This window comes from Saccopteryx leptura, chromosome 5 (genome assembly GCF_036850995.1).
Source record: "Saccopteryx leptura isolate mSacLep1 chromosome 5, mSacLep1_pri_phased_curated, whole genome shotgun sequence".
In the NCBI taxonomy this organism is placed as follows: Eukaryota; Metazoa; Chordata; class Mammalia; order Chiroptera; family Emballonuridae; genus Saccopteryx; species Saccopteryx leptura.
The window spans coordinates 101,980,314-102,041,261 of NC_089507.1; the positions used below are offsets into that span (position 1 = coordinate 101,980,314).

The 60,948-nt window shown below is 38.9% G+C and overlaps 2 protein-coding genes across 6 annotated transcripts; one reads left to right on the forward strand and one right to left on the reverse strand.

The window, feature by feature from the left end:
* Nucleotides 1–32,816: 32,816 nt before the first annotated feature.
* On the forward strand, nt 32,817–33,934 carry UCN3 (urocortin 3). Its single transcript, XM_066386351.1, has one exon. It carries the CDS (start codon nt 32,817–32,819, stop codon nt 33,309–33,311), a length of 495 nt encoding a protein of 164 aa, XP_066242448.1. The 3' UTR covers nt 33,312–33,934.
* A 4,139-nt stretch (nt 33,935–38,073) lies between these two features.
* On the reverse strand, nt 38,074–51,203 carry TUBAL3 (tubulin alpha like 3). Of its 5 annotated transcripts, XM_066386061.1 has the most exons (5): nt 51,155–51,177; nt 46,732–47,199; nt 45,265–45,508; nt 42,433–42,585; nt 38,074–40,869 (listed from the first exon to the last, which is right to left on the reverse strand). In XM_066386061.1, exons 3-5 carry the CDS (start codon nt 45,365–45,367, stop codon nt 39,929–39,931), a joined length of 1,197 nt encoding a protein of 398 aa, XP_066242158.1. In that variant the 5' UTR covers nt 45,368–45,508; nt 46,732–47,199; nt 51,155–51,177; the 3' UTR covers nt 38,074–39,928. The 5 variants fall into 5 exon arrangements, with proteins under 5 accessions (XP_066242158.1, XP_066242157.1, XP_066242159.1 ...); XM_066386060.1 differs by lacking the exon at nt 46,732–47,199 and having other exon boundaries at nt 51,155–51,203; XM_066386062.1 differs by lacking the exons at nt 46,732–47,199; nt 51,155–51,177 and adding an exon at nt 50,098–50,196.
* Nucleotides 51,204–60,948: the final 9,745 nt, after the last annotated feature.

Below are 60,948 nucleotides of genomic sequence, written 5' to 3' on the forward strand. Positions count from 1 at the left end.
CAAGTCTGCTGTTTCTTTCTTAATTTTATTTCTTGAGGATCTATCTAGTAATGTTAGTGGGGTATTGAAATCCCCTACTATTATAGCATTGTTGTTGATCTCGTCCTTTATATCCATCAAAGTCTGCTTTATATATTTAGGTGCTCCTCAATTAAGTGTGTAGATATTTATACTGGCTATATCTTTCTGTTGGATTGCTCCCTTTATCATTATGTAGTGACCTTCTTTATCTGTTACTATAGCCTTTGTTTTAAAGTCCATTTTGTCTGATACAAGTATTGCTACCTCAGCTTTTTTTTCATTTCCATTTGTGTGAAATATTTTTTTCATCCTTTTATCTTCAGTCTATGTGCATCTTTTGTTTTAAGGTGTGTCTCTTGTAGAAAGCATATGTATGGGTCCTGTTTTCTTAACCACGCAGCTACCCTATTTCTTTTGATTAGATCATTTAATCCATTTACATTTACGGTTATTATTGATATGTAGTTGTTTATTGCCATTTTATTCTTTAAAACTGTATTCCTCTTTTGCTATATTCTTTTTCTCCTTTGATCTATTTACAACAGACCCCTTAACATTTCTTGCAGCATTGGTTTGGTTGTAGTGAATTCCTTGAGGGTTTGTTTTTTTTTTTTTTTGTCTGGAGAGCTTTTTATTTCTCCTTCAATTTTAAAAGATAGCCTTGCTGGATAAAGTAGTCTTGGTTGTAGGCTCTTGTTCTGCATTACTTTGAATATTTCTTGCCATTCCCTTCTGGCCTCAAGTGTTTCTGTTGAGAAGTCAGAAGTCATCCTTATGGGTCTCCTTTTTAGGTGATAGTCTCATTTTCTCTAGCAGCTTTTAATATTTTCTCTTTTCACTTAGCTTTGGTGTTCTTCATTTCTGATATTGTATTTGTCATTTCTGACTGATTCTTTTTTATTATTTCAATGTCCTTTTTTATATTTGCTATCTCTTTATTTATGTGTTTGTAATGACCATCTATTGTTGTTCTGTCTGCAGGCCTGCCACCCCCTCTGCTGTTGCTGCCTATGGCATTCTGGTATGGGTGTTGCCGGTGCCTGCCCACTAGGGCTGTTGCTTTGGTTTCCTCCTCTCCTTCACAGGAGTGGCTGTGATCTCGTGCTCAGGTGTACAAGCCTTGGTGGCCTTGGCCTTCACCACAACCCTACAGGTGGTGTTATGCTCGGCCCTGAGGGCAGGGGTAAGCACCTTTGCTCAGCTGCAGGTCTCCACCTGATTCCAGGCTTTCACCCCTCCCCTACAGGAGGAGCCCACTCGTTGGACGGCTGCAAGCCTTGGCTCCATAAGCCGTGTGGGACTGCATGCCCATGCTCAGTAGCAGGACTCCGCCTATTCTGGGCTTTTGTCTCCATCCCCGTAGAAGCCGGCTCCCAAGTCAGGCCACAAGCCTCAATTCCACGGGTGGGGCAAGGCTGTGCTCTTGCTCCCTTTCTCAATGGCAGGTCTCCGCCCATTCTGGGGCTCCTGCTCTTCCCCCACAGGCTGAATTGCAGGTTTCCCACAGCTGGTCTTGACCACTTTTGCACATCCCCTCCTCCCCAGCAGGGCAAAACTGAGCTCACACTTGGACCTCAGTGGTAGCCAGCCATTTTCCACCCTTGCTGGCAGAACCATGCTTCCATGTCCCGCCGCCACCCACCCTTGGGTGAGCCCTCAGCTGTGTGAGTGAGGGCACTACAGTTCAGACCCTAACACTCATTATGTAGTCCCAAAAGCTCCCTCCTTCTAAGCGAATCTGTTCTGAGTGCTGCGAGAGAGCTTGTTTGACTGGTGTCCTGCTTCCCTTTGCTGGTATTGCTGTTTCCAGGGGAAATATTCGCTTCAGATTTAAGGAGTGACTCAGCCCAGGACTTAGGGTGGCTGTCCTTCAAAGCATTTCTCCCTGTGCCTCCTAGATTACACTCTCTTCCCACTGCTCAAGTCTTCTCCCCGTCCCCCATAGCCCTGGGTGAGTGGTTGTGAGAGAGGTTTTCTGCGTGGTCCCTTTAAGAAGAATCCTGGGTCTGAGAAATCAGTCTCTTTCTCAAAAACAGTATCCTGACTTGTTTCACAGCTAAATACTGTCCATACGCCTCTTCTAGGCTCTGGGGCTGCAGGCTGGGGCTTTGTTCCTGAAGCTCAAGACCCTCCCCTCTCCGCTAAACTTACCTCCTGCCACACGAGTCTCTCCAGGCTGCCATTCACTTGAGGGAGCTGGGCAGTTCTCTCTGTGTTTCCACTTTTCCTACCAGTCTCAGTGTGGCTTCTTCAGTGTTCCTTAGTTGAAGAGTCCTCTTAGTTTAGTCCAAAGTTGGTTTTTCCAGATGATGGTTCTTAAAATTAGTTTGTAATCCACTTTGGTTCTGGGAGGTGGAAGTTGGTCCTTCCACCTACTCCATCGCCATCTTGTCTTCCTTTCACTGTCCTTTTTTATATTTGCTATCTCTTTATTTAGGTGTTCGTAATGACTATCTATTGTTGTTCTAAGATCTTTGAGCATCCTAACAAATGTTATTTTAAACTCTGCATCCAGTAATTTGGTTATATCTGACTCATTCAGGTCTTTTTCTCGGGATTTTTCTTGATTTATCTATGTTGCATTTCTCTGCCTTTCCATTTTGTTTGTGTATAAGAAGGTTTTGGCAACTGGAGTCCAATGGGTGTGGCCTTTGTGTTCCCTAGGTGTGGTCTGTCTGCAGGCCCGCCATTCCCTCTGCCGCTGCTGCCTAGGGTGCTCAGGTATGGGCGTTGCTGGTGCCAGCCCACTGGCGCTGTCGCTGCGGTTTCACCTCTCCTCCACAGGAGGGGCTGTAATCACATGCTTTTGTATACAAGCCTTGGCCTTCGCTCTGCCCCCATGGATGGGGTTATGCACCGCGCCTGGGCCACAAGCCTCAGCACCACAGGCAGGAGCGAACACCTTTGCTTAGCTGCAGGTCTCTGCCTGATTTCAGGCTTTTGCCCTGTCCCTGAGAGAGAAGCCTACTCGTGGGTTGGCTGCAAGCCTCGGCTCTGTGGAACAGGTGGGGCTGTGCACCCATGCTCAGTCGTGGGACTCCGCCTGTTCTGGGATTTGCCCCGCTTCTGAGGGAGGAACCAGCTCGCATGTTGGGCTGCAAGCCTCAGTTCCGTGGGCCGGGTGAGGCTTCGTGCCTTTACTCAGTGGCTGGTCTCTGCCCCTTCCAGGGCTCCTGCTCTTCTCCCATGGTGGGGCCCACAGCTGGGCCTGACCACTTTTGCGCATCCCCTCCACCTTCACTGGACAAGACTGAGCTCACACCCGGTCCTCAGTTGTGGCTGGCCAGCTTCTGCCCTTGCCAACAAACCACGCTTCCACATTCCCCCATTGCCCACCTTCCAGCGAGCCCTCAGCCTGTGGGTGGGGGCACTGCAGATCAGACCCTAACACTCAATACTGTAGGCTCTTTCTAAGCTACTCTACTCTGAGTTCCACAGAAGAGCTTGTTTGGCTGGTGTCCTGCTTCCCTTTGCTGGTATTGCTGTTTCCAGGGGAAATATTCGCTTCAGATTTAAGGAGTGACTCAGCCCAGGACTTAGGGTGGCTGTCCTTCAAAGCATTTCTCCCTGTGCCTCCTAGATTACACTCTCTTCCCACTGCTCCAGTCTTCTCCCCGTCCCCCAGAGCCTTGGGTGAGTGGTTGTGAGAGAGGTTTTCTGCGTGGTCCCTTTAAGAAGAATCCTGGGTCTGAGAAATCAGTCTCTTTCTCAAAAACAGTATCCTTACTTGTTTCGCAGCTAAATACTGTCCATACACCTCTTCTAGGCTCTGAGGCTGCAGGCTGGGACTTTGTCCCTGAAGCTCAGGACCCTCCCCTCTCCGCTAAACTTACCTCCTGCCACGCGAGTCTCTTCAGGCTGCCATTCGCTTGAGGGAGCTGGGCAGTTCTCTCTGTGTTTCCGCTTTTCCTACCAGACTCAGTGTGGCTTCTTCAGTGTTCCTTCGTTGAAGAGTACTCTTAGTTTAGTCCAAAGTTGGTTTTTCCAGATGATGGTTCTTAAAATTAGTTTGTAATCCACTTTGGTTCTGGGAGGTGGAAGTGGTATGTCCACATACTCCATCGCCATCTTCCCTAGCCCCTACCATTGACTCTTGATCCATCTTCAGCTTACACAGCTCCCCCTGCAGGTGATTCAGAATCAGTAGACCCTAACCTATATATATTCTTATATATTGCTGTTAATAGTATAAACTGGTACAGTCACTACAGAAGGGCAATGGGCAATAATTTTCTAATATTGTATCTTTTTAAATGATAGAACTACATATATCTTTTGGTCCCACATTTCCTAGACATCTAACTGAACACTTGATCTGATAATTGAAAAATGAGTAGGAATTATCCATTTTCCCCAGGAAATGAGTTCATCATTTAATCTGAGAAATGCTGCTTTGAAAGATGATATTCTGAGAGCAAGAATCATGACTTCCCCACTCCATTTTTAATCTCCAGCAATCAAGACTGTCTTTCACACTGATAGACATTCAATAAATATTTAATTGAGTAAGTGACCTTACCAAAAATTCAGATTTACTCATGATGTAAAATCTATTTTAAAAAACCCAGCATGTTTCTCTTCCAAATATTACAATTAACCAGTCCTATAATTTTGAAGTGACAAATCCAGGTGTCTCTTAAGCACATCCTTTGTTGAAAACTGAATATTTATTACTGACATTTAAGGTTTTCTCTTACCTATTACCCCTTGCAAATATTTCTGAAGAAAATTTCTGAATAGGTTTATCTTCATTTACATCTAATTCTCCTCAGACTAAACTCAGTGGAAGAGTGTCAGAAAAGGGTAGGGCACTGGAGAAATGTGACAAGCAAAGAATCAAGCATATTATTGACAATTAGAATGGAGAAAGAGACAAAGGAACCAGATGCTTGTTCTAACACATGACAAAGAACTACCTTTATGACTGATAGTTGCAAAGAACACAGAAAAATTAGTTTCTTATCTGGGACTCTAAATCTGTGGACACACACCAAATCAGAAAAAGCCTTAAGGTAACACTTGAACTGATGAGCAAAACAGGATGACATTCCTCAAATATGGTCAGAACCAGAGTAGTCCCAACTTTTCCAGGAAAATTCATCTTCCCTTCACTTAGCATCATTCTAGAATAAAGTACTTACAAAGCACCTGCTGCTGTAGTGGTGCTGCCTATGAATTTAATAAGTAACCATAGTGAGAAATTAGCATCTAAGGCCATCTGAGAGCCTGCACCAATTAAGGCACTTAATAAAACCAAACTGATTTTTAAACAACTTCCCCTTAATTTCCACAAGAGCCTTTCCCCATAGAACACCTTGCTGATACAACTACAAAAAATGCTGAAGTTGAACTCCTTTATCTATTGCCAATAACAACAAATCTCACACTTCTTGGTCTCAGTGTTCCTTTATACTCCTTAGAGAATGAATGAAAAAGAGCTTTTGTTTATGTGAATTATATCTGTTAATGTTTATTATAATCAACACTAAAACAGAAAAAAAATAAATATGTATTAGTCATTTAAAAATAAAACCAGCCCTGGCCGGTTGGCTCAGCGGTAGAGCATCGGCCTAGCGTGCGGAGGACCCAGGTTCGATTCCCAGCCAGGGCACATAGGAGAAGCGCCCATTTGCTTCTCCACCCCTCCGCCGCACTTTCCTCTCTGTCTCTCTCTTCCCCTCCCACAGCCAAGGCTCCATTGGAGCAAAGATGGCCCGGGCGCTGGGGTTGGCTCTGTGGCCTCTGCCTCAGGCGCTAGAGTGACTCTGGTCGCAATATGGCGACGCCCAGGATGGGCAGAGCATCGCCCCCTGGGGGGCAGAGCACCGCCCCTGGTGGGCGTGCCGGGTGGATCCCGGTCGGGCGCATGCGGGAGTCTGTCTGACTGTCTCTCCCTGTTTCCAGCTTCAGAAAAATGAAAAAAAATAATAATAATAAAAAAATAAAAAATAAAACCAGCAAATCACCTGTTAACTTAAATAAAAACATCTTATGAAAAATAAGTATATAATCCAAAATAAGAATTAAACTTAGTGAGAGGAGTGCCTAATCTTATAGTATTGCAAGTCTTTTTAATATTTGAAAGGGTTCTTTTATAAATATTGGATCCAGGCACTTGTTAATATTTTCTCCTAGTCTGTGTCTTCTGTCTGCTTTTCATTCTCTTATTTTCTTTTTCTTTTTTTTTTTTTTTTTTTTTTGAGAAAGAGAGAGAGAGAGAGAGCAGACAGAGACAAACAGGAAGGGAGAGAGATGAGAAACCTCAACTCATAGTTGCAGAACCTTAGTTGTTCATTGATTGCTTTCTCATATGTGCCTTGATGCGGGAGGAGGGGCGGCGGGTCCCACTGAACCAGTGACCCCTTGCTCAAGCCAGTGACCTTGGGCTTCAATTCAGTAACCTTTGGGCTCAAGACAGAGACCATGGGGTCATATGTATGATTCCACACTCAAGCCAGTGACCCCATGCTCAAGCTCGTGAGCCTGCATTCAAGCCAGCAACCTCCTGGTTTCAAACCTGGGTCCTCAGCCTCCCAGGCCGATGCTCTATGCACTGCACCAGCACCCAGTCAGGCTTCTTTTCATTCTCTTATTAATGATCTTTGAAGAACAGAGGGTCTCAATTTTAATGAAATTCAATTTATCATTTTTTTCCATTGGTTCACACTTTTGATTTATCTTAGAAATCTGCCTAACCCACCTGACCAGGTGGTGGCGCAGTGAATAGAGTATTGGACTAGGATGCCAAGGACCCAGGTTCGAGACCCCGAGGTTGCCAGCTTGAGTGCAGGCTCATCTGGCTTGAGCAAAATAAAGAATGCTCACCAACTTGGATCCAAGGTCGCTGGCTCAAGCAAGGGGTTACTTGGTCTGCTGAAAGCCCACGGTCAAGGCACATATGAGAAGGCAATCAATGAACAACTAAGGTGTCACAACAAAAAACTGATGATTGATGCTTCTCATCTCTCTCTGTTCCTGTCTGTCTGTCCCTGTCTATCCCTCTCTCTGACTCTCTCTCTCTGTCCCTGTAAAAGAAAAAAAAAAAAAAAAGAAATCTGCCTAACTCAAATGCATAAGAAAGTCATTCCTATGTTTTCTTCTAGAAGTTTCATAGTCTTAGGTTTTACATTTAGATCCATGATTAATTTTCATCTAATTATTACATATAGAATTATATATGAATTGAGAAACTTTTTTTTTATATTGATATTTAATTGTTCCAACACCATTTGTTGAAAATACTGTCCATTCTCCATTGAACTGCCTTTGTTCCTATATTAAAAATCAATTGATCATACATGTAGAAGTCAATTTATGGGCTCAATTCTCTCCCTTTAATCTATACATCTATCTTTTCTCTAAAATCATGTTCTCTTGATTACTGTAGCTTTATAATAACCCTTGATATCAAGTAAAGTGAGTCTCCATTTTCCTAATTTTCAAAATTGGTTTGGCAATTCTAGCCTTTTAACATTTCATATACATTAAAATTAGCTGATCAATTTTTTAAAATTCTTCTGTGATTTTATTTGGAATTTTATTAATTCTATAGGTAGGTCAACATGGGGAGAATTACTATATTAATCGTCTTCCAATCCATGAATATGGCATAACTCTGCATTTATGTAGGTATTCCTGGAGTTCTTTCATCAATGTTTTATAGTTTTCAACATATAGCTCTCACACATAATTTGTTAGTTTTATGTCTAAGTAGGTTTTTCTGTGTGCTGTTGTAAATGGTTCTTTTTATTTTAATTTCTAATTGTTTATTGCTAATTTATAAAATGAAATAAATATTGTATGTTGATCTTTTATCTTGTGATTTTTTACTAAACTAACTTATTGGTATTAGTTGTTTTATGTAGAGTCTTTGAGATTTTTAACACCAAAATCATGTCATTTATGAATAGTGCCTTATTTCTTTTTCTTGTCTTATTGCACTGATTAAGACTTCTAGTATGATCCTGCATAGAGAGTGATAGCAGTCTTCCTTGCTTTGTACCCAGTCTTAGTTGGGAGCATTTCATTTTTCACCACAAAACATGTTAATGTAGATAACATTAAGTTGAAGAAGTAGTGGGTTATAACATGTGAAACTAACTATTACTAGTTTGGTGACTCTTTTTAATTATGAAGGGATGTTGAATTTTGCCAAAGGCTTTTCTGCATCTACTGAGATGATAATATGGTTTTTCTTCTTTAGTCTGTTGATATGGTTAATTAAATTTACTGATTTTCAAATGTTGAACCAGCTTTGCATTCCTAGGGTAAATTCTACTTGGTCATAATATATTACCCATTTCTAATATATTGTTAGATTTGATTTTTGAGTATTTGTCTGAAGATGTTGGCATCTCTGTTCATGAGGGATATTAGTCCCTAGTTTTCTTTTATTGCAGAACTCATAGAACAAGTTGGGAGATGTTCCTTTCTCTTTTACACAAGGCTGGAACTAAGGTGAGGCAACCAAGACATCTAAAGAACAAAATTTATGAAAGTAGTCACTGTAGGTGCTGAACCTACACTTGCCTAAGAGTTCTCCTGCCTCACCCTAGACCCAGCCCCACTTCTATATTCTGGAATAGTTTGTGTAGGACTAGTATTATTTCTTTTTCCAGTGTTTGCTAGCATTTGCCTATGAAGCCATCTAGGCCTGAAGTTTTCTTTGTTGAAAGTGTATTTATTATATATTCAGTTTCCTTAATAGATATAGAACTATTCCATGTATCTCTTTCTTCTTGAGTGAACTATGGGCATATATGTCATTCAAGAATATTTTTTTTTATTTTTTCTAACTTGTTGAATTTATGGACATGCATTTGTTTGCAATATTCATTATTACCCTGAAGGGTCAGTAATAATATCTCTTATTCATTCCTGGTATTGGTAATTTGTGTCTTCTCTTTTTTTATTTATTTATTTATTCATTTTTTTAGAGGGGAGAGAGAGAGAGAGAGAGAGAGAGAGAGAAGGGGGGAGAAGCAGGAAGCTTCAACTCCCATATGTGCCTTGACCAGGGAAGCCCAGGGTTTTGAACCGGCAACCTCAGCATTCCAGGTCAATGCTTTATCCACTGCGCCACCACAGGTCAGGCTCTTCTCTCTTTTTTTATCATCAATCTAGTTAAAGGTTTATCAATTATGTTGATCTTTCAAAAGCACCAGCTTTTGTATTCATTTATTCAATCCATTTTTTTATTCTCAACTTTATTTAAATATGTTCTTATTTTTATCATTTAATTTCTTTTACTTGTTTTGGGTGTAATTTGCTTTTTTTTTCTAGTTTTGTATTTTAAGAAACTAATAGAAACAATGTCAACAAACACTGGAGCTAGCTTGAAGGGCTAACACTGGATACATTTTGAATAATTTGAAAGTAAAAATATTATAGTAGTGGATTATAACGTGAAATTTTAAAAATAATTTATATGTCTATGGTAATGTTCAGAAATAAGAGAAATTGGGGGGAAATGGTGAGGAAGATAGAGGATAGGAAGTTTTCTATAGAAGAATACTAGTCAACAAATGTAGAAGGAATTATAAAATTTGAAAATCATTCCTGTAACCTTCAGTGTTATAATTTAGTCAACAAAATGTCATAAATGTTAAAACCTCTAGGTGAAATGTTACTGTGAAACAGGATATTCATATGCTCTCAAACTATCAGCACATAGATTATTTATTAAATACAAAGGAGAAAGGGGTAGCTTAAAATGGAGAAATTTAGCAAAACTATCTTAACTAAGTGATCAAAATTAAAATGACTAGCAATGGGCCCTGGCCAGTGATTCAGTGGATAGAGCATCAACTTGGTGTATGGACATCCTGGGCTTGATTCCCAGTCAGGGCACCTAGGAGAAGCAACCCTCTGCTTTTCCCCTCCCCCTTTCTTTCCTCTTCCCCTCCCACAGCCAGTGGCTTGATTGGAGCATGGCCCCAGACATTGAGGCTTCATTAGAGCACATCAGCCTCAGGTGCTAAAAATAGCTTGGTACTCAACATCAGCTCCAGATGGGGTTGCCAGGTGGATCTCAGTGAGGGCACATGCAGAAGTCTGCCTTACTATCTCCCCTCCTCTCACCTAAAAAAAATGACTAGCAATGGCACAAACCATTATATACTTCTTGATGTGAGATAATAGGACATACATAACATCAAAAATGTGGTAATTTTGTCAAAAATGTTTGACCTGAATTTAAAAATAAAGAAACAAACAAATCCAGAATGTAGGGCATTCTTATAAGGTACCTAGTCTGGATTTCTCACAGTTTCTCTCTCTCTCTCTCTCTCTCTCTTTAAATCTCTCTCTCTCTCTCTCTCTCTCTCTCACACACACACACACACACACACACACACACACATACACTATCAAGTCAACAATTGGTTAACTTAGGTAAAAAGTACACCAATGTTCATTATACTCTTATTTCTATATAAAAAAGTTGAGTGAAAAAGTATGCATAAGCATTTGGGCAATTTGCTTATTTTACAAAGAGGAAAGTGGAGTTACCTCCATGATAGAGCACTGACAAACCGGCCATCTCTTTAATAACAATGTTTAGATATTGGAAAATAAGCTTAGTGGAGAAGGATTAGCCAGTCAGGAACAAACCATTTCCCAGTGATTATCTGGGAAAATGTTATTTTCATTTCTGAGCTGCTGCAGAAAGACTCTAGAGAGCAGTGATGTTCTCATTAGCAGTTTAGGTTTAGTTCTGATTTCTCTGCACTTTGTATGTACAGTGTAAGAGAGGTTTTCTGCAAACACCAGGCCCTGAGCACCTGCCTGCTGCTCAGAGGGACTGCTCTAACCTCACTCTCCCACAGGGGGACTGGAGGAGCCCTGTGAGGCTCAGTGAGCCACCCCGCAATATACAGAGTGTGGAATGGGAATAGTAACGTTATTATCCCCATAACACAGAGTGGACAAATAAATCTCCACTGAACAGAAACAGAAGAAGACTTCTTAAATGTTTGAAAATGCAGTGGAAGGGTGGAAAGGCAAAATATAAAATAATATCTATGCTATGGCTACAAATACATATAACCCAAGTTTTCCCATGCTACAAATCCAGGTGCTCATGCCTTGGTCTAAGTGACATGGGACCTACACTATCACACTGCCCCTGAGGCCCAAAGCGCTATTTCTGAGGATAGCTTACATGAACTACTGAGCAGTACTTTTCATTTATTTTTTTCTTTTGTTTTTTTTAATAATTTTATTTTTTTAATGGGGTGACATCAATAAATCAGGGTACATATATTCAAAGAAAACATGTCCAGGTTATCTTGTCATTCAATTATGTTGCATACCCATCACCCAAAGTCAGATTGTCCTCTGAGCAGTACTTTTTATTTTTCCACTTCTAGCTTCCTGCCATGATGACAAGAATGTCCTTCCCAAAGCTATAGACCTTGATGAGACAAAAGTGGCATTATTCCCCTCAGTTTTAACTGCAGTGAAATCAAGCAGGGTTCCACAAAGAATTGAGGGAAGAGAAACCAGAAGAATGCAGAAGAGGAGGGGCCTGCAATGTTTGGGATCTTACACTCAAGCAAGTGACCTCAGTGTTTAGAACTGAGGGAGGAAGGGCAGACAAAAAAGTTTGGCAAATAACAAACCACAGCTGTGGACCTTGCTTGTTATCAGTTCTTTGAAATGAACTCGCAGTTTCAGAGACAATGAGTGATAGTCAAGGACAGACTCTCTGGCCTCCTCTCCACCTCTCCTCCCAGAGACAGAGAAGTCACATAGGTCTGCAGACAAAGACATAGAAATCAGGCATTTGTCAAGTGAAAGATAAAGCTGTAAAGGCATATAAGATGTAGAAAATCTAACTTCGAGTAGCTCATGTTTTGTTGCCCTTTGGGGGTCATACTGCTCCACCGGCTAATAAATTCTACTTCCTTCAAGTTGTTTGAGTGTCTTTGTCTCCCTTGATTCCTGCTACAGAATCAAAAAGCTGATCACTTCTAATCTTGAGAGGCTCACTTTCCGTTCAATTGTCTGATTCCTCAAACTTGCCTACAAAAATAGTCCTCTAGTAATGTAATTTATTGTAGGAATAATAGCTGCTCTTCTCACTTGAGACTCTGATTAAAATGCAGATTCTGGCTCATTAGTTCTGGGAGTTAAGATTCTGCTTCTCTAACAAGTTCCTGGGGTGCTGATACTGCTGGTCATTAGACCATACTTTGAGCAGCAAGCTCCTATAGTACTTAATACTAAGTACTATAGTACTAAGCACCTATGTTCCTTGTACTTAGTAGGTTCCCAATAAACACGTTTTAGAGAGATGACTGGATTTATTGAGTGAAGAAAAAAAGCTTTATCAAGATAGCTGCCTTTCATTCTACTCATGTATATTCCTTTTTTCCTTAGAATAAGGAGGCTGGTTGGCATTATTAAGTGGTAGCAGAGCTGGCCAGGGGGTGTTTATCTTTTGGCCTGGGAAGCAAAAGAAGAAATAGCATCACTAGTTAAGGGCCTTACCCATTCCGCCTAGTGTTCTGGCATTACGGAGTGAACCTGTTTTTCTACATGTAGCAGCTTCCATCCCTACCCTTAGAACAATTACTGGCCAAAATTGCAGATTTATGTGTTGTTTACTCTTCCTTCCTTTTCTTAAGCGTGCGTGCACACATGCGTGTGCACATGCACACATACACACACAAGCATAATCGTTTTAATTTAAATTGCTCCTTCTGCTTCTACTAGTGGAAATTAATCATATGATGTTAAACCATTGAAAGTAAATGATTAGTGGTATTACTGCCTTCTAACCTAGCCCTAGCATAGGAAAAAAAAACACATTCTTCATCCTTCTTTGATTATTAGAGATAAAATGCAATCTCAATGCAATTTGACTCCCTACACTTGTCTTTTTGAATAAATATCTAATAATCTCCCATTTTTATTTCATTTCAATAATATTATCTTCTATTAAGGCTCCATGTCGAAAACAATCACTCAAGGCAAAGCTCTGTTTCCTGCTCATGGTCAGGGATGCAACATATCCAGCTTTATAAAAAGTAAGACCCTCAAGAATATTCACCTCAGAGGGCCTGAGCTCTGACAATAACCTATGTAGCCTTATCTAAATAATCTGACACATCTGTGCCTAAATTTCTCTCTGAAAAGTGAGGAGACTGAACTAGATTATTAGTTTCTTTTCAATGAAACATTCTGTGACTCTAGAATAGCTCACAAAAACAAAAGCATTTAAAAGACCTAAAGAATATTTCTTCAGGTATATGTGATTAACTGCAACTAAAACATACATTTATATACAAAATGTTGTTATTTCTACCTTGTCCTAGATTTACAGATTAAAATATATAGCATATATTTCTAGGAATCAAATAGCTTGCATTCTGTCCTCAATCTGCCATGAATTCCCAGTGTGATCTTCAGTAAGAGTTACACAAATACACACACACACACACACACACACACACACACACACACACACCAGTGGTGGGATTCACCCAGCTCACATGGGTTCGGCAGAACCAATACCTAATTTTTTGTTGTTTGGTGAACCGGTTGTTAAAATGGCACTTGTAATCAGGGTTCTCTCTAAGGTGGGTGCCTGGGCAGCCACCCGATGTGGAAATCACAAATTTACATTCCTCACTCTTTTTTAAACTTTATTTGCACAACATCGTATTCTAAACTCCCATAGTAATGTTCATTCCATCTATAAGTGAAAAAAATGGAACAGGGCTATCCTTGTAATTCTTATTTATTCATTTCATAAAACTCATTACACCTTTGATGAAATATTACATTTTAATGGCCTCACATTTGTTACTTCAGTAAACAAATATAATGTAAAGAGAAAAAGTGCCGTGCAACCATGGGGTGACAACTTGTATTTTTTGGACAGGTATTATTTAATATTTTTATTAATATTTTAAAACTCTTTCTTATAATCTATTTTTGTATATTTCTTTTATTGTTATTTAAGAATTAAATGCATAAACTAATAAACCACCTGTTGGTATATTATTTTTTTATACTTAAAACACTTATTAGGGCAGAGAACCGGTTGCTAAATTATTTAAATCCCACCACTGACACACATACACAAACATACACACTAGCAACACCATAACCACCAGCACCAGTGTCCATCATATTTCTGCTGCCATTGACCCAGTGCTCTCTTTAATAGGCTTAGACTTCAGGCTTAGAAGGGTTGATTGGTTTGGGTTTGGATTTATTTCATTTTATTTGTTTTAATAATATAAGCTTTGTTCCCACAAAGTTTTGTTCAATTTCAGTATATCAAACAAATAAAAGTAGACATTCGGAGATGACGTCAGAGTAATGGCGGGGTAGGAAGCAATACTGATAAATCTCCCCCAAACCTCAACAAGATCTTCAACCAGAAACAGAAAAACCTATCCTTGGAGCCTCCAGATGTTTCGCAATACACCCAAAGGTATGATCGAGCGAAAAATTGGCTAAATATATAACCAAACCCCGAAGGAAATAGGGAGTAAGAAATGCTCCGCCTTCCTCACTAACCTAAAAAGGGCGATTTTCACTGGAAACTGAGAATATAGAAACTAAGGCGGGCAAAGGGGGTGAATAGATCCAGGCCGCGGCACAAACGGCCAAACCAGGCTGTGGAACGGAGATCCAAGCCGAGGAAAAATCTGTTCCTGTGACAACCCGGACAATACAGCTAACACTCGCGCCAAACCCAGACAAAGAAAGACAAGCGGGGCAGCCATTTTACCTGATCCCCTGGTAGGCACATAGTGGGCGAGAGATTCCTTCCAAAGCCCCCGGAGGGTGCGCCTGTGTTACTCCACAGAGAGGCAGAGTCAGAGGCCTTTGTGTGGGCCGAAAGCCTCTGGGCTGCCCCAGCACCCGGGGAGAGCCGCACACGGGGAGGGAGCAAGAGCTAATTCCAACACTGGAACTTTTCAGTGCAGGCGGGAGGTTTCACTCAGAGGGCGAGACTCCGGCCTCACATCCTGGTCTGTGCGCATGGAGAGTGGGCAGGAGACTCCTCCCAGCACCTCGGGAGTGGGAGCCCGTGTTGTCCCATGGAGGGGCAAGGTCGGGGGCCTTTGTGTGGGCCGAGGGTGGAGTCACGGGCTACTCCAGCGCCTTGAAAAAGCCGCACACAGGGACAGAGCGAGAGCCAATTCCAACACTAGAACTTTTCAGTGCAGGCGGGGGGTTTCACTAAGAGGGCGAGACTTCCGGTCTAACATCCTGGTCTGCAAGCACAGACCCGCCCATGTTACCAGACAGAGTGGCAGAGCCAGAGGTCTTTGAGTAGGCGGAAGCCTCGGCTGATTATGCTAGCGGCTCTGACTGACTGAGCCTTACCCAGAGCCCTGTGCTGAGTGGGAATAGAGTGGGGAGTTGCCAGCTCTTTGAGCCTCTTACTATCCAGGCAGAGGCAGCAGCAACCCCCTAGCTGGATTCTCAGGCTACTAATTGAGGAAGGAAAGACTAGGAGAGAGGCTCCTGGAACACGGACTCTCTCACTGTCGGAGCCTATAAATGCTAATGAGCCTTGACTGTCAACGAGACTGAAGCACAATACATGACATCGCCATAGAGACTTATCAACTGCAAACCTCTACCTGAGCGTGCCAAAGGGGCAGAACCCGGGGTACAGAGTCACCGACCAGGAAGAGGGAGAGAAAAGAAAAAGCAAGAAGATAACCTCTCAAAATCAGAATAATCAGCAGACTTTATAACCTATCCCATTTTATTATATTTGTTCATTTGTTTCTCTTATCTTCATCCTTGATTTTTTTTTTCCTCCTCCAATTTGGTCGTTTAACTCACTACCGGTCTTACTCTCTCCTCTCCTTGAACTACACTACCCATAAGTGTTACATCTCCCATTATCTTTTCTTTCCTCTTCCTTTCTCTCTATGAGGGTTGCACTCCAAAACCCTTAACTCTCTCTCTCTCTCTCTCTCCTCTTTTTTCTTTTTTCTTCTTTTAGTGGTTCCCTCTTTTTTTTCTCTCTCTCTCTCTCTTTCTTTTCTCCCTCTATATTAGTTTCTTCCTTTCTCCTTTAGGTCTCCTCTCATTCAAACCTCAATAACAAACAAATTATTTTATCTAGGACTCAAACTTATGTTTCTGGCATTTTGGGGGGGTTTTACTTCACCTTTTTAACTCACTAGCAGTGCTCCCATCCCTGGCTCTCCATTTTATCAAGCTCTTGTTCCACTAAATACAATAGTAATTTTTTAATTTGTCCCCCCATTTTCCTGTTTCTCTCTTACTCCTCTCATCATAACTCTTAGTCAACCAACACCTAAACGCAAATCATTTTATTCTTGATCCAAATTTTTTCATTATTTGCTTTTTGTGGGTCCATACCCCCCTTTTTTTTATTTTTTTATTTATTTTTTTTTCTTGCCCCTTTATTACTTTACCCCAATTCAGGCCCTCCATTACAGGCATTGTTTGTTCTATTAAATACAATATAATTCACAGTTCACCACAAGATTTTCTCAAGAAAGAGGGGAGAGGAGAGGAGAGAAAAAAAGGAGGGGGGGAATAATTTCCTTTTTTTAAATTTTTTATTTTATTTTATTTTTCTTTATTTCATTATTAATTTAAAAAAAAAAAACTTTTTTCGATTTTTTATTTTTTTAACTTTTTATTTTTTATTAAATCTCATTAATACTATCAACAAAACCACCCTCAGATGCCATTAAGGAAGAGAAAATCGAATATCATGGATACAAAAGAAAGAGAGGTAACACAGCTAGATGAGGAAAAATCTATGGAGAAAAAATTTAATATATTGGAAACCTTGGAGTTAAATGACAGAGAATTCAAGATAGAAATCCTAAAAATACTCAGAGATATACAAGAAAACACAGAAAGGCAATTTAGGGAGCTCAGAAAACAACTTAATGAACAAAAAGAATATATGTCCAAGGAAATTGAAACTATAAAAACAAATCAAACAGAGATAAAAAGCTCAATTCACGAGCTGAAAAACGAGGTAACAAGCTTGGCTAATAGAACAGGCCAGATAGAAGAGAGGATTAGTGAAATAGAAGACAAGCAACTTGAGGCACAACAGAGAGAGGAAGAAAGAGACTCAAAAATTTAAAAAAAAATGAGATAGCCCTACAAGAATTATCTGACTCCATCAGAAAGAATAACATAAGAATAATAGGTATATCAGAGGGAGAAGAGAGAGAAAATGTAATGGAGAACATACTCAAACAAATAATAGATGAGAACTTCCCAAGCCTGTGGAAAGAACTAAAGCCTCAAATTCATGAAGCAAACAGAACTCCAAGTTTTCTTAACCCCAACAAACCTACTCCAAGGCAAATCATAATGAAATTGGCACAAACCAATGGCAAAGAAAAAATTCTCAAGGCAGCCAGAGAAAAGAAGAATACAACATATAAAGGAAGGCCCATTAGATTATCATCAGATTTCTCAGCAGAAACTCTACAAGCTAGAAGAGAGTGGACCCCAATATTTAAAGTCCTGAAAGAGAAGAACTTTCAGCCACAAATACTATACCCATCAAAGCTATCCTTCAAATATGAAGGAGAAATAAAAACATTCACAGATACAGAAAAGATGAGGGAATTTATCATCAGAAAACCCCCACTCCAGGAATTACTAAAGGGGGTTCTCCAATCAGATACAAAGAACAAAAAAAAATAAAGCCACAAGTAAAAGCTCCAAGAAGAACACAATAAAACCAAATTTAAACTGTGACAACAACAAAAAGAAAGGGGGGAGAGGATGGAGATTAACAGTAGCAAAGGACGATAGAGTGCAAAAGTACTCACAAAATAATGCGCTACAATGAACAGGGTAGAAACCCTTTTCATTACCTAAAGGTAACCACCATTGGAAAAACCACCACAGAAGCACATGAGATAAAAAAGATAGCAACAGAGGAAAAATGTATAGAATACAACCAAATAAAAACAAAAGATAGAAAAATGAAAGAGAAGGATCAAACAAGACACAAAACTAACAGAAAGCAATCTATAAAATGGCAATAGGGAACTCACAAGTGTCAATAATTACACTAAATGTAAACGGATTAAACTCACCAATAAAAAGACACAGAGTAGCAGAATGGATTAAAAAAGAAAATCCAACTGTATGCTGCCTACAGGAAACTCATCTAAGTAACAAGGATAAAAACAAATTCAAACTGAAAGGCTGGAAAACAATACTCCAAGCAAATAACATCCAAAAAAAAGCAGGCGTAGCAATACTCATATCTGATAATGCTGACTACAAGACAAGAAAAGTACTCAGAGACAAAAATGGCCATTTCATAATGGCTAAGGGGACACTGAATCAAGAAGACATAACAATTCTTAATATATATGCACCAAACCAAGGAGCACCAAAATATATAAGACAGCTACTTATTGACCTTAAAACAAAAACTGACAAAAATACAATCATACTTGGAGACCTCAATACACTGCTGACGGCTCTAGATTGGTCATCCAAACAGAGAATCAACAAAGATATAGTGGCCTTAAACAAAACACTAGAGCACCTTGATATGATAGACATCTACAGGACATTTCATCCCAAAGTGACTGAGTATACATTTTTCTCCAGTGTACATGGATCATTCTCAAGAATTGACCATATGTTGGGCCACAAAAACAACATCAGCAAATTCAGAAAAATCGAAGTTGTACCAAGCATATTTTCTGATCATAAAGCCTTGAAACTAGAATTCAACTGCAAAAAGGAGGAAAAAAATCCCACAAAAATGTGGAAACTAAACAACATACTTTTAGAAAATGAATGGGTCAAAGAAGAAATAAGTGCAGAGATCAAAAGATATATACAGACTAATGAAAATGACAATACGACATATCAGAAACTATGGGATGCAGCAAAAGCAGTGGTAAGAGGGAAGTTCATATCACTTCAGGCATATATGAACAAACAAGAGAGAGCCCAAGTGAACCACTTAACTTCACACCTTAAGGAACTAGAAAAAGAAGAACAAAGACAACCCAAAACCAGCCGAAGAAAGGAGATAATAAAAATCAGAGCAGAAATAAATGAATTAGAGAACAGAAAAAGTATACAAAAAATTAATAGAACAAGGAGCTGGTTCTTTGAAAAGATCAACAAAATTGACAAACCCTTGGCAAGACTTACCAAGGAAAAAAGAGAAAGAACTCATATAAACAAAATCCAAAATGAAAGAGGAGAAATCACCACGGACACCGTAGATATACAAAGAATTATTGTAGAATACTATGAAAAACTTTATGCCACTAAATTCAACAATCTAGAAGAAATGGATAAATTCCTATAACAATACAACCTTCCTAGACTGAGTCAAGAAGAAGCAGAAAGCCTAAACAGACCTATTAGTAGAGAAGAAATAGAAAAAACCATTAAAAACCTCCCCAAAAATAAAAGTTCAGGCCCTGACGGCTATACCAGCAAATTTTATCAAACATTCAAAGAAGACTTGCTTCCTATTCTACTGAAAGTCTTCCAAAAAATTGAAGAAGCAGCAATACTTCCAAACACATTTTATGAGGCCAACATAACCCTCATACCAAAACCAGGCAAGGATGGCACAAAAAAAGAAAACTATAGACCAATATCTCTAATGAATACAGATGCTAAAATACTAAACAAAATACTAGCAAATCGAATACAACAACATATTAAAAAAATAATACATCATGATCATCAAGTGGGATTCACCCCAGAATCTCAAGGATGGTTCAACATACGTAAAACGGTTAACGTAATACACCATATCAACAAAACAAAGAACAAAAACCACATGATCTTATCAATAGACGCAGAAAAGGCTTTCGATAAAATACAACACAATTTTATGTTTAAGACTCTCAACAAAATGGGTATAGAAGGAAAATATCTCAACATGATAAAGGCCATATATGATAAACCATCAGCTAACATCATATTAAATGGCACAAAACTGAAGGCTTTCCCCCTTAAATCAGGAACAAGACAGGGTTGTCCACTCTCTCCACTGTTATTTAATGTGGTACTAGAGGTTCTAGCCAGAGCAATCAGACAAGACAAAGAAATAAAAGGCATCCATATCAGAAAAGAAGAAGTAAAGGTATCACTTTTTGCAGATGATATGATCCTATACATCAAAAACCCCAAAGAATCCACAAAAAGACTACTAGAAACAATAAGCCAATACAGTAAGGTCGCAGGATACAAAATTAACATACAGAAGTCAATAGCCTTTCTATATGCCAACAATGAAACAATTGAGAATGAACTCAAAAGAATAATCCCCTTCACAATTGCAACAAAAAAAATAAAATACTTAGGAATAAACATAACAAAGAATGTAAAGGACTTATATAATGAAAACTATAAACCATTGTTAAGAGAAATTGAGAAAGATATAATGAGATGGAAGAATATTCCTTGTTCTTGGTTAGGAAGAATAAATATAATCAAGATGGCCATATTACCCAAAGCAATATACAAATTTAATGCAATTCCCATCAAAATTCCAATGACGTTTTTTAAAGAAATAGAGCAAAAAATCATCAGATTTATATGGAACTATAAAAAACCCTGAATAGCCAAAGCAATCCTAAAGAAAAAGAATGAAGCTGGGGGCATTACAATACCTGACTTCAAACTCTATTATAGGGCCACGACAATCAAAACAGCATGGTATTGGCAGAAAAATAGACACTCAGACCAATGGAACAGAATAGAAAGTCCAGAAATAAAACCACATATATATAGTCAAATAATTTTTGATAAAGTGGCCAAGAACATACAATGGAGAAAAGAAAGCCTCTTCAACAAATGGTGCTGGGAAAACTGGAAAGCCACATGCAAAAGAATGAAACTGGACTACAGTTTGTCCCCCTGTACTAAAATTAACTCAAAATGGATCAAAGATCTAAACATAAGACCTGAAACTATTAAGTACATAGAAGAAGACATAGGTACTAAACTCATGGACCTGGGTTTTAAAGAGCATTTTATGAATTTGACTCCAATGGCAAGGGAAGTGAAGGCAAAAATTAATGAATGGGACTACATCAGACTAAGAAGTTTTTGCTCAGCAAGAGAAACTGATAACAAAATAAACAGAAAGCCAACTAAATGGGAAATGATATTTTCAAACAACAGGTCAGATAAGGGCCTAATATCCAAAATATACAAAGAACTCATAAAACTCAACAACAAACAAACAAACAATCCAATAAAAAAATGGGAAGAGGACATGAACAGACACTTCTCCCAGGAGGAAGTACAAATGGCCAACAGATATATGAAAAGATGCTCATCTTCTTTAGTTATTAGAGAAATGCAAATCAAAACTGCAATGAGATACCACCTCACACCTGTTAGATTAGCTATTATTAACAAGACAGGTAATAACAAATGTTGGAGAGGTTGTGGAGAAAAAGGAACCCTCATACACTGTTGGTGGGAATGTAAAGTAGTACAACCATTATGGAAGACAGTATGGTGGTTCCTCAAAAAACTGAAAATAGAACTACCTTATGACCCGGCAATCCCTCTACTGGGTATATACCCCCAAAACTCAGAAACATTGATACGTAAAGACACATGCAGCCCCATGTTCATTGCAGCATTGTTCACAGAGGCCAGGACATGGATACAACCAAAAAGCCCATCAATAGATGACTGGATAAAGAAGATGTGGCACATATACACTATGGAATACTACTCAGCCATAAGAAATGATGACATCGGATCATTTACAGCAAAATGGTGGGATCTTGATAACATTATACGAAGTGAAATAAGTAAATCAGAAAAAACCAGGAACTGCATTATTCCATACGTAGGTGGGACATAAAAGTGAAACTAAGAGACATTGATAAGAGTGTGGTGGTTACGGGGGGAGGGGGTAAAGGGAGAGGGAAAGGGAGAGGGGGAGGGGCACAAAGAAAACTAGATAGAAGGTGACAGAGGATAATCTGACTTTGGGTGATGGGTATGCAACATAATTGAAAGACAAGATAACCTGGACTTGTTGATCTTTGAATATATGTAACCTGATTTATTGATGTCGCCCCATTAAAAAAATAAAATTATAATTAAAAAAAAAAAGTAGACATTCTGGTTAAAGCATGCAAGGCAACCTAAAAAGCTACTTCCTCAGTCTCCTCTTATTCCCATGCCCCACAACCCCTTTAATAAACATTTCACAGAATCCCAAAGTTTGCACATTCTGATCAATAGTCATTTCATCATTGGTCACTTCCAGTTACAGTATAGTTTGCACTTTTTCTTTTCTTTTTTTTTTTTTTTTTTTGGATGCAATGAAGGGCAAGTCTAATAGCTTCAAGAATAAGAATATTCTGCCCTTTGGTTACTCTTATTCATTACATCTATTTCTATTAACTGGAATCAAATTTTCACAAAACCTACTTCTTCCTCCATATGAAGCCCTTCCCATGTGAGTTAACATTTCTCTCCTCTTCTTCAGATGAAATTTCACCACTGTAGTTCTTGTGGCATTTTTTCAGATTCTTTATCTTAGCCGTTTCAAATCCAACTCAAGTTTATTAACATGACTTTAAGTATATAACACAAAAAACCAATCATGTTTTCAAGACATTTGAGTCTTCAACAGCAATCTCAAGTATGAGCTGCATTTTTCACTATTATCTAAAGTTTTCCTTTCCTCTCTTAAGATGGACACAAGAATTTAAGCATTTGTAGTAGTAAAAACTTTACAAACAAAAGTATCTTATCTATTGAAGATAACCTTTGCAAATATAAATATCTATTCTGATCTTTATAGTGCATTTCTGGGTCCATCTTTCAGATGGAAAACTGAGCTTCTATGGTGTTTCTTCACTCATTGTGGAAAAAGGCATATAATCCTTAGACTTAGGTTTTCAATCTGTAGTAAGCACACAAGCATGAGTCCTGCTCCACTAGTGCCTCCACACACACTCTTTTTAAAGGATAATGATTAACATATTCTATAAAAAGATCTTGCTTCTATGATAAGAATTTTCTCCATAGTATTTCCACTCTGTTGTCCAAACAATTGATATCCTTTGTATTTGGATTACAGTACAAGTCTTCACCACAATTAAAACAATAGGAAATTAACTACTCTGCAGTCAAATGGGCCTTTCTAAGGCAATGAGAGAGTGTTTACTGAGCACAGGTCTTGCTTCTATATATCTATGTAATATATGTAGCGAGATATTATTTTGACATATTAAAGTGTCTTTTTTTCTCTCATGTCAGCCCATTTTTCTTTCCTTATCTCCCACTTAACCGGTGAGGTTAGTCTCTTGTGAGTTATTCAAGGGAGGGATGGGACAGACAGAGAGATCAGAAGTCTTGGCTTTGGTTTCCAAAGACCCACAGGTATAAAAGAGCAGAGGGGACTCCTGGCATTTAAAAAAAAACCTGTTAGGGAGAATCATGAAATGTCAAAGCAAGGGTCTCCCTTACAAAAGTTTCACCAGGTTAAGAGTGGGTGGTGGGTGAGAGGGAGAGGATAAGGAGGGAAAGGGAACAGAAGGTTAGTGGGACCCAACCTAAAACAGAGGGACCTCATGGCAAAGAGTCACCAGCAGCCCAGCCTCAACTCAAGTAAGCACCAGCATCGCCTGCCCCCAGGGTCCACATGGCTCTTTCTCAGCTCTCATCTCCTGGCTGGGAGAAGTAACATTTTAGCTTAACATGGGCTCAACCATTTTAATCTGATCTTAGAAATAAAAATTCCTGGGCATACCCAAAGTCTTAAACATGTATACTTCTCCTTATCTATGACTATTTTTAAAAAGATTTGGAGAAAAGAAATTATTGAATAAAACGGTAAATAACTTCTTAGAGCTTCTTGATGAAATCATTTCAGAAAACTTTTATACTACCACTATCAGTGTCTGAAAGTTGTTCAGCCTCATTAATACCAAAAAAGCAAATTAAAACAAATGAGAAAACATTTTTATTATTACATTATAAACATTATTACATATATTAACATTCAAAGCTGGCAAAGGTAAGAAGAGATAGGCTCTATCACACTGTGACATTATTGGCATAGTTAATAAAATTTTAATTTCAGTTTCCAAGAAGAAAGGAAAAAATTATATCTTGTAATGAACTTTATTTTCACAATAATACAACATGGTGTGCATGATTATCCTCGCTTCTGCTATTGAGGAACCTGAGGCCGAGTCTAAAACACTGGCTGAAGATCCTCTGAATTAAAAAGTGGCAGAGCCAGGTTGTAAGACAGATTTGCCTGATTTCAAAGTGCAAGATCAGATCTGTTCACAGCACAGTTTTAACTTCCCCCAATATGACATTATCTAGAAAAGCACTGTCCAATATAAATATGTGATAATGTTAAGTGTAATTCTAATGTAGAAATATGTGCTGTTATATGCCATTCTAACTTGTACAGTAGACAAACATTTTAAAGTAAAAAATAAATAAGTAAAATTAATTTGAATAATATATTTTACTTAAACCAATGTATCAAAAATATTATCATTTTAAATATGAGGATACATTTTTATACTAAGTCTTTGAAATCTAATGTGTGTTTTACTCTTAAAAATCCATTTCATTTCAACTGATCACATTTCAAGTGCTTGATACCACGTGTGGCTAATGGCCATCATACATGACATCACAGAGGTAGAACATCAGAACAGTTTTCTTTAAGTGTCAACTTTTCTTAGATTGTGATAAGGAACTCTCATTGTACAACCCCAGAGGTGTGGACTAGTACAGCCTTCCAAATGAGAAAGAAAAAAAAATTCTACCATTCTAATAATTTGTTTTAATTTCACCAATTCACTCAGTTCTTACAGGAGCCATTTTGCATTCAATTTTAAAGTTTTTTTTTTTTATTTCTATATTGATTTGTCTTATAGAGGTGTGTTCCTGTGGAGAGCTTTTCTCAGGGGTCTCAGTTCAAACAACTAACCTTGCACAGGTCCAAGACCATCTCACCTGGTGCCATGAGGATGTTAAAACCAACATCCCTGAAACCACAATCAGTAATCCTTCCCCATGAGCTCATGTGTTTGTAACTTTGATTGTTAGTTCCCTCATGTCATGGCACTGGAGGATATTCCACCACCCCCCCCCTTTATTCTTGCAAGCTCAGAAATGCATTTAAAATGATGTATCTTTATTCAGAATATCTATGTGTTTATTGTTGGAGGGTTTAGATTATTGCAGTCATCTTGCCCAGGTCAGAAGTTCTTTTTTCTTCTATTCTTCCTATTGTACTACAATAGAAGTGAGAGGGTAAAGGGAACTTAAATTGTTACAAAAGAAAAACCTACAGTCATAGCTTCTGGATTTCTGTTTTTATTCATTCATTCACCATACACAGTTGATCCTCATTATTCAGATTCCATAATATAGTTTGCTTACTGTACTGTATATATAATATATTATAGATATAAATTTTTTGTATGTTATGATGTTTTGACATCTTGAAGAACCTTTCTGGCTAGGGAGAGACTACCTCTACTGAGTTCAATTCTTAGAGAGTGAGAAGGTCCAGCCAGGAGCATGCCTTTCATGTGCAAATCAACCAGTTGAAGCCAGACTTCCTCTCTCAGGCCCTTGCACCCAGAAGGCAATATTCTTCTCCTTTAATCATTTCAGGGCCAGGTGCCAGGACTAGGGACCACCTCTATAGCCCAAAGCCAGTTGAAATTATTCAAAGTAGCCAGTCCTAGGGTCTTTACTGTATCCTGCCTGGCCTTTTCTATAGAAATCTCAATAAAAGCCATGACTTAAGCACCCCCTTCTTCCTGTTTCTGCCTCCTGACCATGCTGGTGCTTCCCCACATGGCCCTGTGTGGTAGGCATGCCTCCTGTCTTTAGCACCTGCAAGTATAATAAACTTTGTTTTTCTTGAGCCTCTTCTCTGTCTCTTCTTGTGGTCACACCTGACTGACCATCTTACAAACAAATACAAAACACTTACTTCTTACATTTTAACTGTAACTCCAAAATTAATAGCTGCAACACTTCCATGATCATTCAGGGACATGTGCTTTTGCAAAGTGGTGAAAATTTAAATCACCCAACATACATGTTCCCAACTAAGGCTGAACAAAGCAATGCTCTGCCTTCTGTTTTTAACGCAAACTGTTAAAAGGGTCCTTTTTGCAGCTATTTATTGCCATGTTTTCTGCATTTTTGTGCTTTTATTGGTCATTTCACTGTTTAAAATGGCCCCTAAGCACAGTGCTAAATGTCTATTGTTCCTGAGTGCAAGAAGGCTGTGACGTACTTTATGGAGAAAGTATACGTGTGTTTGATAAGCTTCATTCAAGGATGAGTTACAGAGCTGTCAGCTGTGAGTTCAATGTGAATTAATCAATAATATATATTATGTAAAGTGTCTTTAAACAGAAATTCACATAAAACAAGGGTCTGTATTGATCAGTTGATATAAACATGAGCCATGAGCCATGAGCCAAAGCTAGCAAGGAACCTAATTCCTAGAGGCAATGATGCTGTATTTACTACTTTACTGTTCATGACAATTTCACAGATCAACTACCTGGAATAAGGAGAATCTACTTCATTTGTTGAGTCTGTACAAATGTTTGGCCACTGTGTCAGTTGTATCTGTCTCTGAGGATTCAGGGGTGGGTAAGTCTCAGCCTCAAGCGCCTTGCAAACAAATAGACAAACACAAGAATGGACCATAGCCAGCTCTAAAGCTTAGGTTTGAAAGAAAAATAGACTGAAATTAACAGCAGATAAGAAATGCTGGTTTTATTTTTTTATTGATTGAACATTATACCAGATTAACCTGCAGATATGTACATAGTGCCCCCAAAACACATTTTGTGGCAAGGGTTGTGCCTAGAAGGAAAGCCATGGCAAAGGTGAGTTTATTGCACTTAGAAGAACCTTGGTCAACTTGGCCACATTACTCCTGACTTTGTGTCTCCATGGAGAATCATGGGAGAACTTGCAAGCCTAGACCTCTATCTGGGAGTATGCTGCCTAATCTGTTGGTTTGTGTAGAAATTTTTGAAGAGTTCCTATTTCCTTTATTACTAGAGAAAACTTACACCATCTAAGTGGATCTGTTGGTATAGATCACTTTATCTCCACAGCAAGTGAATAGAGCCCTGTGGTTGGGCCTCAGTTTGGGAAGGTGGCAGTGAAACAGCCATGCAAGGCTTTCCAAGAAGGTGCATGTCCTCCCCTTGCCAGAGAAAGATAGAGTTTTTTTCAATTGACTTTATTGGGGTGACATTAAGATTGGCAAGAAAAATGGATTAAAATTAATAGCAGATAAGAAATGCTGCTTTTATTTTTTTATTGATTGAACACTGTACCTAATTAAACTGACGATATGCACATAGTGGCTCCAAAACACATTTTATTATTATTGGTTATTACCACTGGTTAATAACATTGCATAGGTTTCAGCTGTACCATTCCATAACATATCATCTGTGCATTGCATGTGATCAATGTGCAGTGCAGAGAGCTTTTGATTCTGTTCCATGTGGCCTTGATGTAGGCAGCTACATCTTGCCCACAGCCCCAAAAAGCTTTGCTATATGAATCAGCCACTGAAAATCCATTAGATAGGACCATAAAAAGTCTGATGAGTCATCAGTGCACCTGGACAGGAAGACAGGCCAAAACTTTCTCCACCTGTTTCCACAGCTGCTGGTTTCAAGGTGGAAGCAAAGTCCAACAAAGACAATTTCTGATTGGTCCATGGAGAAAGTGTTGGAGACTCTACACCACAAAGGACTATAAGTGACTGCAGTGTCATTAAATTGGCCTTCATTTTAGAAAAAACATGAGTCAAAGCAAGGGTCTTCCCTCCCCAACAGGCTAGAATAATTTCCCCCAGATTGAAAGTGGATCTGCTCATTTTTGTGGGATGCAGTGAAAGCATTGCTTAGAGGGAAAAATATAGCACTAAATGTTTATACTATAAACTAATAGATAAAAAGTGAAAATGAAGAATCAGTTAATCCAGAAGAATACAGAAAAGAAATAAAAAACACAAATAAATAGGAAAAAAGGAAAAAATCAGGGCAAATAGAAAGCACAACCTACTTCAGAAGAAAATAATCTAAATGCATAAGTAATCACTATTAGTATAAATGTGTTAAAATGGAGATGTTAGAGTAGGTTTTTTAAATTTAAGTAAATATTACAAACAAAAGAATTTAGACACAAAAAAGACTAGAAAAAAATGCACCAAAAAAATGTTAACCAACAGAAAACTGGAATAGCTGTTTTGATATCAAGCAAAGCAGACTTTAAGACAAAAAAAATTATTTGGCATAAAGGGGTTTACAGTAAAATGGTGAAAGGCACCATTTGTGTGTACCCAACACTCCAAATATATAAAGCAAAAATTGGTGAATTTACAAGAAAAAAATTACAAATCCACAAACACAACAGGAAATTAGCACATACCCTTCAACAACTGAGGAGTTGAACTAAAAATCAGTAAGGGAAAATAAGGGGAGAATTGAAAACAAGCATGGCAATAGTATTCTGTGTCCATGTGAACTTTATCAAGTTCTTACAAATGTTATCTTGACATCAAACTTGTTAGAAAAACCGGGAAGTCACACTAATCTACCTTTCACAAAACCAGAAACAGGAGCAAAGAATGTGACCAGCCCAATCAAACAGCCACGCTAGCAAAAGAGGCAGAAGCACTAACTGTCCTTCTGGACACCAAGGTAAAACCTCTTTCCAATAAATCAAGCATTCTACAGTTTCCTGTTTCCTTTTCTCTATGTTTTCCTTTTACTGCCTAGCTCAAACATTAAAAAAACAAATTGTTATTATGTATAAGTGCTTCAAGCACTTTGGAGAAATGAGTTTTATAAATATAAGCCATTCCTATTCATCTACGAAGCCAATCAGCTTTTTCTTCCCACCCTGGCCCTCCACATACTCTCTACAGTCTACAGAGTATTTACATCCCTAAACAACCTTCCAGTGCTGAACCCACAGAAGAGACCAATCAATGGCTCACAGGGCTAGAGAAAGTGCAAGCAGAGCAGAATGCCAGGCGCACATTCAGTGAGAGCTGGAAGGAAAATCCTCCTTTGCCAGAAACAACACCCTGGTGGTTTTTGTTCGCTAATCAAACTCGTTCAGTTCAGACTTTTTCTAATTCTCCATTAGATACAGCCAGAATTTTCAAGTTTCAAAGCAAATAGACTGCTTCTTGAGGTTTTAATCGCATATATACATACTTTTGGGATGACATCCTTAACCACTTCCCAGACTGGCAAGGATCCCATGGGCCACCCAGCCTACTCACATGTGGGAGCTCCTGCGAGCATCAGCCAATCTCAAGACCAATGCAGATGGTCCAGTAGACATCCGTGGGCCCACTTCTCTGGGAGGAGGAGGCAGTGGACTCAGAGCTGACAGCCACCAACACCAAGATGGCCCTTGGAACTATGGCCTCAGGTAGGGAAGTTTTCTAGGAAGTTGAAAGGTGACAGTGCCAATTGGCAAGAAAAGAAGCCAATGTTTATTGTTTCTCTTCCTAAATCCCTGTTTAAACTGCATTTAAAATAAAACCTAACTTCCTAACCCGCATTCAGACTATATCCCAGGATGAAGACCATCCCAACTCGTCACCTGCCTTTCTCCCACCCACCTTCTTGCCACCTCTTGTTGGTTCTCTCCACTCAAAACTCCTTTCCATTTGAACCCCTATGTTCTCCTTTCCTGGCACACACACCCTGTCTTGAGTCTCTGGACAGGGATGCTCCCTTCTGGGCTGTGGCATTTGCTACACTGAAAGTAGGCTCTGTTTTTACCTATCTCTCTAAGCTGCAAATGTCTTATAAGAATTGGAGCTGCAACTCACTCCTTGAATTCCTGAGGGTCCTGGAAATACTTGGCACCAGCAGGTGCCCCCCAAATGCTGGGTGGATAAATGGGTAAAATTAAGTGCTTTGCCACCAAAAGCTCTAGGTGCACTGTGCCTGCCTGGTTGTGTGCCCTTTGATAACACAAATATATTGAGTTTTGTGAGACAACACTGCATGTCAGAACCCACAATATTACAAGACAACAGGTGAACTTCAAGCCACCTTCTCTACCTTCAAAGCAGGTCCTGGTTCTAGATTTCCAACAGGTGGGTTAGAATCAGAGGCAGATTTAATCGCGGGATCACCGAGCATGCGCCCTGGGCCCCGACTTCTGAAGGGCCCCACAAAACGCAACTTTACACTTTTTTCTAATGACACCAAGTTTGGTTTCATATGTGTAGTTTTAACATTAATAGTACATAATATTTTTTATTTATTTAAAAATATGGTTAACATGTATTTTTATTTTCCCTGTCTCTCTTATTTTTAAGGGGCCCAATATTTTCTTCGACGCCCAGGGCCTCAACTGACCTTAATCCGCCTCTGGTTAGGATGACTAGGATGTAAAAATGCTGAAATTAGAAAGAACTAAGATCAGTAATAAAACTCTTCAAAGAAACTGCCTCTCCGTTTAACAGTGTTTTTCTTTTTATCGATGAAGCAAGTTGCTAGGGCAGGAGGGGAAGTAAGAGGTGGGGAGGGTTGGGAGGAAAGGCAGGTAGGAGGGGTCAAGGATACAGAGTGCCTGTCATCTCCATGACGCAGATAGCTGCTTCTGGTTGTATTTTAAACAAAATTGCATCTCAGTGTAGACACCACGTCTGGAATTACGACCCACCCTGTGATCTGTCGCTTTTACATGCACACATGAGGGAATAGAGCAGTCTCCGTACAGAGGAAACAATACAAGAAAAGGAGCCAGTGACCCAGCAGAGACAGAAGTTCAGGGGGATGTTCCGGGGGCAGACCTCCTGGTCCTGAAGCTGTGCCCGCCTCACTCAGCATCTCCACTCCAGAGGGAAGTCCACTCACAGGTAAGATTTTGGTTAGAGACTTTTTTATGAAGGATACATTTATTTGTCCTAAATTAGGCAGGAGGTGCTGGAGATTGAACAGGGGTGAGACATGAGATTTGAAAGACAGTGCTGGCCACCACAGCGTTTTTAATAAAGAGAATAGCTCCAAAGAGATCATGGGGAATTTTCTAAGGGGGGCAAAATTATCCTCCTTTTGTTGATTTAGAGACAGCTGCTTAGCAAAAGGTACTAGAACAAAGGCAGAATTGGTTCATGCAAATCTATTTTTCTGAACAGAATTCAGTTGTGGACGTGAAAGTGGCCCTTGGTAATAGTTTACAAATGTGGAAGGGAGATGAAAACTACAGGATAACCCCTATTGCTTGCATGAGCAGTAGGATGCTTGCAATTATTGCTTATCACATACCAGCATGGTTCACCTCTGTCATTTTTTTTCATTCTCCCACTACACCTGCAAGGCAGGTAATGTCTTCTTTTTAGGATGTGGACTAAGAAGTGAAGTAATTCACTCTTAGTTCACTAAGAGGTGAACTCAAGATAATGAAGAGGGTGAGAGAAGTTTCAAACCCAGGTTCTCTGCCCTCACAGCCCAGAGTCCTTTCCCCCTTGCTACACTGGGACATTGGAGGAGGGGGACAGATATCTGCAATGACTAGGTGCTACCTGTGAAGGAGGGAGACCATAAAGTTGGGTGCTTGATGTCTTCATTTGATGCCCAAGTTTTCTGAGAATTTCTGTTTGCCGTGTTCTCCTCAAACATAGCAATCTAGCAAACATACACACCCACCCCAATTCTGAGAATGGATTAAATAATACAGCAGTGATATGAATTCTGCCAAGGTCTAGTTATCTGTAACATGTCAACTTTCCCCTGGCTGTTCCTCCCTTTTTGGAAGACGAACCTTTCATGTATAAAGCTTTGCTGCTCACTTTGAAAGTGAATTGCTTAGAGGTGTGTGAGTGTGCATGTGTGCCACACAAACACTTCCACAAGTCTACGAAAAGAAAACAGCTCTCTACTATACCTTTGAAAGTGCTTAAAGCTTCCTAGGTTCTGCAGCCACTGTTTTTAAATTCTTCATTTTTTAAAATTCAACTTCTTACTGGTGTTTGCAGACAAACTAGGTAGATTGGGGTGAGACTCTATATTCCTCCTTACCCCCTGGGAAATAGAGCTGGCAGGGGGCAAAGTTATGGGATCAGGGCATTGTCTTCTGGCCGCACCACCCCCAAATCTTTCCCTGTGAGTATCCTCTCCCTCAGAGGTGCTCTGAATTTAGGCCAGCATGGATTCTTAGGACTGGACTCTGCCATAGCTGTCAGAAGGAAGCAAATATGTTTAAATCACCCAGAGGATGTACTACTGTATGTAACAACCCTAAAGAATGGTTGAATTTTAGATATACAAATACGAAAAATAGAGCTGTGGAGCTTTATCCCTTAAATCTAACTAATAAGCTCACTTGTTTTCAGAGCAGGTAGCAGAGAAATGTAATTGCTGTGGTGTTTCACTAGAGATGATAGCAAAGATCCCAGCAAATGGAAGAGGAGAAACTTCTTAGGAATCCGATTTCAGTGGGGAGCCAAGCATGGATTTTATGTGTAGAGAATTTCTTTTCCTTTACCCTGCAAATTTTAAACAAAGGTAAATGAGAGAGAGAGAGAGAGAGAGAGAGAGAGAGAGAGAGAGAGACTGCAACTCAGTCCCCTGAGAATTATTTGCATTTCTAACAAATTTCCAGTTGACATTTGTGCTAATCTAGAGAAGCGTTGTAGTAGAGTATTAACAAAGAATGAAGTCCTAATGGATTTTAACCCATGTCCCTCTGAGCCTTGAGCCCCTCACACCCCTTCCCACTTCTTTCATTTCTATCTACCACAGGGCAAGATGCTCGTGCCGGTCCACGTCTTGCTGCTGCTGCTCCTAGGGGCCCCCAGGACGGGTCTACCCCATAAGTTCTCCCCAGCTGAGTCCATTTCCCACTGCATCAATACAGCCCTGTCCGAGGCCAAGAAGAGCCAGCTGGAGGATGCACCCCTGCTGAACAAGAGAGGCTTCCCCTACCTGCCCAGCCAGGACCCATCCTCAGGAGAGAATGAGGAGAGGGAGGAGGAACAGGACAAGAAGAAAAGGGCCTTCTCTAGCCCTGGGGGTAGTAGTGGAGCTGGAAACCCCCGGTACAAGTACCTGTCCCAAGCGCAGCTCAGGGGGAGGCTTTACCAGGACAAGGCCAAAAGTGACCAGCGCACAAAGCTCACTCTGTCCCTTGATGTCCCCACTAACATCATGAACATCCTCTTCAACATTGCCAAGGCCAAGAACTTGCGAGCCAAAGCAGCTGCCAATGCCCATCTGATGGCACAAATTGGACGAAAGAAGTAGAATTGAGGCCAGTAAGAGGATGGCTCATTAAGAACAAGGATGGAGGTCAGGGTGGAGGATGAGGGTCTGCCCACCCAACCGGTTTGTATTTTGTGGATGGCCCAGTTTTATAGGCTGCTTCACTGCTCAACCCCTCTGATCCTTTCCTGCCTCCAGCCCAGCTCCCTCCTCTGTACAATACACAGACATGCAGTATTGTCTCATCTTCACAGATACAAGGCCATTAAGGACTCTCCCTATGTCTGTGTCTCTTTCCCCTTCCCCACACTTCTCCCTGAAGATCCCCTGCTTGAGAAGAAAATACCCAATGCTTCTCTCCTCTCTGCACACCAATCCCAGCCAAGAAGACTAGAAGACACACTAATTACCATCCCACCACCAGATCCCTCCCCAACTGTCTTGCTTCCATTAAAACCAGTGGCTTCTTGAACCTATGGCTTATTTCAGTTCCTCTTCCATCAGCTAGCTGCCTCCAAACCTCTGAGCTCAGAAGGGGAAGGCAAATGAGGGAGGGTACAGAGGAGTCAATTCTCCATCTCTCCCAGGATGGGAATGGCTCTTAAAAGTCTTGAAGGACAGTAAAGAGCTTGGGAAGGATCAAACTGGCAGGACTCTGTCAGCTGTCATTCAATTTAGAACCATCTTTATGGCCTGGTCCTACCCAAGAGGCACAGCCTGGGATCTACTGACAGGATGGTACCTGGAGTAGGCAGAAGAGGGAGATTTTCATTATCCCTTTTGGGACACCCTACACCCTTTATGGCCTGCTAGGATATAGGGTCACCACCCTTTAATAGGTGGTCACTGAACTCACAGAAACTGCCCAGCATGATGCTAGCCACCTGGGAGATGCTGGTGTGTGAGGCAAGGCCTCTGCTCTTCATGAGTCAGCAACTGTGGTTGACTGTGTTTCAGTTTACTTCTGCATGGTGATAAGTCATAAACACATAAAATAAATTTTTGCGTGGTGAAATAAACAACCTGCATACACACCAGCAGCTAACACTCCCACTATCACCACCAGCAAACAAACCCAAATAAATGACAAATTTGGAAATGTTTGCCACTCATATAAAAGACAAATGGCTAGTTGATTAAATATATAAAGAGCTGGCTGCACGATTTGGGTCTGCAATGCCCCGTGTCAGTCATATGCGGCCGGCATATTAATAAATCTCCTCCTTTTAATAAACCCTTCAAAATTCAAATATATATATATTTATATATATATTTAATTATATAAATTCAAATATTTATATATATATAAAGAGCTAATAAAAATTGAGAAAAAAAAGAAAAAGTAAGCAAAGATCTGAATAGGGTACTTGAGAAAATGTGTCAAAGTCCTTAAAAGATTTAAAAATAAAATATATCACATTAATAAAGGCAATATAAAATATTTAAGAATGTTCATCAAAGATTGCAATGAAGACCAAAAATCCATGTATAGTTCCTTTAAAAGTGATTCTTTAAGTTTGCTGGACTTAGAAACATGATTCACAAGCTAAACTTGAAAGTTTATGAAATAAGTTACTTTATCATAATTTTTAGTATATTATCAGTTTTTAAAAACAATAGAAAAACCTAATGGTCTTTTCTGTATGTGTGAATGCACACACATACATACACAAATACACAAGTGCCCTCTGGAACACCAACAATAATCAGTAACTGAGCAGTTATTTAAGCATTCCACCAGTGCCCTCCAGTGTCTGAAGAGAGAAACAACACATGTACATTGAAAAAAATTTTAAGTATTTAATTTGAGCTTGATGAAAGTTCAAAGCAGGATATATGCACATGGAAAAATGTTTCATCACTATTTATTTATTACAACACAGGGTGAGGCATACTTTTGTAGGTTTATAGTCTTTTGTATGGAAAATAATACAATAATTAATAAATACATAATATAAGAATAAACTCTGTGTTTCACGTACCCACAACTATAGATCTACTTTTGCCCCCCCCCCCATATAGTGAGAGATTTCATAGTATATCGAAACCATCCCTGAATCCTGGGGTGGGAATAAATGAATAATACAGATGGCTCTGGTAGCTCAAAGAGGCACAAGGAAGAAGAGTCCCAAGCAGCTAGCTAGCTACATGGAAAAGATGACATCTAAACCAGGGTTGTAGTAGAAAATTAATCCCATGGTCTCAGAGAAAAGTGTTGAGAGGCTAGTGTGAATGGAATGTATGACAGCAAAGTAGAGGATGAGATTGGATATCTAAACTGGAACTAGTGGTGAGAGGCTCTGCATGTCACATACAGGAGTTTACACTTCATCCTAAAACAATGGGGAATCATTAAAGCTTTGTATAGGGAGCAGAATAATCCAAGCTGTGCCTCAGAACATTCAGTCACAGAGTAGTGAGCAGGATGGATCATGAAGACAAAGTGAGAGGCAGAAAACTATTTAGAGATGAGTGTGCTAGGGAGTGGGACAGGATTTGGTTACCTGAGCTAGGATGGTGTCAACAGGAAGAAGAGGGAAGGGATTCTGAAAACATTACAGAAGCAGCATTGATAGGACTTAATTCTATGTAGAGAGCAAGAGAGAGTAGTCAAAAATGACGGTATTGCTTAGACTCTGCTTAAGTGGGGAGATGAGGACATGAATAAACAACACAGAACGCCAAAGGAAGAGCAGATTTATCTGGAGAAAAATGCTGTTTTTCTTGGAAGAAGTTAAATTTAGGAGTAGGTAAGCAAAACATCTGGGAGGATAGGTCCAGCATGTTAGGTGGAAATTCCAGTATAAAACTCAAGATAAACAAAAATTTAAGACAGAAGAGAAACAGAATTTCACAGTCCTGCACATACAGCTGATATGGTTGTGAATAAGATAAATAAAGACCAGAGAAGAGGACTAAGGGTATCTCCTTCAGGGGCAGATGATGGAGAAAAGGTATCTGTGGAGATGTCAGATGAGGAGAACCAAGTGGTACCACAGGGGTCAAAGGAAAAGTTTCAAGAAGAAAAGTTACCAAATGCTTAAAGTCAAGAAGATGGCTGAGAAAGTCATTGTTTTGATAAATCGGGTATGATCTGTGATCTTCAAGACAGTTTCAGTAGAATGATGGGGATGTCATCAAATCACAAAGGCTAAGAAGTGAGAAGAAGATGAGATGTAGGCATCAAATGTGTATTTCTTTGAAAAGTGTAATGGAGTGGAAAGATGTGGCAGTATAAGAGTAATAGAATCCAGAAAATGGTGTTGATTTTTTGAATGAGGAGACCTCAACAGATTAAGTAGAGAGAAGGGAGGGAAATTGATGAAGAAAGGGAGACAGAATGTCCAAGGGAGGTTGAAGGAACAACATCTTCTAGAACAGTCAAGGGGAGAAGGTGCAAAAATCATAAATGGCCTTGGAAAGAAGAGGTCTTTCCTCTGGGATAATAGTAAATATGTGAAGATTCGAAATAATTTTTTTAAAGATTTTATTTATTCATTATAGAGAGGAGAGAGAGAGAGAGAGAGAGAGAGAGAGAGAGAGAGAGAGAGAAGGGGGGGAGGAACAGGAGTATCAACTCCCATATGTGCCTTGAACAGGCAAGCCCAGTGTTTTGAACCGGTAACCTCAGCGTTTCCAGGTTGATGCTTTATCCACTGCACCACCACTGGTCAGGCGATTCGAAATAATTTTAAGGGGATTTCAAAAAGAATGTAAAAAGTTAAAGTCAGATGTATGTAATTTTAATAAAGTAGGAAATAAGGTAATCTCTTAGTTTTTAATCTAATAAATATTAAGTACTGACTCAATGTCTGACACTGTAGATTCACAGATAAATAAGATCTCAATTCCTGCCTCAAGATCACATTTAGTTAGTGCTTATAGTCCTCAGAGTTATTTCAATTATTAGCTCCAGTGAGCTAATAATTTGAGAAAGAATGGGCAAGCATTCCTTCTCAACCCCAGGTTCACATTAAAAAGAATAAAGGGAGTTATTTTGTCAGAAGGAAAATGATGCCACGTGGAAGCATGGTGATGTGAGAAGGAACAAAGAGTAAGAATGAGGGAAAATCTAAGCAAACATCCACTGTTTAAAACAACACTAATACTCAATGTCTTGTGGGGTTTAAAATATGTATGACACTAAAATACAAGTTAAAAACACACAAAAGACAGTATAGTAAATGAAGCTGAAGTGTCCTGTGGTCTTCCCATCGTGCATCAGTGGTAAAAACACTAATGCATGTCAGTAAGTCAAGTTTGAATGTTGTAATTCCTAGGGTGCTAAAATATTATAATGAGTATTTAATAAGCTAATAGAGAGGAAACATGAATAATAAAGAAAAATACTTGATAAATCTAATATTTATGTTTGGCAATGTATAAGTAGCATCACAATTTAATCAACTCTTTGACTCACAAAGTCTTGCAACTGGAAAGGGTCTTAGAAATAACCTTGTCCAAAATGAGGATTTTAAGATACAGAGAAGCTAAGTATATATTATATTTCAAGATCATATAATTATAACAATGCCATGAACTGGCTTCATCTTTCCTAATACCTAGTTAAATATTTCTTCCATGTTATGTCTCCCCTTTCACAGTGACAAACTTATTTAAAAGAAATAGCCTAAAAAAGTATTTGAGTCTTGACAACTACTCTAGGAAACTTAGCCCTAAAGTTCGTAAGTATCCACAATACTTAGGTCATCAAATAGCTTTATTTATAACTGAATAAGATAGGTATGATTTTAAAATGCAAACATGAGAGACATAGGTTAATTGAAAAATCGAGCCCTCCCTGAGTCCCCCCCCCCCAATAAGTTGGACATGAGCATAGGTTCCTTCAAGTATTAAAGGTTTACTTCCACACTTAAATAAAGAGCCAGACAGTCTATTATTAGTCTATGTTGGATTTGGTGAAAGTAACAATCAGGTTCACAAAATCACTTTTTATTTGGAGAAAAAAATACTTTTTTAACTTCCCTCTAAATGTTTGATCACAGCAAGTCAGAGATGAGAATGAGAGCCATATTTGTTACCCTGTTACTATATTGGAAGTCCTGGTGCATTTTAGTATTAACTGTCCTTCGTTCCAAAGGGAACTCTGGTATGACAATGGTATGACATTGTTCTGGTGTTCAAGAGCATAAATTGAGCCCTTGGCAGAGGGCCTTAGAAGCCGAGGCCAAAGAAGATTCAGCCAAATACAGTATGTGGAAATTTGAAGAATGAGCAAAAACTCATGATAGCTGTTTCTATCACACAACCATCAAACCATCCCTTCTCAGGTATTGACAAGTATCTAAATAATCATTTCTGCCAAACTGCGGTCATTGACATCCATGATGACAGTGGTTTGAGTTGAAAATAGGTAAAAGAGTACAATTTTGAATGGAGTGGATGAAGGCCACATCTCAGGGCAGTGATTTGAGTATGTAAAAGCATCTACCAAGAACATGTTAAAGATGGAGCAGCAGTTCTGGGGCCCAGGTAGTACATGTAAGAAGGCAGCAGCACTGCAGTTTAGTAAATCTCATAATGTGGCATAGAACTTTACAACTTCATCAAAGGCTATAGGGCCTACTGGACCAAAAGCACTGACCATGTCAAGCCCAAGAGACAGTATAACTGGAGGACGAGTGTTGAAATGTAACCACCACAGATGAATGAGGTACCATCAGTTCAAAAGCAATGCCAACCTAAGCAATCAGCTTTGCAGTATGTAGTTCATCTTAATTCCAATCATTAGGCTAAACATCATTTTAAAACTCTGACTAGTGATTTTAATGCACTTATAGGTATTTTGTCCATTTTAAATTATAACAGATTTGAAAATGGATTACTATCAAACAGTAATACTGTTTAATACACAAAATTAATTCCATTAAGTGGTTGTTGTTTTTTTAACTTCAAGTCCTCAAGTCACACCCCTCCAATCCCCAGGACTCCTTATTTAGTAAGTCTGTGGTGACTCTCAGGAATCTGCACTTTTTCCTAAACCTCTGAAATGTTCTGATCCAGGGCTCTGTGGGCCTCACTCTGAGAACTTCTCCTCGAGGAAGGAACGCTGAAAGAGATCACTTTCACCTTGTGACCTACAGGGCACACAGGTTCAAATTTGTGAAAGACCCAGGAATATTCTTGTTTATTTGTTTGTGTTTGTATAAAAAGCAAACTGAGACTTTATGGCCCACATTTGGAATGAAAAGAATCATACTGAAAATGCTCGTTATTTAACTAATGTACAAAATATGAAGGAAATAATATTAATAATCAATGCTGGGCTGTTTTCCACCTTAGGTATAGGACAAAGAAAGCATCAACTTTAGGGTTTCATAGTATCATGATTGAAAAAGCAAAGAAGATAGCCAGGTTTCCATTCTGATCTCAAAAACTAAATACACAGACAAAAAAATTAGCAAACATGACCCAGAAAGGACTCCAAAGCTTCGAAGATTTACAGGTAGCAGTGCTGAATTACATTAACAGACAAAAAAAGATGTGCTCATTGGTAATACTGGCTGATTTGATTTAGTGTGGAACTTATGTTCTTGCTTGATTTGATTTCTTTCTTCTCTTAAGCAAACTCTACCTATTAACTGTATAATGTGTTAAAAAGTGAGCATGGCACTTCACATTCATTTCCACCTTCACCATCAGGAACTTTGCCCCACCTCCTCATAATCCTTCTCCAGAGCTGCCAGATTTTCCCTGGCCTCTGAAAACTCCTCTTCTTCCATGCCTTCTCTGGTGTACCAATGCAGAAATGCCCTCTTGGCATACATGAGGTCAAACTTGTGGTTCAGGCGGGCCCAGGCCTCCACAACTGCCGTGGTGTTGCTCAGCATGCACACAGCCCGCTGGACCTTGGCCAGTTCTCCCCCTGGCATCACTGTGAGTGGTTGATTGTTGATGCCCACCTTGAAACCAGTTGGACACCAATCTACAAACTGAACTGAGTTCCTTGACTTCATGGCTGCAATTGCCACATTCACATCCTTAGGAACCACATCCCCTCTGTAGAGCAGGCAGCAGGCCATGTACTTCCCTAGTCGAGGATCACATTTAACCAGCTGGTTGGAGAACTCAAAGCAAGCAGTTGTGATATCTGACACAGAGAAGTCACTGTGGTAGGCATTGTCAGCAGAAATGATGGGGGCAAAGGCTGTCATGGGGAAATGTATTCTTGGATAAGGCACTAGGTTGGTCTGGAATTCCATTAGGTCCACATTCAATGCCCCTTCAAACCGGAGGGAAGCAGTAATAGAAGATACTGCCTGACCTATCAACCTATTAATGATGGTGTAAGAGGGGCGTTCAACACCAAGTTTATGATGGCATATGTCATAGAGGGCCTCATTGTCCACCATGAAAGTACAGTCTGAGTGCTCTAATGTGAAATGGGTGGTGAGGATGGAGTTGTAAGGTTCTACTACAGCAGTGGACATCCTGGGGGCTGGGTAGACAGAGAACTCCAACTTCGTCTTCCTGCCATATTGTATCGAGAGCTGCTCCATTAAGAGAGATGTAAATCCTGACCCAGTGCCTCCTCCAAAGCTTCGGAAAATCAAAAATCCCTGCAGTCCACTGCACTGTTCTGCCTGGGAAAGGAAACAAGATGTAGGAACTCAGCCAAACAAACCCAGAAGCAGTGGTAATGGTGGGACACAAGTTCCCAAAACAAAACAAAACTTTCAGAAAGAATTAATTTACCATTATCAATTCCACAACAAACATATTTACTTTGAGACATTCTTGAGTGGTAACTTTTTGAGTGGCAAAGCACTTTAGAGGTTCACTGTAAGTAAAACATAAAGATAGAGGTGGGCAAAAGTTGTAAGTACGCAAAAGTTTATTCTTGTAACATTTAATTAATGATTGTATTATTTATATGCATATTTGTTTTCTCCATATTATTATTGTTATGATTTCATATCCTTACTTATGATTTATCTTTTAGGTCATGATGGTTGGAAATTTAACCAATGACCAACGAAAGTGGGTACTTAAACTATAAACCTCCTTTCGCCCTCTCCAGTATAAACTGTCTTTCACTGCCCTCCTGTATGCAATCGAAAGCAAGGTCTTTATAAATAACAAAGAAAATGACTAGCAAAACATTGAAGCAATAGTTTCTCTCATAGTAGATGAAGTGCCTTTCACTTCTATGCCCAGAAAATGCCAAAATATTTCCTCAGCAAAGGCTTCTCCAGATTGAGGTATTTAAAGAATTAACTGTCAGTAAATAGAATAACTATTCTTTAGGTAGTGTATGTCTCCTGTTAACTTTACAAATAGTGGTACCATTGAAAAGTTACAAGTTTTAGAGTGCTCTGGAAATCTCTGATAACAAGTTAAGTCATGAGTTAGCAGAAGCAAAAGTAAACGAGGACTAGTCATTAAGATGAAGAAAATCCTAGTGTTTCTGACATAGATGGACTTTGTGGGCATTATGCTAAGTGAGACAAGTCTGACAGAGAAAGACAAATATTGTATCATCTCACTCGTATATGGAATCTAAAAAAGTCAAAGTTGTAGAAATGGAAAGTAGAATAGTGGTTGCTAAGCACCTGGGGGACGGGGTTGGGGAGATTTTGGTTAAAGGGTACAAACTTTCAGTTAGAAGATAAGTTTAATATCTGGGATTCTACTGTGCAGCATGGTGACCATAATCATCACCAAAAAATTAAATGTTGTTACCAAAAAAAATGTAAGAAGGTGATTATGTGAGGGGATGAGGGTGTTAACTAACCCTATTATGATAATCATTTCACTACACATGTACATCAAATCATAATTTTGTACAGCTTAAATTTACACAATGTTATATGTCAATTATATCTTAAAGCAGAAGAAAAATAAAACATTTACTCAATAAATCTTAATAAAATAGAAGATGGGGCTATATAGAAAGTGTGAAGGCTTCTATGGCTTTTTCTACGTAACAAAGCATAATCAAAGCCTACATCAGTACACTTCTTGGCTCTGAGCATGGCAGAGGCCCCAAGGAAAGAAGCTGGGTGGTAATGATGTTGGGTGGTGAAGATGCTGGGTGGTGACGATGTTGGGTGATAGAACTGCTGGTGATGCTTAGGAGGTGTCCCACAGAACCAAGACACTCAGGACACTTCCCCCAACCCGCCGAGCAGAAGAGAGCTACTTGCCAGCTTTCGGATCCTCTCTAGCACAAGGTCGATGATCTTGGACCCAACAGAGTAATGGCCTCGGGCGTAGTTATTTGCAGCATCCTCCTTCCCACTAATGAGCTGCTCTGGGTGGAAGAGTGAGCGGTACTTGCCTGTTCGAATCCCATCTGCAGAAGGAAAAGCAGGTCAGCCACTCTACTCCATCCACTGCTAGCCCTAGGCTAATTCTTGCACAGCCCTGGACCATGACCTCCCTCTCTTCCTACAATGTTGTAGTAAAGCAACAGATTTAAACTGTTGACTTTGCCTTCCATAGTCTAGGAAAAGGTATAACTATTTTTATACAAATTAAAAGTATGTTTTTCCATCATAGACTCTCTATTCATCTCTTAGAGCTGCCATAACAAATTGGGTGACCTAAAACAAGAGAAATTTATTCTTGAGGCTAGCAATATAAAATCAAGGTGTTATGGGGCTGGTTCCTTCCAGAGGCTCTGAGGGAGAATCTGTTCTGGTCCTGTCTCCCGGCTCAGATGACTGCTGACAATCCTGGAGTTCCTTGCCTGGCAGCTGCATCACTCCAGTCTCTGGGGTGTTCACTCTTATAAGGACACAGACTATTGTACTTAGGGCCTACCCTAATCTAGTATGACCTCACCTTAACAAAGTGCATCTGCACAGGCCCTATTTCTCAAAAAAATCATATTTTGGGGTCCTGAGTAGATTTTTAGCAGACATTATTGAACACACCACATACCCCGTGGCACTTTGGCATTTCAAGACAAGTATTTCTATCCACAAAAAGCCAACAGTATGCTGGAAAAGCAAGGAAGAGGATACCAATCTAATTATTAGTATACTTTAAAGAGGCTTTAACAAAGAAAGCATAGCATACTTAAGTGCCCACATAATGCAGTTAATATAAATGCACGAGGCAGGGAAATCAGTGGTAAGATGTTGGCAGTATTCAGTACAACCAAGTACAATCCTTGCCTAGTTTCACTGCCTTTTAAAACCCTGGGTGGCATGAGAAACACAGCATGTCGGAGGCCCATGTCCCACTCCCTATCTTAGAATTATTCAAATTGCCTGACTCTTGAAGAATTAGACAGTGGTGTTTGAGGGTTAAGTAGGCTTTTGGAACATTGCCCTGGTTAGAGTGAGATGCTGCATTGCATAGTACTGAAGAGCATGTGTTCATAAATCAATTTCCTATGCTCATATCTTGCCTTCCCCACTTAGCTATAGAACAGGTACTCATGTCTCTAAGCCTCACTTATTTCACCTCACAAATAAGGATAACAACAAAACCTACCACACTGAGTTGTTATGAGGATTAAACGAGATCATATGGTATGACGCATGGCCCATAAAGCAAGAATTATAAGTAATAATGTGAAAATTGGCTTTGTGGCATGCATTTACACAGATTTATCTTCCTATACATCATTGGCCCTTGCACAGATATCTGGTTGGTCATAGAAACAGATGCTCACTGCCTACAAGGAAATGCACTAATTTTCTAAGAGCAAGATAGTTCTCTCAAGTCACCTTGCTCTCCTGTTTATGATATCACCATGAATTTTGTATAACCCCAAATGTTCAAATTTACTAAAATTGAGTTTAAATGACTTTTAACAAGTGTACACACACACACACACACACACACACACACACACACACACACACAAAACCTACCAAAGTTGGGATTTTTAAAACCTATATTTATAAACAAAATTTAAGTGGGAATATTATTTGGGGTAGACTTTTTGCTTCTCACCTGAAGCTCTAAGGCTAAGTTTAGTCTAAGGAGGGAAGTTATGGAATTTAAGGTAGCATGTTTCTTCATGGCAATGTCCAGTTGAGCTCTTGAAGGTAGTTAGTTCCATAAATTCTTTCAGTGGAATCCACTATTTTTGGAAATCAGTGAGTGCAGCACCAAACTGTCCACTCAATTTTCTGAAACTTTTCCACACTAAGCAAAGACTTGAGTATCTGGCCCAGCATCCTCAAGGATGTCCATGGTTTTCAAAAACAATTATTTGGTGGTTCCTTGGCTTCCTTACCCCCAATGCATTCAGCTCCGCTCCACTTGAGTCACCATCGCTCACAGCTGTCTCCACCAAAATCTTTAACTTACAAAATTCTTTCTCTGACCACACTTCCTTACTTCCCCTATGTAGCCCCATGTCCCAGCCCCAACTATCTTTCCAGTCTCCTCTCCCATCACTCTACTACTCACACTGGAAGTTCCAGCCATGCTGAACTCCTGTTCAACCTGCATGTTCCTCCATGCCTCTGTGAATTTACAAATGCTGTTCCTTTGGGAGGAGACCTTTGATGACTCCCCAGTTACTCATCCTGCTTCAGTGATACCTCTGTACCTCACAGAAATTTTTATTATAATGACATTATAGCATATGAAATTGACATTTTTAGTTAAAAATTGGTCATCTATTGGTAATTTTATATGGCTTAACTTAATATATTTATTAGTGTTGTATTAACTATTTACATATTCTTCTCCACACTCAATTATGCTGCTTTTCTGGCAAAAGAGAATGGCTTTTATGAAAAGGCAAACCTAGGATCAAAGACAGTTCTACCTTGAATAACTAAGGCAAGTTCTATAACTTTCCCAAGATACAGTTTCCTCCTCTATAAACTGAGGATGACAACAATGTTTCCTAGTGAAGTTGCTGAAAGATCAATTGAGCCTTCCTAGCTGACATTACATAATATTGTTCAGGCAACTGTATAATCTGACAGTCCTACCCACTGATAATTAATTTGTTTGTTTTGATTGTGGTACTGGTTAAGTACACTAGAACATAAACCTTACCTACCTATAACAGTTGGCTCTAGGTCAATGAAGAGTGCTCTGGGCACATGCGTCCCAGCTCTTGTCTCATAAAAGAAGCTGTTGAAAGAGGCATCCATATACTTCATTTTAGTGATTTCCAACTGATCCTTTTTACTGTCAAGAACAAAGCCATCTGGATGAATTCCATGTTCCAGGCAATAGAGTTCCCAGCAAACATCCCCAATCTGGACGCCAGCTTGGCCCACGTGAATGGAAAGGCACTCCCTCTGAAATAAGCCAGAACAAGTCAGAATTGAGCAGTCCTTCATAGATCTCATGAGCCACATTACTCAGAACTTCTGCTTACAACTGACAGAAACCAAGCTAGCTTATGCCAACAAGAGAAATTTATTATATGGCAAATTGAAAGTACCACATAGAAAACAAAAAAACAGGATAAAGGTAAATTTTAAGAAACAATTGAACCAAGGACTCCAATTCCATTAAGAAATTTCTTTCAACAACATAAATTAAGTACATATTATATAATTGGTGAAAAATTAATTAGAACTTTATATATATATATATGTTCTTATATGTAATATATATACTATTCTTATCTATAATATATGTACTAAATCAAGCTGTCTTACTCAGAAAAAAATATCTAGCTATTGGAAGAAATAAAACCAAACTCAATGTATAGTCTTGACACATATTAAAACCCATAGCAGATAAATTAATGATGTTACATTTTCATAGCTTAAGAGTTTACACTTACTATTCATATGAGCTCTAAATCAGGAAGAATGTTCTAAGCTTAAAAGTAGTGAAATATTTACCAGTGAAAATTTTACTTATATATAGCTGGGATTTAACAACCCAGCTATATATAAGGCAATTTTTATATGCATCACTATTTTTAAGTCCTTGAGATAGCTACTAAATAAATAGGCAAATGGCATCAACAAAAATTTACAAAATAAAAATTAATCTAAAATGTAAATATTTAGGCACAATGGAATTCACAGTATCATAATTTATAAGAGTGAACACCAAGAATCAAACTAACCATTCACCTATTATTGGGCATTTAAAAGAAGGGACATCAATAAAATGGCATGTTATGCAATCTTTAACCCTTTGAGTAGTACGAATGTTCGTGTACATCCTCGTGCCTCTTGACCATCCAAAGTACAATCATACATGTATGTCTTTAAACTTTGATCTGGAGCAGTAAAGGTGTGCATGCACACCTCCCTTTCAGTAGCATTGTAGCATGTGTTGTCATCTATCCTGGAAGCTGGTGAGCCCAATTATCACTATAAAGTATCTCTGAAGAGTGCTACCACCTGTTCCATAATACAGTAACTATGTTCAGCCTTGAGTACATGCATACCATATGTAGCTGCCATGGTTCTGTTGACAGAACTTATTGCATTCATGGCTGGTTTTTGTCATTTTATAAGTTATTATTGTTGCTCTAATACCACAATATTCAGGATCTTACATGGTACAATTGTTGTTTTTATAATTTTTTGCTTTTTCCTCAACATAAACATCATTCATTTGTCTAAAATGTTCAGCTCTTCCCCAAGAAAGATGTCGAGACATCATCAGGCAGGAAGGCTAGCTCCTGAAGATATTCATAATATCTTGACAAATGCAGAGTCGGAATAATGAATATTCATCTTGCAGTGATAGTGATTTCAATGATGAAATAATCGATTCTTTATCTGATGAAAGTTCTTCTGATCCTGGGCCAGTAACACAAGCAAAAAGGCCTCGTTTGACACCAGATAAACCACCTGTGTTGAGGAAGTGGATGTCTGCAGGAAACTTTCTTCCAACAATTTCTCCTGTCTTTGATGATTCAAATTCAGGTATTTTCGATAGTTTTTCTCAGAAACTGGATGATGCTGATGACAACAATAGACTGGAAATTTCAATTTTCAAAGAGATAATTGATGAAGGTTTTCTGAATAAAATTGCAATTGAAATGAATAATTATCATGAACTTATTCTTGAAGATACAAACATAAAAGAAAAATCAAAGTTATACAAGTGGAAAGGAATTACTGTAGAAGATTTGTATGTTTTTCTAGCTTGTGTTATGTTGATGGGGCACATAAAAAAGAACAGACTGAAGGACTACTGGTCAAAAAATTTTTTGATTGAAATGTCAATCTTTGGAAAAATTATATCATTGGATAGTTTTCAGCTGATGCTACAACTGTTGTACTTTTGTGATAACAATATTCAACCCCAAGGTGATTTGACTGTATAAAATTACGGCTGTTGTAGACCACTTCAGAAGAAAATATCAGTCTGTTTTTTATCCATTTAGAAATTTGTGCATCAATGAAAGCACAGTGGCTTGGAAAGGGCATAGATTTGTGATAAAGATGTTCCTTCTTTGTGACTGTGAAACAGGATTTGTCCTTGACCACATAGTTCATATAGGAAAGGAAACTGAGATTGAGTATGATGAAAAAGTTGGAATCTCAGGTTCTGTGGTGAAAACAATACTTACTCCTTACACAGAAAAAAACCTAATGTCTACCTTGACAACTGGTATACAAGTCCTAATTTGTTTGAATATTTACATGAAAATGGAACTGCTGTTTGTGGTACCATTAGAAAAAAACTGAAAGAGAATTCCTGAGTTTCCTAAGAATATAAAAAAGGGCAAATGCATCTCAAGACATACTACAATCATGTTAGCTCAAAGAGGGCGTGACAAAAGAGAGGTCAACATGCTAACTACAATTCATGAAGACTTAATGATTGAAATTGGCAAAAGCGATTACACTACTGGACAAAGCATTACCAAGCCACTAAGCGTGGTTAGGTATAATGAGAATATGGGTTTGGTTGACAAGGCTGATATGCAAATAAGTTTCACAGGAAATGCAAAAAAAAACCATGAAATGGTACATGAAATTTTTTTTTCATGAAATTGCTGTTTTGAGCACATATACTGTGTATCAAATGAAGACTGGAAGAAGAGCACAGCTATATGACTTCAGACTGAAGCTCATTTGGAGGAGTTTGTGAAAGCGAGGAAATCACCCAGAGGAGGCCAACCATCGTCAGTAAGCGACAGCCTTCATCTTTCAGGGCGTCACTTTCCAAAGCTAGTCCCTACAACAGCCTCAAAGGATAAGCCACAAATGAAAATGCTTCGTATGTCAGCACACTACAAGAAGGAAGCATAAACGGAAGAACACAGTGATGTGCATTGATCGTAACAAACCACTTTGCCTGCATCCATGTTTTGAGGAATACCATAGTTCGAAAAATTTTTAAACATAAGGAATAAATTAAAATACCTATAAATTGTCCTAAGAATATCATCATATGTGAGTACATATTTGAGATTCTGCTAATAACAATACTTGCTTATTTACAAATGAGAGGTACACAAGAATTGCATGAGATAACAAAAATTTTTATTTTAAAAATGTGTAAGGCAACATTAAAAAAAGGCAAATGTATGTCCTTCTTGTTTCCATAAATTAGTTATCAAACAAACATGATTTTAAGTTAATAAAACTGTAACTGGAACTAACTTTATTTTTTGATGACTGGGGGTCATCAAGCATGAAGAACTCACTACTCAAAGGATTAAATACTTACAAAAAAAATGTATGTCATGAGAAATGCTTATGACAAAATGTTAAATAAAAATTATGTAAGTTGTATAAGTATATATAATGTAGGATGTCAAACACATTTAAAAATAAGCATAGAAAATGTGTTCTTAAAATGTATCAAAATATAACTGTATTTATATCTTATTTTAACTTTTCTGTTTTCCTTTAAACTCATCAGCCTCCACTCTATCTAACCTTTAAATCACCAATCACATACTTTTAAAAGCCAAACAACCTTTTTATTTCTAATTTAAACAGACAACTATCTACTCATCTAAGAAAGGAAAAGAAAAACTTAATACCTAAAATATCCGAAGTAACAGCAATTGCTGATCTTAATATAGTTGAATTTTGAATGCCAGTGATCATCGGACAAGTCTGAGTAGGGCTCTTATAAGGTGAGAAGCCTGTTTCTTGCATCATAGGGGCCCTTCAAGTTGTTTGCCTGATGAGCTGATAAGTAATGCTGCCCTTGTCCAGGGCTGCACTTTTACAAAGTCTGAGATTCAACTACAAAAGACCTCTAGTTGGAGAAAGAGAGGGAGCCCTGGTGTTCACACCCCTGTAATCTGACTCGGACTTTGTTCTCACTCAGCACATCAAATCTTTGTACTTTGTCTCCTTGATTCAAAAGGCGTAACATAGCTCTCTTTGCTTTATGAGGAATTCAAGTTCACTACTTGAGTACTTTCTCTCATTTCTTCTCTATGCAACTATCACTTTCTTGACAAAGTCTGTGTGCACTCAATTTAGAAAGCATTTCACTCAGTACTAACCAATATTCCAACCTCTCAGGGACATAAAAATCAAAACAACACATTCTGTCATAAACAAATTCCTCAAACCCCTACCTCCCCTCCTGTTGGACTTAAAACTGATCTCAGTACAATAGCTACTGCAATTAGATCACAATTCATCTAAATCACTACATTTAGGTAAAAATTTTAAAGTGGAACAGGGGGAGAGTCATTATTTCCACACCATGAAAACTACTTACATGTAGATTTCTCTCACAGCATCCTACCCCAGCTGTTGACCACCCAGTCCACATTGGATGCACAAGTGGCATTTGCTCACGTATGAAAAAAAATCTCAAACATAAAACAAAAAACAATGCTGCTCTGTGACCTGTTACACAAATGGTTCAGACATAGGAGTGAAACCATCCTTTTGAACTCAACAGAAATACTTGGCCCAGAAAGGACCAATCTTGCCCTTACCAGTTTGAGAAGCAGTTGAGTCTATAACATAACTGTGTCTCAGGGTACAGAATGCTATTTTCACTTTATTCTTCTTTTAGCATTCCCCTCCTTTCCAAACTACCTGTTAAAATATTAACCAAACTATAAAATAATAAAAGATTGTAAAATACCTACTGAGTACCAATATCAATTGGTCATAGCACATAATATGTGGTTGTAAGAAATAATACAGGGGATCTCTTGTACCGCTTACCCATTTTTCCCAACTATCTTTCAAGATTATAGTAAATATCATGCCAAGAATACTGAATTCACACAGCCAAGACACAACATTTCCATTATCATGAGGCTCCCTCATGTAGGAAGATATCATTTTTAAGAACAAAACAATTTAAACATCCTTAAAATGTTGGACAGAGAGTCCAATGGGGTGATAAGACCAAAGATGAAAAAGCAGCTTGAAAGGTTGCTTCCATTTAAGAATTAAAAATTTTGAAATACTAAAAACTACTGTGAGTGGCACATAAGAGATCAAAGAGGAAATGGATCTTAAAAGGTGGTCCCCAAACAGAATTATTATAACAATAGTCATTACTGTTCCCCAAGGACTAAACTCAAGAGAAAACAAGATGTCCGTGCACTTTACCTACCACACACTTTTGAGTTTAACAATGGTAACCTGGGTCTAAAATCCCCAGAAACTCTAAAACCATACCTGAAAGCAAAGCAATTGATTTCTACAGAAAAATCAGCACACCAGTTCTAAAACCAATGCAAAAACTAGAGGAAGGAGAGGTTCTTGCTTCACACTTCAATTAAAGGCAATGAACACTTGCAAATCCAACTTTGCTTTTGCTAAAAGCTGCAAAACTAGAGCTGAATAAGGAAAGCTTATTCAAACCTGCTTCAGACATGGATATTAAAAGAAACAAATGGTGCTTTAAAAATTTCTTCTCTGACATCAAGAATTTATTAAGAATTGTTTGGTGGGGCAGAGGGCCAAATATGATGAATAAAATTTGCTATAACACCAAAGCAACACTGTCAACAATGTACAAGCACAGTTGTCACTTACCATACTGAACTGAAGGTGCCCCGGATAATGAGCCACAGAGTATGCCCAGGTGAGCCTTATCACAGGGCAGGAAGTGACTCCACCTGAGGGCCGAGCTACTGGCTTCACTTAAAGCAGCACAGCCTCTTTTCAGTGTTTTAGCTCTTAAGTCTCAAAGTAGCTATGGTGACCCAAACACCCTGAGGTAAAGCTGTGAAGAATTGAGGTTTGCAAAGGAATTAGAAGAAAATGAGAAAAATCTCATTTGTAAAATAATTTTTAAAATGTAATATAAATTTTAAATTTTTAAAATTTTTTTTTAGTAATTTCTTTTTTCCTTGAAAAACTAAACCTTAAAAGAAAAAGATTTCATCAAGTAATAATAATTAGAATTCGAAGTCTGGAGAAGTCTACTATGTGATAGTTGTATGTGTCAACTTGGCAAGCCTATAGTGCTCAGTTATCCAATCAAACACTAATCTAGCAATAACTGCAAAGGCATTTTGTAGATATGGTTAACACTGACAATCACTTCACTTTAAGTAACGATTGCCCTTGATAATGTGGGTGGGCCTCATATAATCAGTTGAAAGGCTTTAAGAGCAAAAGAGCAGCTTCAGTTTCTGTGCACGTTGCCAGTCCGCCCAACCAATTTCAGACTTAACAGCACCCACAATCACATAAACAAATTATTTGTATATATAAATCTCCATATATAAATATACTACTCCATTAATTCAAACATACACACATATATAAATCTCCATGTACATACACACACACACATAATCTTTTTTTAAAAAAGAGTGTATGTATTAATATGTATATATTGCAAGTATAAAAGTGAGGTGTGTTAGGATTTCCTTTCTTTTCAAAGTTTGTTTCTTAAGTATTCTTTAATATATACCAGTCAATTCACTGGCTAAAGTAATGAGAAAATGAAAACCTAAGAAAGAAATTCTTAAAAAAGAAAAGAAAGAAACCTTCATCTCTGAGAAATAATTCTGATGAATGTTCTGACATTTCTAAAGTTATCTTTGCTAATTCTTTGTTGGCATCCCCAACCCCAAATCACTTTTTATTGTCATTCCCACACCCACAACTTACGATAATCTAAGTACAAAAGAAGTTAGTCTCAGTCTAACTAATTAATAGTCCTTTTCCTATTTTTTCTCATTTTATTCTCCCTCTTAAACATTGCTAGAACACCAGTTCCTAATTTTCTGATTTTTTCTCATTGGAATATCTGAAAGCAAACCTATATATGTAGTAAATAGATAACTGATAGATTTTTTTAAAAGATGCATATACACATATAATAAAAACACCCCTGATTTCAGCTTGAGGATCAGCCCATGCATAAATAGGCCAACAGATATCAAGGCTCAATCACAAGAGGGCCCACATAAGAAACATTCCTGGAGTGCCCAGCCCAAGTAATCAAGGACACTATGCCACTAGGTCTAACAGGATACCTACTACATAAGGTCATCCTATCCAGACTAAAAGTCATAGCACATCTACCTAATACACCAGGGGTCCCCAAACTACGGCCTGCGGGAAGCATGCGGCCCCCTGAGGCCATTTATCTGGCCCCCGCTGCACTTCCGGAAGGGGCACCTCTTTCATTGGTAGTCAATGAGAGGAGCACATTGACCATCTCATTAGCCAAAAGCAGGCCCATAGTTCCCATTGAAATACTGGTCAGTTTGTTGATTTAAATTTAATTGTTCTTTATTTTAAATATTGTATCTGTTCCGGTTTTGTTTTTTTTTACTTTAAAATAAGGTATGTGCAGTGTGCATAGGGATTTGTTCATAGTTTTTTTTATAGTCCGGCCCTCCAACAGTCTGAGGAACAGTGAACTGGCCCCCTGTGTAAAAAGTTTGGGGACCCCTGTAATACACGGAAACAAACACAAAGAGGCAGCCAAAATGGGAAGACAATAAAACATGTCCCAAATGAAAAAACAGGAGAAAATAAGAGCCAAATGAAATAGAGGCAATCAATTTATCAGATATAGAGTTTTTAAAAATGGTTATAGAATGTTCAAGGAACTTGGCTGAGAACTTCAACAAAGAGATAACAAGCATAAAAAAAGGCCATAGAAACCATAAAAAAAGAACCAGTCAGAAACCAAAAATACAATGTCTGAGATGAAGAATACACTAGAAGGAATAATAAACAGTAGGTTGGATGAAGAAGAGGATCAAATTGGCGATTTCAAAGACAAGGCCTCAGAAAACAATCCGAGCCTGACCTGTGGTGGCGCAGTAGATAAAGTGTCAACCTGGAACACTGAGGTTGCTGGTTCAAAACCCTGGGCTTGCCTAGTCAAGGCACATATGGGAGTTGATGCTTTCTGCTCCTTTTCCTTCTCTCTCTCTCTCTTTCTCTCTCTCTCTCCTCTCTAAAATAAACAAATAAAAAGTCATTAAAAAAAGAAAAAAATCAGAGCAACAAAAAAGAAAAAAGAATCGAAAAAGTTCGGATAGTGTAAAAGACTTTTGGAACAACATGAAGCATAACAACATCTACATCATAGAGGTACTAGAAGGAGAAAAGAGAGAGCAAGAGATAAAAAATCTATATGAAGAAATAATGACTGAAAACTCCCCTAACCTGGCAAAAGAAAAATACACAAAAGTCTAGGAAATGCAGAATCCCAAACAAGATGAACCCAAAAAGGCCCATAGCAAGTCACATCATCTAATTTCTCAACAAAAACATTTTAGGCCAGAAGGGACTGATAAAATATATTCAAAGTGATGAAAAGCAAGTACCTACAACCAGGATTACTTTACCCATCAAAACTGTCATTTAAAATTGAAGAAGAGCCTGACCAGGCAGTGGCACAGTAGATAGAGTATCAGACTGGGACACAGAGGACCCAGGTTCAAAACCCTGAAATCACCAGCTTGAGCACAAGTTCATCTGGCTTGAGCACCAACTCAGCAGCTTCAGTGTGAGGTTGCTGGCTTGAGCATGGGATCATACACATGACTCCATGGTCACTGGCTTGAACCCAAGGTTGCTGGATTGAGCCCAAAGTCACTGGTTTGAGCAAGGGGTCACTCGCTCTGCTGTAGCCCCCCGTCAAAGCACATATGAGAAAGCAATCAATGAACAACTAAGGTGCCGCAATGAAGAATTGATGCTTCTTATCTTTCTCCCTTTCTATCTGTCTGTTTCTATCTGTCCCTTTCTCTGTCTCTTTCTCTTCTCTGTCACACACACACAAAAAATGAAGAAATAAAGAGCTTCCCAGACAAGAAAAAGCCAAGGTAGTTTGTTACCACCAAACCAGTATTACAAGAAATGTTAAAGGGCCTGCTTGAAAAAGGAGGAGGAGGGGAAGACGAAGAAGGAGAAGGAGAAGGAGAAAAAGAAGAAGAAGGAGAAGAAGAAGAAGAAAGTTAAAAGAATAAAATGGCAATAAATACATGCCTATCAATAATCACTTTAAATGTAGGTGGTTGAAAGGCTCCAATAAAAGACATAAGGTAGCTGAATGGGTAAGAAAATAAGACCCATATATATGCTTTCTACAAGAAACCTACTTCAGAACAAAAGATACATACAGACTAAAAGTAAAGAGATGGAAAAAGATATTTCATGCAAATGGTAATAAAAAAAGGTGAAATAACAATACTTATATCTGACAAAATAGATCTTTAAACAAAGGCTATAATAAATGACAAAGGAGAACACTATGTAATACTAAGGAAGCAATCCAACAATAAGATATAACCATTGTAAACATTTATGCACCCAACATAGGAGCACCTAACTATGTAAAGCAAATCTTGATGGACATAACGGAAAGAATGAGAGTTAATCCAGTAATACTAGAGAATTTTAACACCTCATTGACATCAGTGGTTAGATCATTCAGAGAGAAAATTAACAAGGAAACTGCAGCCTTAAATGACCCACTAGATCAGATTGATTTAATTGAGAGCTTCAGAGCACTTCACCCCAAAGCAGCAGAATATACACTCTTTTCAATGTACATGAAACATTTTCTAGGATAGATCACATGTTAGGACACAAAACAAGTCTTGATACTTCAAAAGATTCAAATCATAGTAAGCATCTTCTCTGACCATAAGGGTATACAACTAAAAATCAATCAAAAGAAAAAAACTGGAAAACACACAAAGACATGGAGGCTAAGTAACATGTTAAAACAATTACTGATATGACAATGAGATCAAGGAAGAAATAAAAAGATACGTAGAAACCAATGAAAATGAGAACACAACCCAAAATTTATAGGACACTGAAAAAGCAGTCCTAAAAGGGAAATTCATAGCATTATATGCCTATCTAAAAAAAATAAAAAATAAAATAAAGAAAGAAAGGTCTCAAACACACAATTAAACGTTATACATAAAACTAAAAAAAAAAGAATAAGCAAAGCCCAGAGTAGAAGGAAGAAAATAATAAAGATCAGAGTAGAAATAAACAAAATAGCATCAAAAAAATAATACAAAAGATCAATGAAACTAAGAGCTGGTTCTTTGCAAAGACAAACAAGATTGACATTTAACCACGCTGTTAAGGAAAAAAAGAGAGAGGATCCAAATAAATAAAATCAGAAATGAAAGAGAAGTAACAACTGATACCAAAGAAATACAAGGAATTGTAAGAAGATATTACAACCACATGCCAATAATTGGACAATCTGGATGAAATGGATTAATTCATAAAAACATACAATCTTCTAAGACTGAGTCAGGAAGAATGAGAAAAACTGGCCAGATAGATTACAACTTTTGAAATTGAAGCAGTAATTAAAAATAAATAAATAAATACTCCCAATAAACAAAGATTCTGGACTGGATGGCTTCACAAGTCATTTTTACCAACCATTCAAAGAACTAACACTTATCCTTCTCAAACTATTCCAAAAAATTCAAGAAAAGGGAAGACCCTTAAGCTTATTTTACAAGGTCAGCATTATCCTAATTCCGAAACCAGGTAAAGACACCACCAAAAAAAAATAAATTATAGGTCAATATTCTGATAAACATAGATGCTAAATTATTCAACAAAATATTAAGAAACTGGATCCAACAAGACATTTAAATAAACATACACCACAGTCTAGTGGGATTTATTCTGGGGATGCAAGGTTAGTACAATATCTGCAAATCAGTAAGTGTGGTATACCACATAAACAAAATGAAGGATAAAAATCACATGATCATATCAATAGCTGCAGAAAAAGCACTTGATAAAATCCAGCACCCATTTATGGCAAAAACTTTCAGTAGAGTGGGAATAATGAGAACTTACCTCAACATAATAAAGGCCATATATGACAAACCTACAGCCAACATCATATTCAATAAGCAAAACTTACAAGCATTTCCCATAAGATTGGGAACAAAAAAACAATGTCCATTTTCATATTACTCAACATAATATTGGAAGTCCTAGCCACAGCAATCAGATAAGAAAAAAACAAAGGCATCCAATTAGAAAGAAAGAAGTAAAACTGTCATTGTTTGTAGATGACATGATATTGTGTATAGAGAACCCTATAGATTCCCATAAAAAAACTACTAGAATTGATCAATGAATTCAGTAAAGTAGCAGGACAGAAAATAAATATCCAGAAATCAGTTGCATTTTTATATACCAATATTGAACTATCAAAAATTGAAACTAAGAGAACAAGTGCATAATAAAAAAATACATAGGAATAAATATAAACAAGAATGTAAAAGACCTGTACTTAAAAAATTAAAAGACACTGAAGAAAGAAATTGAAGAAGGTATGAATAAGTAGATGTATATAACATGCTCATGGATTGGAAGAATTAATATAATTAAAATGTCTATACTACCCAAAGCAATCTATAGATTCAATGCAATCCCTATCAAAATACCAAAGACATATTTCACAGACTAGGACAATATTTCAAAAATTTATATGGAACCACAAAAAGCCTGAATAGCCACAGCAATCTTAAGAAGAACAAAGTTGCAGGAATCATATTAGCTGATATCGAATTATACTACCAAGGCCATAGTAATCAAACTAGCATAGTAATAGTATTAAAAAAGACATATAGATCAATGGAAAAGAATAGAGAGCCCATTAATAAACCCACATCTTTATGGTCGATTAATATTCAGCAAAAGGAGGCAAGAACACACAATGGGGTAAAGATAGTCTTACCAATAAATGGTGTAGGTAAAATTGAACGATTACATGCAAAAAATAAAACTAGACCACCTTGTTACACTACACACAAGACTAAACTTAAGTTGGATTAAAGACTTATATGGAGGGGCAGCAAGATGGTGATGGAGTAGGCCAGGGGTCTCAAACTCGCGGCCCACGGGCCGCATGCGGCCCGCCCACCAATATTGTGCGGCCCGCAGACTAATCAAACTTCATGGATTAGTCTGCAGGCCAGTCTGTGGCCGCACAAAATTGGTGGGCGGGCCGCATGCGGCCCGTGGACCCCGAGTTTGAGACCCCTGGAGTAGGCGGATGTCCCAACTTCCACCTCCCAGAACCAAAGTGCACTACAACTTAATTTTAAGAACAGTCATCTGGAAAAACCAACATTGGGCTAAACTAACAGGAATCTATAACCAAAGAGAACTGAAGAAAACACACTGAGTCTGGTAGAAAAAGCAGAAATGTGGAGAGGGCTGCCCAATGCCCAGGAGCAAGTGGCAGCCCGGAGGGACTCATGTGGTGGTGGGGTTTTACCGGAGAGGGTAGGGTCCTGGCCCCAGGCCTGAAGCCCCAGCCTGCTGCCCCATAGTCTAGAAGAGGTGTACAGACAGTATTTAGCTACAAAACAAATCAGGATACTGTTTGTGAGAAAGGGACAGATTTCTCAGACCCAGGATTTGTCTTAAAGGGACCACGCAGAAAACCTCTTCCACAACCACTCACCCAGGGTTCTGGGGGAGGAGGAGAGCTTAGAGGACCGAGGAGCATGAAGAGAATGGAATCTAGGAGGCACAGAGAGGAACACTTTGAGGGACAGCCACCCCAACCCCTGGGCTGAGTCACTACCCAAATCTAAAGTGAATATTTTTCCTGGAACCAGCAATACTAGCAAAGGGAAGCAGGTCACCAGCCAAATGAAAGCTCTACTGCTACACTCAGAGCAGAGTTGCTTAGAAACAGGAAGCCCATAAGGGATACAGTATTGGGTGCTGAGGTCTGAGCTACAATGCCACCATCACACAGTTGAGTGCTCACTGGAGGGTGGGTGGCGGCAGGACATGGGAGCATGGTCCCGTCCACAGGGGCAGAAACCAGGAGCCAGTCGTGGCTGTGGCCCAAGCATGTGAATGCAGTTCCATCACAGAGGCAAGGCAGAAGCCGCAGTAACCACAGCAGCAGGCCAGCACCAGCAACGCCTGTGCCTGAACACCTGAGGCGGCAGCAGCGGTGGAGGCGGGCCTGTGGACAGACCACACCTCAGAAACACAAAGGCCACACCCATTGGACTACTATGGCCCACTCTTCTGAGGGCTAAAAAGAAAGAAAAAAATAAAATAAAATAAAAAAGAAGGGTGGACAGAACAACACCCAAGGCTAAGGGGAAAGCCACATCCAATACCTTACCTAATCCCTGATTTATAGTACTGAGCCCAAGTAACCACCAATAAGAGGCAGTGGAAGGCAGATCTCAGGGGAACCTGAACATTTAAACGAACATCCTCCAGGCCAAAAGTAGATAAAAGGCAGCCTAAGTAGATATTAACAATGGCACCTGGGCTCAGCAGAGGCAGCCACAGGATCTGGATTGCCTGTTGCTCCAAAAAGATAGATAAGGGCCAGTCATAGGCAGCAATCCCCACTGGTCTGCGCCAGGCTCCAGACAAGAAGGTCCAGGGAGGGCACATCTAGAGGCCAGATACAAAGAGCATCAGTTCAGGATCTAACAACCCTTGTTAAGAGTGACATCTTAAAAAAGGGCTCCTCACCTGTATTGGCCAAGAGTTTGCTTAAAGGCTTTAATCATGGTAAAAAAAAAAAAAAAAAAAAAAAAAAAAAAAAAAAATAGAAGACTGGATAAAGAAGAGATGGCACATATACACCAGGGTATACTATTCAGCCATAAGAAATGATGACATCGGATCACTTACAACAAAATGGTGGGATCTTGATAACATTATATGGAGTGAAATAAGTAAATCAGAAAAAAAACAAGAACTGCAGGATTCCACACATTGGTGGGACATAAAAACGAGACTAAGAGACATGAAAAAGAGTGTGGTGGTTACGGAGGGGGGGCAGGGGGAGGAAAGGAGGGAGAGGGAGAGGGGGAGGGGGAGGGGCACAAAGAACACTAGATAGAAGGTGACGGAGGACAATCTGAATTTGGGTGATGGGTATGCAACATAATTGAATGACAAGATAACTTGGACATGTTTTCTTTGAATATATGTTCCCTGATTTATTGATGTCACCCCATGAAAGTTAATAAAAATTAAAAAAAAAAGGGCTCCTCATACCTGACCCAGTTAAGATATAAAAAACAGAAAAGTGGTGCTACTAGTTAAGGAGACCACAACTCAAACAAGCCTGCAAACCACAAACAGAAACAATGGGAAGACAGAGGAACGTAGCCCTTATGAATCAACAAGAAAAATCCCCAGAAAAAGATCTGGATGAAATGGAAGTAATCAAATTACCGGATGCAGAATTTAAAATAATGATTGTTAGGATGCTTAAGGATCTCAAAGTTACAATGAATGAACTTACTGAGCACCTAAATAAAGAAATTGTAATCATCAAAAAGGACACTGAGGCCCTGGCCGGTTGGCTCAGCGGTAGAGCGTCAGCCTGGCGTGAGGGGGACCCAGGTTCGATTCCCGGTCAGGGCACATAGGAGAAGCGCCCATTTGCTTCTCCATCCCCCCCCCTTCTTCCTCTCTGTCTCTCTCTTCCCCTCCCGCAGCCAAGGCTCCATTGAAGCAAAGATGGCCCGGGCGCTGGAGATGGCTCCTTGGCCTCTGCCCCAGGCGCTAGAGTGGCTCTGGTCGTGGCAGAGCGATGCCCCGAAGGGGCAGAGCATCGCCCCCTGGTGGGCAGAGCGTTGCCCCTGGTGGACGTGCTGGGTGGATCCCAGTCGGGCGCATGCGGGAGTCTGTCTGACTGTCTCTCCCCGTTTCCAGCTTCAGAAAGAAAAAAAAAAAAAGGACACTGAAATCATAAAAAAAAAAAAAAACAGAAATAACAAACACAATATCAGAAATGAAGACAACACTAGAAGAAATTAAAAACAGGCTGGATGAAGCAGAGAATCGAATCAGCAACTTAGAGGACAAGATAAGCAAAAGCACGGAAACAGAAGAGCAAAAAGAAAAGAGGATCAAAAAGTCTGAGAAAACGCTAAGAGAGCTCTGTGACAACATGAAGAGAAACAATATGAACATAATAGGGGTTCCTGAAGGAGAAGAGAAGGAACAAGGGATAGAGAACCTGTTCAAAGAAATTACAACTGAAAATTGCCCTAAATTGATGCAGGCAAGAGTCATACAGGTTCAAGAAACAGAAAGAACCCCATTTAAAAAGAACACAAAGAATAACCTTAAATGTAAATGGATTAAATGATCCAATCAAAAGACTTAGAGTAGCTGCCTGGATGAGAAAACAGGACACATACATATGCTGTCTACAGGAGAAACACCTTAAAACAAAAGATGCACATAGACTAAAGGTAATAGAATGGAAAAAAATATTTCATGCACATAGAAATTTAAAAAAAGCTGGGGTGGCAATACTTATATCAGACAAAATGGACATTAAAACAAAGGCTTTAGTAAAAGAT

What these genes read in the sequence shown, in the direction of transcription:
- UCN3 (XM_066386351.1), top strand. Translation starts at nt 32,817, where the DNA reads ATGCTCGTGCCGGTCCACGTCTTGCTGCTGCTGCTCCTAGGGGCCCCC.
- TUBAL3 (XM_066386059.1), bottom strand. Translation starts at nt 49,946, where the DNA reads ATGCCACTTGTGCATCCAATGTGGACTGGGTGGTCAACAGCTGGGGTA. An exon ending in GCTGTGAGAGAAATCTACAT is followed by an intron (nt 45,509 to 49,874) that starts GTAAGTAGTTTT and finishes GGCTTATTTCAG; the next exon opens with AGGGAGTGCCTTTCCATTCA. An exon ending in CCTAGAGCCAACTGTTATAG is followed by an intron (nt 42,586 to 45,264) that starts GTAGGTAAGGTT and finishes TTCCTTCTGCAG; the next exon opens with ATGGGATTCGAACAGGCAAG.